The sequence below is a fragment of the Haliotis asinina genome, chromosome 6, assembly GCF_037392515.1.
Source record: "Haliotis asinina isolate JCU_RB_2024 chromosome 6, JCU_Hal_asi_v2, whole genome shotgun sequence".
NCBI lineage: Eukaryota > Metazoa > Mollusca > Gastropoda > Lepetellida > Haliotidae > Haliotis > Haliotis asinina.
The window spans coordinates 14724592-14796680 of NC_090285.1; positions in this window are offsets into that span (position 1 = coordinate 14724592).

Sequence of the window (72089 nt, forward strand, 5' to 3'; positions counted from 1 at the left end):
GGAATCAGAGATATGTGGCTGAGGTGGTACCATCTGAGTATCTGTTGGAGTGTGAGTGCCATCGCCTGTGTTGGTTGCAGGGGTTGGGGCAGTTTGATTAGGGTTAGGGGTCGGGGCAGTATCACGGTTGTGGTGTGGAATTGGAGTTGGAGTTGGAGTAGGTGTTGGTGTTGGTGTTGGTGTTGGTGTATGTGCAGGAATTGGATTAGGATGTGGATTTGTATTGGGAGCAGGATTGGGATCTGGAAGTCTGTTATTTGGGTCTGTACGGGTGGTGTATGGCTTCAGTCTGTTTGCATGGATGAGAGATGTGTGTAGTTTGCCTGTGTCTATGTGTCTCAGTTTGTAAGTGTAATTGGGACCTAATCCAATGATTTTGAATGGACCAGTATATTTCACTGACAGTTTGGGAGATTGGCCTTTGTGAACCTGTCGGTTATCCACCAAAACAAGATCATCCACCTCATATGAAGGACTCTGAGCTTTGACATCACATCGTGTCTTGTTGATGTCCTGAGATATTTCTGTATTTTCCTTGGCAATAGCCTTTGCCAATTTCAGGTTCTCAAGGAGTGCCTTCAGGTGACCTTCTGCAGTTTTGCCAAGGGTAGGTTTGGGAAGGAGGCCTGTGTCAATAGGGAGGTGCATTTCCTTTCCAAACAGAAGATGGTAAGGAGTGAAACCGTTAGCCTGACATGGTGTGGTTCGCATTGACATCATGACAAAGGGAATGAGATCTGCCCAATTTGACTGTTTCTCATCCGAATAAGCCCGTAGTGCTTGTGCAATTGTACGGTTTCTGCGCTCGCACATACCGTTTGTCTGAGGATGATAGCTAGAGGTAGTATAATGTTTTATTTCCATCAGTTCACATAGTGCATTCACAAGCTTTGAAGTGAATTGACGGCCTCTATCAGAAAGGAGTGACCTCGGAGCACCAAATCTGGTAATGACCTGATTGACAAGGACCTTAGCTACCTCAGTGGCATCTTGCGTTTTGATAGGAAAGCCTTCAGGCCATCTAGAAAGGGCATCAACTACCAGCAAAACGTATTTATAGCCATCTTTGGTCTCAGGCAAGGGCCCAAGTATGTCAATGTGAACCCGGCTGAAAGTGTCGTCTACAGGCATGGGAACCATAGGGGCTGGTTTGGCATGGGTATGCATTTTGGTCTTTTGGCATACTTCACATGACCTGATGTAATTGTCAATATCTTGATACATTCCTGGCCAGTGATATTTACCAATGAGAGCCTGATGAGTGGCGTCACTACCAAAATGACATCCACCTACTTTGGAATCATGGTAAGCCTCAAGAAGTTGCTTCCTAAGTGCTAAGGGAATGACAACCTGTGTGATTCTCTGTGGACGATTGTTCTTGGTACCCCTATATTTAGCGTGATGGAAATGGTAGAGTATGCCATCAAGAAGAGCATACTGTTGGGCACGACCTACAAGACCTTTGACTTGTGTGTCACTGTAACCTGCTGGGATTTCATCTTTGGCAAGGTAATCAATGATGGGTTTGAGATCAGGAGACTTATACTGTTGGTCATCAAATTGCTTGTCATTAAGGTCTAATGCTGTAAGAGCCATAACACCTGTTTTAGGGGGATTGGGTTCATTTGCATAGACAAAATCCACTTGGATGGGTGAGGGAGTACCTTGATCAAGATCAACATCAGAGAGAGGATGAGAAGTAGAACAGGAACTGTTAGTGAATGTTCTATTAGATGTTGTGGGGCTGTTTCTGTCTGTAATCTGAGATGAACTAGTAGTAGCAGCATTTGCCATTGGTTGGTTTGGTTCAGCTGAGATTGCTTGTACATGTGTTTGACTTGGTGGAATAGGAGGTGATGGAATGTCATCTGTGACAGGAGCTGTGAGTGGTTCAGGGTATCTAGTACGTGACAAAGCATCAGCATTGGCATTGGATTTGCCTGGTCTGTGTATGATTTCATAATTGTACTCTTGGAGCATGAGGGACCATCTGCCTAATCTACCATCTTTCTGTTTGATGTTTTTGAGCCATGTGAGAGCTTTGTGGTCAGTGTAAATTGTAAATCTAGTTCCTGCCAAGTATACCCTGTACGTTCTGATGCCTTCAAGTACAGCCAAACATTCTAATTGCGTTACACCCCAGTTCTTCTCTGATGAATGCAATGATCTCCCACCATAACATATAACATGTTCTTTACCATCTGCACCCTTTTGTCCCAAAATGTAGCCAAGTGATGTTTGTGATGCATCGGTTGTCAAAATGAATGGTTTGGTTGGGTCTGGGTAAGCAAGTACCGGTGATGATGTCAATGCTTGTTTTAATTTGGTAAATGCTTGCTGGCACTTGTCAGTCCAGGAAAATTTGACATCTTTCTTTAGTGTGTCATAGAGAGGTGATGCTATTCCTGAGAAATTTGGAACAAACTTTCTATAATAACTTGCCAAACCAATAAAATGACGGACATCGTGAACATTTTTGGGCTGTGGAATTTTGGTGACGGCATCAATTTTGGATTGATCTACTTCAATACCATTTTTGCTGAAGTTGTGACCTAAGTATTGTACCTGCTTGGCTTACATTTACTAGGCTTGAGGGTCAGGCCCGCTTGTTTAATCTTTTGAAAGACACATTTTAGATGGTTTAAATGTTCAGAAAAGGATTTGGAAAAAACAATGATATCGTCAACATAGATCAGAATGTACCGCCAATTCATTTCTTTCAGTGCCTCAGAAATGGTGTTTTGGAATGCCATTGGAGCATTTTTAAGACCGAAAGGTAGACGGTTCCATTCAAAGACACCATCCGGGGTATTAAAGGCTGATTTGTGTCTTGTCTCTGGGTGCAGTGGAATTTGCCAAAAGCCACTCGCACAATCTAAAACACTAAAGATTTTAGCATGGCTTTCTCTAACGGCATCAACGACATCTTCAAAACGTGGGAGGGGAAAAAATATCGGCTTGGTGACAGCATTGACGCGGCGATAATCTACGGCAAAGCGGTAGGTGTTGTCTTTCTTTTTGACCATCACAACAGGTGAGTGCCACGAGAGCACTCTTTTCTTACTTCTACATTTTGTCTATAGAAGGGAAGCCTTATAGGTCTAGCATCACCAGTCTCTATTTTATGTTGATGAAGGTGTGTTTTGCCTAACTCAGACCAGTTTTGAGCAAAGACAGAGTGTTGGGTGGTAAGGAAAGCTAGAAGTTCCTGTTTTTGGGTCGGTGTGAGGTCTGAGTCAGAAATATCAAATGTAAGTTCTGATGGTGTGGGATGTTTTTCAAATGATGGTGGTTGTGAATGTAAGTTGTCCTGATGTGACCTATGTGTTGGGTGTGTCCTACCGGTGTCCTGATGTGACCTATGTGCTGGGGTCGACCTACTGGTGTCCTGATGTGACCTATGTGTTGGGTGTGTCCTACTGGTGACCTGATGTGACCTATGTGCTGGGGTCGACCTACTGGTGGCCCTATGTGTTGGGGTCGACCTACTGGTGTCCTGATGTGACCTATGTGTTGGGTGTGTCCTACCGGTGTCCTGATGTGACCTATGTGCTGGGGTCGACCTGGGAGTGGTGTCTGACAGAAGAGGAATTGGGTTCTGGATCAGGGGTGTCTGGTAGGGTAAAAACGCCAGAAGAATCTACCTCAGATGCAATTGCTAGCACTCTTTTGGAATTCAAATGCACTTCAGATTTGCTAGGGTTAAGGAGACGCATGTAAACTGCCTTTTTGGAATTTGTTACCAAACACCTACCACCTTGAAGTTTAGTTTTTGAAAGAGCTCGGACTGGTTCTAAAAGGAGGATGGAGCCAGGTCTGCTGCGGGAAATATGTACAGGGACATCAACTTGACAATGGGGAGGAATGACTGTCGGTTTTTTGCATCTGGCATACCCAGCAGTGGTTTCAGTTAAGGGGACTGAGATTAGACCATCTTGAATCACCAAAGTTCTATCAAGTAATGACACAGTTGCTTTGTTGGCTTCAAGAAAATCCATACCAAGTATGAGGGAATGATGAAGTTTTTCAAATACATAGAAGGATTGGGATAGGGTAAGGTGTCCTAAGGTAAGGTCTAAAGGAATGGTACCTAAAACAGAGTGGTGTTCACCTCCTACACCTATGATTTCTGATAAATCTGATGGTTTTAGGTGTTCATGTGTGTACCCTAATTTCTGCAAATAGGTCATGTTGACACAGGAGATACATGCACCTGTATCTACAAGACCTGTTGTCTTCGCTTGCTTCACCTTTACAGGAACAGTGTTCTTTATTAAGGGAGCCACAAGCGAGACCAAGGGTTTCTGTTGCCTGACCTCAGATTTCCGAGAGCCAGGCGCGAGTCCCTATTGTTGAGGACGAACATTCTGGGAATGTTGTGCTCTCATGCAAACCCTAGCAATGTGACCTATCCTTTGGCAATAATTACATACTGAGTTGAAATGTGGGCATGAAGAACGAGTTGAGCAGTACTTACCACATCCACGGCATGGCTGTGACTGGTACTGCTGAGAAGGAACCATCTGTCTTGAGGACTGCTGGTGGTATGATGGTGGGTGGGTCTGTGTGTTCTCATAAGGTCGGTGTTCTCTTGGCAGCTGACGTCTGGGGGCTGGAATGGAGGGAGGCTGGAACCGGACTTGTGGTTGACGTGGCACTGCTGGGCTGGGACGGGAGCTTGCTACTGTTGTGGCCTGGACAGCTGGGGTCTCTGACTTGGTGATTAAAGTGGCCACCAGACTTGACAGCTGATCCACTTTCTCAGCCATGCTGACGTCAAGGGCACGGGGGCTCACCAGGGATCTTTCTGCCAACTCAGCATGGTGCCGGACGTCTTCAATGCTGGCGGGCTCCTTCTTGAAAACCCACTGTCTTATGTCAGGACGGAGTCCATTGACAGCCACAGCAACGATAACCATTGTTGGGAGCTGCCGGTTCCTGGTTGCTGCCTGGACTCTAATGATGAAGGCAGCAATTGGCTCGTCAGACCTTTGAGAAAGCTGAAGTAGGCTCATGTCAAATATATTTGACTTGCCAAACCTGGCTTTGAAGGCTGGCCCGATTTTGGTGATGTCATGCCGTTCATCTGCCGGTAGATCTTGGAGCCATATTTTCGCTGCTCCCTCCAAGTAGAAGTGGATCAGGCGACCCTGTTTCTGTGCATCAAAGTTGAACAACGTGACAAAGTTTTGAAAATCTTGCCACCAAGAGTCAGCGTCTTCGGAACCGTTGTATGGCTGGAGTTTAACGTGAGGCGTTGCCATAGTACCTTGCTGTTGGGGAGGTGAGTTGAAGGTGGATGACGTGGTTGTAGAGGCAACTACTGGGGTGGTACTTGGCCTGGATACAGCTGCACTTTTTGATGTCGCTGTAGGGGTCGTCAGTGATGGTGAGTTGGGCCTCTGAATCGCTTGAGTCTCGAGCAAACTGGTTAGGTTTAACCTTGGCTCGTGACCCCTCAGCTTCTGTCTGTAGTTCGAAGGTGTGGCACCGGTCATCTAGGATTTGTCCTCCACCATATGAAGTCGGGCTTGGTTTGTCACCAAGCTACTTCGTACCTAGAATTGGGGAATTAGCCGGGGGGGGGGGGGGGGGGGGGGGGGATCTCCACACCTTGATACAAACAGAAGGGTTCCAGGGTCAGACTGATGTATGTTTCAGACCCTGGTGCTTATATAGCTGAACCCTGTGCTTGTACGGTATAACCAGTTTCCCTAAAATGGAGACGACGCTTTGTCTATCTTTTGAAAAGTTATGGCATCGAGATATTACTCAATTTTGGCAGATAGCTTTCGAGATTCTAATTGCTTTGGCCGTGTGTTGTCGGAAAAGTTGAGTAATAACCAGTAATGTACGTGGTTAAGCCTCCACATCTACATCTGTGTAATTTGACAGCGTGTACAGGCGTGAATATTTGACCATTAAGTTGTGGTCGGATCGGTCAGTACAAACACTGGAGTGTATACTCCATCAGGCTTTTAACGGCATGGGGTGATGCCAGTAGCATAGACAGCTGTCAGTTACGCAAGTTACCGATAACAAGCCTGCTACAACGTGAATACTTTAACAAAATGTATGAAATATAACATTGACTTTGGTGAGAAATATCTGAATAATTTTAGGTAAGAATATGCACATTTTTGCAACTGTTATACATGTGTCAACATACATTATATGCCTCTCACTAGAATGGACATTCGCGTCGGTGTAACATTTTCTCTGCAGGAGTGATTTGAAACCGATCCTGAAAATCTCATACAATTCATCTTCTAATTATGCAGCAGAAGAACCTGGGATCTCATGACGGTCCGCTAATTAGGTATTGTAAAGTACATGACACTTTCCTGAAGGATCAAAACGTTCAGCGAAGGCTTCTGCCACTTGAACACCTGATGCTTAGAGATACGGCAAAGGACATTGCCTCGAAAGCTGGATATAAATTAGAAAGGAATGTTGGAAAAACAAAAAAAAATAGATTCTTTGAGCTGAGTTTGCTCGACGAGCAGTGATGATTTCTTCTGATATTTGATATATTCGGACATTAATTAGACAGAACATCAAAATACGTCTGGATGAGATTTTTATAGAGATTTTTCGATGTTTCTACGATTATTTGTGATATCTCCAGCAGCGTTTAGAAAGGGTCTTTTTGAAACTACAAAGTAATGATTTTAACAAAATGAAAGAAGCTCTGCCTCAAACATGGATGTTATCCTTAAGCCCAAGGCTGATCGTTAGCGCAAATACCTGGTTTTGATTGTGACAACTGAACTGTCACCATCTGTTTGCTTTTGCTAATGCCTAATTGGAAGCCGACTTACTCTAGGTTTATTTCCCTGTCAGAATTCTTGTTTTCTTTATACACTTTGTATGCACACGCGTTGTAAGCCCGTGTTTTATATTGTATTGTCTACTCTGATTATAAAGTTTTTAGTTTTACATGATCTCTGTGATAGTCTAGTATTTTACCGTCCACTGTCAACAGGCTGTGCTAAATGGATGTGTTTCCACCATCAAAACTAATAAACAGCTACGTATTGTCAATAATGAAATCGACAGCGGTTGAGGGGATGGTGTAAAGCCACCAGGGTCCATGCATTTAGCAAAGGTACTGTAAGTCCCCATGGTCCTTACTGTGGCGAACTACCTATCTTTACATTGTGTTTATTGCTAAAATGTTTTAGATTTAATTACATTTAAGTTTTACATCTATATCCGTGATGCTCTGGTTATCTGACTGTCCTTTGTTGACAGAGTTGTATTATCTATCTCTCAATATTGTTAACATATATATCGTCTTAGTCATGATATGGATGAAATATTGCAAGTGACTTTAAATATTAACTCACTCACTCACTCAATACTTAAACATGATGCTGCAGAAACCGCAACGGTTTGCGCAGGAGACATTAAAGTTAATATAACCCACTCATGTGTTAAAGCTCACTCACTTACATTTAACACGTCGTTGTCGTCACCACGGGGTTCAATGGCTCTACCACTGCCACAAAGTCAACACATGTAGAATCTCTTTATACACGGACCAGTTATTTCACCGGCAGATTATTTCCAATTATCCTAGATAAAAAGCTTCACGTACAGGATACAAAAGATCATTTGACATTATATTGATTCATGATTGGACGATACACAGCCTTTAAGGTGCCTAGTTTGTTTTTCAAAGAGGCATATGGTTTTTTAGCTGTTTAAGGCTCATAAAGTAATGTTTCTATTCCTATCTTTAGAATATTAAGCATTCGACAGTTACCCACCGGCTAGACTTTAATTACCAGCTGCCTTCAATCCGTTGCAATGAAATCTTCAGTCTGTTTTTTCTAGTATTTTCCATAACAGCTTGTCAAATTTCACGGTTCCATGTTAGTGTTAATTCTCTTTCTATGATATCTAAATATTTAACTGCTCCTCGCTGGCAGTGTTTTACAATCTATAACTTTTAAGTCACGAAATAGCTGAAATATTACCAAACTGACAATAAATTTTAACTAACCCACTCATCGTTGCAATGAAATTCATTTTCAGCGCAAGGACTCATGTGCCTTTATATTATATAAGCCTGTAGAATGATAATGACTTTCTCATTTTGGACTGAATTGTGTCCGGGACGCCTACTTGAATCGTTTAATAGATAGTTCAGTCCTTATTAATTTCACAATACTGAAAAGGCCGTAGAACTATGGTACATTTTACATACAAGAGCAGAGATTCCACTAGAAGTGAATGTATCGTACATAATGTCACATATTTAATGTAGAGGATCTAGTACTCATTGCATGGTATTTATACATTCCTGGGTATTTTGTGACTATTTGATTTTGAGATGACGTGAGGTTATAGAATTTTACTACTCGGGGGTTCAAATATAAATCTTTCTTTATGTATACCTTTATGTATGTTTAGGCATAAGTACCGACATGAATATACCGGTCCACGCTTGCAGTAACACTGATATTTTTTAATAATGTAGGTTGTCCTAGATACCTAAACGTACAATCTTGAGTCCCTTGAGAGGTACTAAGTCCTCAACCTTTCAAAGTCTAGTCAGCTCCTCACACTACTATGGCTAACTTTGAAACACACACACACACACACACACACACACACACACACACACACACACACACATATATATATATATACACTCATATATACACACACATATATATATATACACATATATACACACACATATATATATATACACACATTTATATACACACATATATATACACACATACATACTCACACACATACATATACATACATATATATCATTTACCATAGACTATTTTGTAATGCAATTAGATTCTCGTAACAATACGGCTGACATGTTGCCCATGCGACGATAAATCTGAACTCACTTACTCACATACGGAGTGTTCAATGAATTTTGACAGTACAATATTCTCTGAAACCATGTGTTGAAGCATTAGCCTACAAAATATCCTAAATCATTCTCATCTAACACTTTACATATTCCTCTTCCGGTAAATGTTTGAATTTCTGATTAACAATTATCATAAATATTAAAAACCGAAATGTGATGTCGGTGTGTGTTTTCAGTCAAAAAAGAAATGCTGTCGATGTCATATCATCATACGGAAGTTTATTTTCCGTATCAGAAACATGAATCTGTCGCTTTCGGTTTGATGCACCCAATCACAGACGCGGACAAATGTCTGTGTTTGAATCACCACTTTTGTTTGAAGATCACCTTTATCATATTCGTATATTCCACGTATACCTCTCATAGGTTTGTGCAGGATCACGTCGGTCCAGACAGTAGAAACAAACTTTGCAGCCGCCACTGTTAGCTATGCCATATTTGCGTCCTTTCGGTACGTCAGAAGCTTGGGATTGTGTGTCCGAATCCCATTTTACCTGGACTAGCAGCAACATACACGTCAAAATTGGAGCCCTCCTCCCAGTGCCTAAAACTAATAACTCTCTCTTGTTTTTGCTTGCAGGAAAGCAAATGTGTACCTTCTCTGCAATATTTAGCAACCTCGGTTAGTTTCCGAAATGTATGATATATACTGATTTTTTCATTGAACTGTTTATATTTTCACATATAGAGTTCAGATCCCATTTCAAGATTGCTGGTGAAACACGTAAGAAAGAAAATGCAAGTACTTTATAAGGTTCAATATGGGCTTCGTACCATAATCGAAGCACTTTGCCGCTCCGTCGGTTGTAAATGCTTACATGAACCATGGTGCCATAGAGGTCTGGTCCAGTATGCTGAAGAGTGGTGTCGAACGCTCTCGTTCGCTGGAACAAGCACCTAAGTGTCCTACATTTCTAAATCAACAGAAACACTGACCACACAAACAAGGAATCTAAAATGCAAGGCTAACGCAGACTTTTAAGATATGAACATTTGTAGCCACTATTCCGTTTATTTCAGGTTCTGAAAATTCTACATTATTTAAGGTTAACTCAAATCAGCATATCTGTTCGGTGCAAGAAATGTTGAATTCTCAACACCTTCAGTCTAAATGGATGCAGACACAGAAAAAAAACAAGGCGTCTAAGATGCAAAGTAAACTCAGAGTCTTTAGAAGTGCACGGTTGCAGTCATCATTCCAGTTTGTTTGACGTGTTTATTCCTTACATTGTTTATGGTTATTCCCAAGTTATATTCGTAGTATATGTGTATTTTTAATTTTTGGCTACATGTGTCTAAATTGCTGAGGTCTGAAGGGATGATGTAAATCCAGCTAGGGCCCATGCAGGAAGCAAAGGTACTGTAAGTCCCCATGGTCCCTAGTACGGTGATCTACCTTCAGTTGTTGGCAACCTATAGCTCATTTTTAATTGTATTGTCCTCTGTACATACATTGCTTTTGTCTAATCACTAGCTCTACATTCTACTCTGTGATATTCTAGTTAGTTTTTCTGTCCTTCGTTGACATTATTTTATAATGCATGTGCTATTAATCCTTTTGTAATTTTATAATTAATCGTACTCGTCACGATACGGCTGCAATACTGCCGACGTGACGTTAAATATTAACTCATTCACTCACTCCTAAGTTATATGTGTTCATTAGAAGAAACGTTTGATGTTGAACAACTTAAGCTCAAAGGTCTGCAGGTTCAGGAATATACCACTTTAGCTAACCAACGAGTTTGGGATGGTGAACTGTTAAACCTGCCATCCGTGATTCTTATGCTTGTCGTACTTTGATATGATTTACGCACGCAGTTCTGCACAAGGCTTGGTCGCTTCAGGCAGCTAAGCCTAAATAATGGTACAGATAAGTATGGCTAGTCGACAGATGTGGCTGATTGTGAGAGCAACAAGCACGTCTTCTCAAAGCAGGTTCAAAATGAAAGTTCAAATCCAGATCAGCAGAAAAGTGTCTAATATAATATTTTCACACAGAATAGCAGCATAATCTCTTCCCATTACTGATTGTTAAGGACATGGTACGTAAGTCCCCAAAACTTTCATAGTCAATTTGCTCATCCATACTTATTAATCGTAGTACTTTTGTTCCTTTAAATTCTAGCTGAAGTTTCCTACAATGTTCATCGGCTGAATAAATGGTAAAAATCAAGCCAAGGTCCACACAGGTTGCATATGTAATGTAAGTACCCATGGTCCCTGGTATGGTGATCTACCTTCGGTTCTTGGTAATGTGTAGTCCGTGTTTTATGTTTTTTGCCCATATAGTGATAAGGGCTCTAACTTTCCACACTAGGTTTAATTGTAACTCTGATATCCTATTTATTTTACTGCCTGTTAACGATAAGTCTTTTTATAATATACACGTTTCATTCAATATCAAACATATTCTCGTCGTGATATGGCTGAATTATTACCAATGCGACGTTATATATTATATCACTCACTTTATTGAATGTGTATTTGTTTGATTCTCAAGCATGGTCCATAAACATACACGCCCTCGGTAAAGCTTTGAGAACGTTTTATGGTAGATATTTGAATGACGTGTTTAAATGCGACAAATCAGTGAGAAAACTATTCTTCTCCTGACAGGACAACCAAGTCCCCAAACCTTCGAAGTAACATTTGATCTTCCACTTTGTTATTCGTAGTCTTATTACCATTTTAATTCGTAGCTAAATTTCCCCACAATCCCTAGCATCTGAAGGGATTGTGTAAATCCACCCTGGTATGGTGATCTACCTTCAGTCACTGGCTCTCTACAGCCTATATATTGTCCAAAATTTTACTATACTTTTACTATAAGTTTTAGCTTCACATGCTAGTTCTAAATTTGAAGTGTGATATTCTAGTTGTTTTACTGTCCTTTGCGACAGGTTTTGTGATATTCCATATTATTGCCAAATTTGTTCTCATCACGATATGGCTGGAATAGTGCCTAAGTGACGTTAGATGTTAACTTGCTCACTCACAAAGTGTCAAAACCGAAGTCAGATGCATTTCTTTAGTTTGATTTTGTTTGCGTGTGTTTACGTCACGGAAGCATACGCAGATCTTGACAGGTCAACACGTTCTTTTCCAAATTCCTGATGGCTGAGGGGATGATGTAACTCCAGTTAGGGTCCATGCAGGAAGCAAAAGTACTGTAAGTTCCCATGGTCCCTAGTATGGTGACCTTCAGTTGTTGGCAATCTATAGCCCATTTTCATATTGCATTGTCCTGTATAGACAAACTGTTTTAGGTATAGTTACTAGTTTTACATTCTTTTCTATTTGTCTCATATTCTAGTTGTTTTACTGTCCTTTGTCGACAGGTTTTCTTAATTACTCATATGTTTCATTTAAATGTTATGTTCCCGTCACGATATGGCTGAAATATTGCCGATGTGACGTTAAATATTAACTCACTCACTCACTACTAGTTTTACATTCTTTTCCGTGATATTCTAGTTGTTTTAATGTCCTTCAGTTTTATAATACACGTGTATTCAATTTCAGTGTTTGGTTCCCGTCACGATATGGTTGAAATATTGCCGATGTGACGTTAAAGATGAACTCACTCACTCACTCATCAGGTTCTTTATCAGTATGTTCTGAGATACTGATTCTCATTTCGGGTGGCGTCAATAGCGACGGCTCAACAATGGACACTCAATAAGATGGTTGGGGGAGCACTGTCAAATGTCATTCCAGACCTGGACCATGACTTGTGGGTTTGTTTTTTAAGTCTGCGTAAACGACGTTCCATGACATGCCACATACAGTTGATTGATCGGACCAAGGGAGGGTGGATGATCTGTTCTCCAACGGCATCTGTGACTGTGCAACGCAGAGCGTACGTTTCATGCCGAGAAGTGATGTGTGGTCCTTGGTTCTGAAGAGAGACAGGACATGTGGAAGAATCACACGGTACACCTGGCATCAGAATGGTCTTGTGATAAACAGCAATTTCTTCCCGTGCGGCAATACGTTCACCGCCCAATGAACAAGTCTGAACAAAACACAGCGGAACCTTTCATCCGACATCGATAACAAGCCGACTGCCGTCAATATTGTTAACATAAAACAAGGACTCATCTGTGATGAGGTGTAACCTCCAGTCGTGTAACCTGAACCTCATATTACGTGACAACCACGTTGGAATTACGTCTGATGGTCGTCGTGCTCTCGTAATCCATTCATCTCTGTCCTTGCAAACTTGAGACATGAGCCGTTGCCACTGCGTGCAGTGTGATCTGAAAACAATTTGTCATGTAAAATAGACAAATGCGATTATACTGGTGACGTGACATTATTCATGATTATTCCTTGGTTCGTCCCTGTTGTTGTGATACGGTATTAAAACACGTCTTGCAAGTGAAATTGTAGATTTGTCGTTGGAAGTCATAATAAAGGGCTGGAGATACGTATAGCCTCTATACCTCTGTAAGCCTTCTGATATGATCAGGAGTTATATATTGACAGTTCATGGGGAACACTTTCTTTCCTAACATCCCCCAAATGCGACACAATTTCGCTTTCCCGGACGCTTGCAAGGCGATCTCATCTCAGTTGATTTCATCAGTGAATACCAAATATTGAAATGATATCTTCAGTATATCGTTTATAATGAAGCAAGTCTAATTTCAAAATGGGCATTGGAACTGTAGTCAGGTCGAACAGATATTGTCACATATTCTTGTCTTATGTAAAGAAACAATACTTAGTCGACTTAATGAACTTCTACTGTTGTGAACCAGCTCGAGTTACATTTCTTCCTTGTATGCAGGAGTGGCTTACGATTGCTAGAAGCACACTCAATACACTGACGGGGGCCTCTCCTTGTTTCCAAGGCCTGTCAACGTTTTCAATATGTGATTACATCGATACAAATAAAAGTAATAACCTAAAGGAGCATTGCTTTTCGAAATGCAAAATAATTTCCTCAAACTATTGATGACATTATTCATTCCAAAGCAACTTTCAAGACACATCCGATGTTGTGAACGTTTCTGTTGGATATCTGATTCTGAGAGTGTGATAAGCTCCAATGTGCTGATCTCGGAATTACCTGTTCTACTTACCGGTTTCTGCAAATGCCTCGACAGTAGAGCGTTGGTAACAGACCGCTGATTTTCCCATGTCGTATGTGCATGCTGCTTCTCAGAACAGGCTAGATATCTCAAGAACGGCATGTGTGGGATTTCAAAGGAGGATTATGATAATGACATTTTGGTCCGGTGGATCTGTTTGATTTGAAAACTGAAGTAAACCTTTTGAAATCGTTGCAAGTGTTATCAGAAGTGTTCCTCATATCGATGGTTCGGGCTTGTTTTTCATTTTAAAAATATTTAATAACGAAATGTGTGTATGAATTTTTCATGTCTTTATGCAGATTCTTATATCTTGAGATTAAGCTTCCGCAAGTGATTATTTTCAAAGGTAAAATGAAAATACGGACCTGCTGAAGAGAAGGACTTGAACACCTTTGAACAACAGCCACATCGGCATTTTTAATAAGTCTCAGCAGATCGTGATCGAGGATTGGCTCCGAGCTGTTCAGACCACCCTTCAGAGCAATCGCATACAGTTGTATAATAATAATCATAATCGCATATCGGCGAGTGGGAGGTGGTGCCCTGATCGCATCATAATCTATGCGGATAAATAATTTAAAATAAAACATTGGTCTCTGTGTCTAGCATGTAATTAAGGGTACTTAAGGGGATAATTCAGGGATTAGACTGATCGGATTCGGTTTATTGTGTCTGACTGGAGGCATCTCTATGAGCTAGTACTCTGAAACCGCCATTATCAATTAGAGCAGACAAGAACAAGCAGCCACATACAAGCATGTATGTAGCTGTATACTAGCAGCTTGTAAGAACAATAATATAGATTGGATATCTATATCCAAGAAGAAGAACAATACTATAGATGGCCATATTATAGCCCGTTTGACAAACCTCACTCACCTCGGTGGATATATAATATGTTTACCTCACATAGAGAACTCTTATTTTCTTCCGATCACGCTGACACAGACTCGGGCTGGACACCTATACATTCACACAGCTGTGACAAAGATAGTGTTCAGCGCAATTCCCCATCATGACTGGACTTTTTCGGGTGAACAGTCGCCTAGCCTCTGCATTCATAACTGGTGCCACCGGGTACGTTAGCTTTTGGAACAAATTGTATCATCTGTATTTGGTACTGATTCATGAAAACTCTCTGTTACTGTCATCGGACTGTCTGCTCGGTGTGAAGATATTGGGTAGTGCTTTGCACTTTCTGCTAATGTGGTTTTAACATGTGAACCTGTGGTATTAAACCGTAGTTCTAACAATAATCAGTCGAACAGCCATATCTGTACCATTGACCCAGACAATAATGGTACAGATTCGATTGTTTACTCGCCGCGTTGTAGAACTGCAACGCTGATGACCGCGGTGTCAAACTCACGCTGTAGTCAAAATTCTACAACCGACTCTGCTTCTGTCAAGTGATTCCTACGGATATGGGATATCTTTGGACAGTAGACCAATTTGTGGCACTTATGAAGTACGTCAAGGCCTAAAAATAGAGTGACATTTAAAAGAACACTGATGGAAATTGAGAGCAAAACAAAACATCAATTAAAATACGTCTAGTACATCTCGATAAGGGACATGGAAGAAAAGAAAGCGTTGCAATAAGAGTCGCCCTTCAAAGCCAGACTCAGCTGTCGATGACACCATGACAACTAATAGGGCTCCGAATAGCTTGTTTAGTAGGCATATCAAAGGAGAAAATGCATGCCATATCAAACTAACCTTGGCAGTGGTAAGAGAAAAGTCTATGACCACAGAAACCTTGGCAATGAAAAATGAAAAGGGCTTGTTTTGTACCACGTTTTTGAATTCTGATACAAATGCACAATTCACCATGTTTCGTGAAAGTGTTGCTCTGCTGGAAGCTGCCTCATTTGTGAAGCTGAGACAAAGTTCATCTTGAAAATCTATTAGTGCCCAAATCTGTAGTGTCAATGCCTACAGTCCATGAGTGTGACTTTTAACTCTTTAAAGACCCACTGGATTCTACTGTTCAGCCACTGCCAGCCATTTCAAGGTTTGTTTTAGCAATGAGCCCATTAAGGACGCCAACGACGACGTCTTGGACGTTGGGGAGAACCTTCTCGGACATCGATGAAATATGTCCGACACTAGGACAAAATCCATACAAAGCCGTTGACAAAAGCGTCACTTCGACGAATGATTTATAAATGTCTCTTTGCAAGTCTTTCTGTTCTAAATCAATCATTCACCAAGAGTTAAAGAGTTTTCATGAATCACTACCAAATACAGATGATACAATTCGTTCCCGAAAGCTAACGTACCCTGCCCCACTGGTGGCACCCGTTATAAATGCAGAGGCTAGTCGACTGTTCACCTGAAAAAGTTCAGTCATAATGGGGAATTGCTCTGGACACTATTTTTGTCACAGCTGTGTGAATGTGTAGGTGTCCTGCCCAAGTCTGCGTCAGCGTGTTCGGAAGAAACTAAAACGGTGCCATAGACTTCTCTATGTGGGCTAAACATATTATAAATCCACCGAGGTGAGGGAGGGGAGTCAAACGGGCTATAATATGGCCATCTATAGTATTGTTCTTACAAGCTGCTATTATACAGCTACATACATGCTTGTATGTGGCTGCTTGTTCTTGTCTGCTCTAATTGATAATGGTGGTTTCACAGTACTAGCTCATAGAGATGCCTCCAGTCAGACACAATAAACCGAATCCGATCAGTCTAATCCCTGAATTATCCCCTTAAGTATCCTTAATTACATGTCAGACACAGAGACCAATGTTTTATTTAAATTATTTATCCGCATAGATTATGATGCGATCAGGGCACCACCTCCCACTCGCCGATATGCGATTATGATGATTATTATACAACTGTACAGAATTGCTCTGAAGGATGGTCTGAACAGCTCGGAGCCAATTCACAATCTCGAGTTGCTGAGACTTATTCGAAATGCCGATGCGGCAGTTGTTCAAAGGGGTTCAAATCCTTCTCTTCAGCAGGTCCGTATTTTCAATTACCTTTGAAAATAATCACTTGCGACAGCTTAATCTCAAGATATAGAATCTGCATAAAGACATGAAAAATTCACACACACATTTGGCTATTAAATGTTTTTTTAAATGAAAAACAAATCCGAACCATCGATATGAGGAACACTTCTGATAACACCTGCAACGATTTCAAAAGGTTTACTTCAGTTTTCAAATGAAACATATCCACCGGACCAAAACTCTGTTACCAACGCTCTGCTGTCGAGGCATTTGCAGAAACCGGTAAGTAGAACCGGAAACTCAGAGATCAGCACATTGGAGCTTATCACACTCTCAGAATCAGATATCCAACAGAAACTTTCACAACAACGGATGTGTCTTGAAAGTTGCTTTGGAATGAATAATGTCATCAATAGTTTGAGGAAATTATTTTGCATTTCGAAAAGCAATGCACCTTTAGGTTATTACTTTTATTTGTATCGATGTAATCACATATTGAGAACGTTGACAGGCCTTGGAAACAAGGAAAGGCCCCCGTCAGTGTATTGAGTGTGCTTCTAGCAATCGTAAGCCACTCCTGCATACAAGGAAGAAATGTAACTCGAGCTGGTTCACAACAGTAGAAGTTCATTAAGTCGATTAAGTATTGTTTCTTTACATAAGACAAGAATATGTGAACGTGTGACAATATTTGTTCGACCTAACTACAGTTCCAATGCCCATTTTGAAATTAGACTTGCTTCATTATAAACGATATACTGAAGATATCATTTCAATATTTGGTATTCACTGATGAAATCAATTTGGATGAGATTGGTTGCCGACGCCTCGCCTTGCAAGCGCCTGGGAAAGCGACATTGTGTCGCATTTGGGGGATGTTAGGAAAGAAAGTGTTCCCCATGAACTGTCAATTTATAACTCCAGATCATACCAGAAGGCTTACAGAGGTATAGAGGCTATACTTATCTCCAGCACTTTATTGTGACTTCCAATGACAAGTCTACAATTTCACTTGCAAGACGTGTTTTTAATACCGTATCACAACAACAGGGACGAACCAAGGAATAATCATGAATAATGTCACGTCACCAGTATAATCGCATTTGTCTATTTTACATGACAAATTGTTTTCAGATCACACTGCACGCAGAAGCAACGGCTCATGTCTCAAGTTTGCAAGGACAGAGATGAATGGATTACGAGAGCACGACGACTATCAGACGTAATTCTAACGTGGTTTTCACGTAATATGAGGTTCAGGTTACACGACTGGAGGTTACACAGATGAGTCCTTGTTTTATGTTGAAAGTATTGACAGCAATCGGCTTGGTATCGATGTCAGATGAAAGGTTCCGCTGTGTTTTGCTCAAACTTGTTCATTGGGCGGTGAGTGTATTGCCGCACGGGAAGAAATTGCTGTTTATCACAAGATCATTCTCATGTGAGGTGAACTGTGTGATTTTTCCACATGTCCTGCCTTTCTTCAGTACCAAGGACGTCACATCACTTTTCCGCATTAAACGTACGCTCTGCGTTGCACAGTCACAGATGCAATTGGACAACGGATCATTCACCCTCCCGATCAATCAACTGTATGTGGTATGTCATGGAACGTCGTTTACGCAGATTTAAAAAACAAACCCATAAGTCATGGTCCAGGTCTGGAATGTGTCATGAGTGTCCATTGTCGAGCCATTGCTATTGGCGCCACCCGAACTGAGAATCAGTATCTCAGAACATACTGATAAAGAACCCGTTTAGTGAGTGAGTGAGTGAGTTCATCTTTAAAGGACAAAGGACAGTAAAACAACTAGAATATCACAGAAAAGAATGTAAAACTAGTAACTATACCTAAAACAGTTTATCTATACAGGACAATACAATATGAAAATGGGCTATAGATTGCTGACAACTAAAGGTCACCATACTAGGGACCATGGGAACTTACAGTACTTTTGCTTCCTGCATGGACCCTAGCTGGAGTTACATCATCCCCTCAGCCATCAGGAATTTGGAAAAGAACGTGTTGACCTGTCAAGATCTGCGTATGCTTCCGTGACGTAAACACACGCAAACAAAATCAAACTAAAGAAATGCATCTAACTTCGTTTTTGACACTTTGTAAGTGAGCGAGTTAACATCTAATGTCACTTAGGCATTTTTGCAGCCATATCGTGATGAGAACAAATTTGGCAATAATATGGAATATCACATAACCTGTCGCAAAGGACAGTAAAACAACTAGAATATCACAGTTCAACTTTAGAACTAGCATGTGAAGCTAAAACTAATAGTAAAAGTATAGTAAAATTTTGGACAATATATAGGCTGTAGAGAGCCAGTGACTGAAGGTAGATCACCATACCAGGTTGGATTTACACCATCCCTTCAGATGCTAGGGATTGTGGGGAAATTTAGCTACAAATTAAAATGGCAATAATAACAAAGTGGAAGATCAAATGTTACTTCGAAGGTTTGGGGACTTGTGTGTCCTCTCAGGAGAACAATACTTTTCTCGCTGATTTGTCGCATTTAAACACGCCATTCAAATATCTACCATAAAACGTTCTCAAAGCTTTACCGAGGGCGTGTATGTTGCAATCGCGACAGATCAATCGTTTTTACCAAGCCGTGTATGACGTTATTTCAAGACTTGAAAGGAACATGCATGTACCTCAAAAGCTGTGAAATGTCAACATGAATGACAAGAGAAATTTGGACGTTACTCGGGAAAGTTGAAATCCCCCTTCCTATCATAAAACCTGACTCACGTTTTTATTGACGTTCTGGATCTTAATGCATAGACCTAAGTTTGAAAACAAGCGGGGGAGTGTCTTGTTGTCTTTGTTCCGAGTTCAGGCTGGTAAATCTGTGAAAAGGAAATGGTTGTTTTCGTGCTTGTTAAACGATATGCCAGAAGCTCACGTTAAACGTCGTGACCCATGTACCTTTTCGCCATAATGTGGGAAGATAGATTCTACGCCTCGTTTCTCTTTCTGAAATCTTTCCCTTGACGGAATATACCTTACAAAACGTCCAATACCAACAAAAAATGGCAGATGTATTAAACAGATCCTGGAGTGGTGTCTTTTGCTATTTATGGCTTTGGGGCATTCGTATTTCTACTGAAACAATTTGGACAGTCTAAAACGAGAGCCGCACTGCTCCAAAACTTTATAGATATATATTCTGTGTTAACATCCAGCGTAGAAATGGCGCTTTTAAAACATCTACTATCTTCACCATATTTCTAAATTAAATTTGGTTCTGGACTATTCCTTCGAACGGAAACGTACATGTACGTATTCGGATAAATAGCTGCATGAATTGTACATGTCTCTACTAAATTCAGTACTCGATTCAGCTAAAATAAAAACGCGTAATTTGCATTGTTTCATTTCATTTACTGGACAACTTGGATTGTCAATCAAGACGTGGTGAAATAGCTTTACAATGCTGTATTGGCCATAGCCGTTTTACACATGACTAGCATGTGAAAACGGAGGGTTATGGACCTCCCATGTGTGTCTTCTGCAATGAGGAGTTCCCCATCATGCATATTTGGCTTGACTGTGTGGAACTTTCAACTGCAAGGAACACCCATTATGTTCCAATAAATCTGAAAGATGTGTTTTCCCGTGTGAGCGGGCAACTGATCGTAAGTTTCCTGAGGGAAGTTGACCTATCACACAAAGTGTAGTTTCATTGGGAGAATAACGAATTGCTTGCTTTTGTATTCGATGCTATGACATTTTCTGTTTTTAAATGAGGTGAAATGAAAATATGTGCGGTACATATGTTAAAGTCAAACTCTTTAGGGCCACACACTTAAAATGGTAATGAGTCAAACCTGCTTTCATCACTATATGGCTGGAATAATACCAGTGTGACGTAAAACTCACCTAACTTAGCAAACAAATGTAGAGAAACCAGTACTCGCAATTATTAGAAGCATTTAAGATCTTATTGAGATCAGGTACAGGTGATATTTAGACTGCTTATGGTTCTATATGTGGCAATGTGCGATCAGTCACCTGAACCGTGAATGTTTGAAAAGATTCTGGTTCGAAGAACCATCACTCAATGTTAAATATTTTTCCACTCTTCTTGAAAGCAACACTTTTCTTTAACAGTATTTACAGATACTCTCACTCTTTATGTATGTTGTACTACGAATCAATATCCTTTTAGGTTTAATGGAGTTATATTCAATACGTTGCCATCATGCCTCTGTAACCGTGAGGAAAAAGAATTTGTTATACAGCAGGTGTTGCAGATACTGTTCAATGGAAGTGTTAGCAGTGATGAAGTAACGCGAGCATTGTAATGGGTTATTGATACTACGGAGCGTATTGGGATTTATTGTGTGTGTCGAACATGTACATGCATCATGTCCTTGCATTTAAGTCACAACATTGAAAATATACCAGAAAGCACGATTACACATCAACCGAAATTGCATAACAGGCGATACATTATTCCCACTTAGTACTGCATCAGTTGATGGGTTTCTGGCAGCAGTATATGTCAGAAAGATCTCACGCCGTGATAAATAGATGAGAAACAAACAAACAAACAAAATGAAAATGCTGATCTCTTGCAATATTCAAATTTAGCGATTCAATTAAGTTGTGTTATGACTGACGCCGCATGGCAGTAATGTATACAGGAGACCAAACACACCGTTTGTATGTTGACCGTTTCAGTGGTCGACTACCATCTGCTGAAGTGAAGACGCGATGTCCTCTCACGAACACCTGTCTGGTTTTCAGTAAATCGGTCATAACTTTCACTACTTGTAGCCTGTGATGCCTGTCGAGACTGTTTTGTAGTTTTGATGTTTTATAGATCAAAATGTTTCTACCTAATTATGTTTGATGAAACGGTAGCACCCGCACCTTTTGTTTCTTTCTCAGTTTTGTGTGATTTTCGTGTGATGAGTAGTTGAGTGGACGAGTGGATTAATATTTATCTTCTAATATTTATAACTAGCATATTGCCTTTAAAAAACAAGCAGTTTATCGAATAATAATTAAAGTGTTGCAAATAATAGTTTCAATGTTCAAAATTAGTTGTTTGAACATAAAATTCTTTAGGGTTGGCATGTCTGTGTAATATTGTTGGCCTCTGCTTATGACCAGTTAGAGTCACTTCACGTGAATTGACTTCATGTAGTTTCCTGATCTTCTTGCTAATGCTGCTCTGGAGGACATTTGTGCTTATAGGTGAAACTGGATAGAGTCTGACTTCACGAATTTAGAGTCTTTGTTCGTCTTTGAATCTGGTGTTCTGAGATTCTAGAGGGATCTGCCTTGAATTTTCACGAGTTTAGTAATGCCATGCGCCGTTGTATCTCAGATGTTGTTGTGAGAAAACAATATTCGATAAACAGCTTGTTAAACACGATTTCCATATATTGGGATCATATTCTGCTTACACATACTCTCTGATCATGAAAAAGGATTCATATGAACAAACAACTGATTCAGTCTGCATAACTAAGATATCAAATGATCATTAACATTATAAAAAGATACTTTAGAGATTCCACATTGAAATGATTATCCCTTGTGGCAAAATCAGTAGAGTCAGCAGAACATGTTTCACCGTGATTCTTTCATCATAAGGGATGCAAAACAGAGGATCCTCAGCTTTTAAGAAGTATCCGTGAGTATATCGTGTATGGCCAATGCGACACCATCGCATAATGACCTCTTCACATCAACCCAAGTAGGTATAACCAATAATTCAGTAATGATATAGTAATTTCACTATGCTGGTAATTCACCTCAATGCATGGATATATTAATATTGTCTTTTTTGGTACTCCTAAATAACGTAGTATCCTGTTACGTTTGCAAAAGGAGTATCCTCTTAAGTTAGTAATTTGCCGTGACGAAAGGTATAAGAAATCCCCTCAGAACCAGCAACAAATGACACTGGCAAATCTAAAATATCCAATATTAAGTATTGGCCAATGAGATACAAAGATTGACAATGGAGGTTTCCAGTACAATGCAGCAGAACAAAAAATATAGTAATGGGTCACAAATATAATGTCAACTCACCGAAGTCTTGTTTTCAGTGAAACAGTTATGTTAAATGTTTTCTTGAATGTCGGTTGAACGTTGACAAACAGGCAGACAGATGAATACAGGCCGAATAATGACACAACTCCGGTATTTCGCTGAGTGTATACCAAAGTCCATGTTGTGTGTCAACACACCAATCAGCCTTCTATATACACAGTCACTGATTCTTGAGCATTCCAGCATTTCAACTTCGTGATCGGCTAGTGTTTACCTATAGTCAAAGCACACCAAAGACAGGCAACTCTAAAACGCTACCTTAAACGGGGTGCCGCTAAAACAAAATTACCGATACGAAACGTGACCCATGATAACCATCACTTAATCAATAATGATACAAATTATATAAAATACACTCTCGTAACAAAACACAATCTTCTGCATACTTGTATTCAACGTACTGAGGAAAAATTAATACAATACATATGACGGTATGTTCGCTAAAATATAATCAGTCTGAGGCATTTCTGATATCCCCTACGTTATGCTGCTGGGTCTAGACGCGCTAAGGTTGTCGTAGGTGCCATACATTGACATTAACTTACGACTCTTTTAGCTTTAAGAAAGCTTCGAAAATCTAGGCCCTGGACTACAAAACACGTTTTATTGATAACACAGAGATAATTCAGAGATAATTCGTCAGATGAATGAAGATGTGTAAATATCCATCTGATGGAAGAGCAATGATTAGACCTGAAAGGTTGTGAAAAAGAAATATATAGAAATTGTTATTCATAAAACATGCCATGTTCGTCCAACATCTAAATGCTGTTCTAGAATCTTATACTGTTTGAATATTCAGTGTGACATGACAATAATACTCTCACTTACTCATTCGGTAGACAGACAAATCTAAGATGTAATCACTGTCTGCGAGCAACAGTTTGATAATTTTTGCTCGCAAAAAAATTAGAATCGCAAATGCAAAACATAATTATCGCATACCTCAACATCAAAAGCTTTTGCCTCATCCGATGGTCATTTCAAACAAGACGAATGGTTAAGATGATTGCAGAGGTTCCAGCTCAATTACAGTCGGCTGTGCCTCTCATCATTACATCAAAATCTATTCTCTTAAGATATTATATCTTGCAGCCAAAGTGAAAACGCACTTTGATGTTTGCCATCAATGTAACTTTGCTATCATCCAGCTCATGAAATATAATTGCAATTCTGAACAGAACACTCCATAACTATTAGCAATATCCGTCATCTGTATGGAGAACGTGTTGATGGACAATGTTCTGGTGACAGATCTGTTTCAAATATTGTGTTGCTTTCAGCAAAACTAAGAACCATGAAATTGTTACAAAACATCAAAGCGTTCAGTGTCGTGTTTATCGGTTTGCATATCGTGTTCCCTCATACAAATTGTTTTAAATGTGTAGCTTGATACAGACAGCTCTTTCAAGGTAGTATAAGGGTTTAATTGGACAACGTTTTTAACTTGGCGGACACATGGTACGTTATGCTGCCTCTACACTTCTGGGATTAGAAAGGCATGTGGGGTGAAAGCTGCATAACCACCCTCCACTGAAGGTTCAAGACAAGACGCTTTTGGTTACATTACTTTAAATCAATAACTTTTGGTAATATAGATTTACATGTTACATATAGGCTAGGCACCCCCGTTAAACCTCAACCCAGCACAATCAAAAGCAGTCTTAAATATATTACGAAATATTATTATTTTAGATAATCTTTAACGACATGGTGTTCGCAAATAATGATTAATTCATATGGACCATGGTATCTTCAATAATGTCTCAGCCTTGTTTTTTATTCGTTTGTATGCTGACGCCGCAGTAAGGATTTACCTGTTCAGTGGAGGCCTGTAAATGCCAGTTAAAGCATTGATTTATTAGGGCATCATAGCCGTGCTTTAGCAGTGAGAGATACGCAAATTTGTCACTACTTGTGTTTGAGCATTGTCAAATTTTTAACGACACATGTCTCTATTCTTTGGTTCACACATTGTTCACGTAGGAAAATATATCTAAGTGGAATACTCAGTTCTTAATGACATCACCATGTACTTAGTCGTGCTTACATGCCACCTCCTAGTTTAAACACCAATTTGTGTTCGGTTTTGCTGTGTGTGTTGTTGCTTTGGATTTTTTTTTCTTTTTATACTGTCCAGTCTGCTCGGCATGCAGAATTGTATTATCTATGAGACGATGCTTGTGTTTATTTCGGGTTTTTTCTATGTTTGTAGGTTATCACTCAAACAGCACACGTTGACTTTTCCACACAACCAAAATCTCCAGCTACCATGGCTCTTAACACGACAAAACACTAACAAGCGTCAGGAAAACACGAGGTGGAATGGAACATAAGCTTTTAAAGAACGGGAACTATAAACACGACCGTGTAATTGACATTTCGACTAAAAGCGGGAAGGCAATCAAGCAATACGTGGATCGCAATGTTCGTATTTTGAATGTGCAACAAAGCAGAGCATACCCATAATCTCATACTTTTGAATTCCTCTTGAGACTAGCGTTCTCGTCAGTGATCAAAGGCCTAGAAGTATTTTCCAGTCTTTCAAGGATAGCTGTCATTCTAAACGAATCATCTGAAGTCATTGAAATCATTTAATCACAGTAATCTATCTCCATGCTGACGTGGGTAAATCCAGGTTTTGTAATTTGCATCCTTCTTTCCGGGCTTATGTTGAATTCAACAGAAGTTTCTCTTGTAATCTAATATGCCAAGGTTAATCAAATATGCCATGTCGACATCTTTAGGAAATGTTACTGACAATCCAGATATCTGTTTCAATAAACGGCTTCAGCTGGAAACTGAATTATGGTTATGTTAATCATTTGTAACGATCCATATACGAGTTATTTAAATGCATATCGCCTTCATGATGCTGATCATAAGCTAACGGATGACGCATCCACGTCTGACGCCTAACAGTGTGTGCATATTTTGTAATCTGGTAGCAGAAATTATATCGTAGATATAGCCATGATTAAGTGAGTGAGTGAGTTAAGATTATTGAGTAAAAAGTAGCTAGCAGATAAAAGGAGAAAAGCATTTTGGACAATACAGTGTAAAAATAGGTTATAGAATGCCAACAATTAAAGATAGATCACCAAACTAGGGACCATTGGGACCTCCAGTGCCTTTGCTACCTGCATGGACCTTAGTCACCGTCGACTGTAGGAAAATTGAGCCGAAAATGTAAATAACAAAAAATGTTACATTTAAAAAATTGGTGTGTTAAAATTTTACTTCAAAAGTTTTGGGTCTTACCTACCCTCTCAGGGGGACAAGGATTTACGATACTTTAATCCCCTTTGAGGGTACAACCACTAACAATCTGAGTTGCCAGTAAAAATCTAAGTCGCTAACCAGAACTATCAATCAGTAAAACATATCTATCTACATGCCATGTTCAAGCTGCATTGTGTCAGATGAAGTGAATAAAAGCTCACCTCTCCAACACTTCTCTGGAACGTAGTTTAGTACACACAATGGTTTAAAACAACAAGCATCACGGAGATACATGGCGTTCACATTCCTTCAGAACTATCGCGATTCCTCTGAAAATCAGGATGTATTTGGAAAAGACAACAAACTAATGTATTCCTGCCACAACAAAAATACGAAAATAACCACAAATCAGTGAGATGGGTTACATGATTCTTCAGTGATTGATTATCACCTGTTGATAGTGTCTTTACGTTAATGGTGTCAGCAGATACCTCCTGGGACGCTGGATGCTTCGCTTGATAAATAAACTGTCCACCTGTGTCGCAAGGGCTCCTGAAAATAAAACGGAACATAGATCACTGTTATCAGTTAAATAACTCTCTGTCAAGATGGACGCATTACATTTTAGCACTTGCTTGAGAAAACCTATTTAATTGATAAAGTTGGAAACTATTGATTTGAAGTTCAGTTTGTTTTTGTTCCATGTATCCACTAACTTATGATTGAAAGCGAGTAACCCATATGCTCTGGGAGTATGAGCTGGCGAAGAGCCATGCTGTTTGCAAAGTAAAAGCGACATAACTGCTTTCGAACATACATGTCGTCAATTTACCCCCGTGTTTCGTAGCGACATTTGTGGTATCAGTTTCTCCTCAGAACCATCAGTATCACTTATCCTAGAGACAATGCATCAAATATCAATTTATTTCTCTAGGTGGCAATCGGTTCTCACTTGTTACATTCCCAAGGGCACAGTGACATGTGATGGATTCTCAGCTGTAATGCATTCTGGACCACACTGTCAAGGTGTCGTCTTACGTGCTGATTGCCTAGTGAAACTTCTCAGTGACACAAATAGAATATCTAGGGAGAAAGAGATGTTCACAACCGATGGTCTACTTTCTTTATTTCACACAAAAAAACAAAACAAAACAAACTGAAGATGCTTGGGCCAGAGTGAGTTACATACAAAGCTACAAGAAAACTCAAATAGGGTCAAATAGATCTGGAATGGAGGAGTAAGTCTAGAGATGTCCAAAAATGTCGTTTCTCAAAGTCGAAATTCAGAAGAAGAAGTCTGAATGTTGTGAACCTCAGGTAAAACACTGAATTACTCTTTGGTGATATTATTTCTTGCGTCCACGGTATAAACCTTTTCCCATTAAATAACAATTAACTTGTATGACATACATGCAGCGTCGTTATGTTCTGTTCCGTTATACATGTACATCATACGTGTTATACATTACTTGGTCATGTACATCCATGCAGTGATGAATTTAATATTTCATGTTTTGCTCACTGTTTTAGTAACCAGTAAATTGTTCTATACTCTTTAATGATGATGTGACCTATCCAATGGCCGTAGCTCTGCGAGTGGTGGCAATTAGTGTAACTTTTTATGTAATTTGCAACCGATTTCTTTTCGCAATTAGAGAAATGCAACTTTTTTAGATGAATAAGAAATATAGAAGAACGTTCTGTAAATGGCAATCGACAAAAGATTTCGCTCAGTATTTCAAGTGTCCAAATATGAAAGAAAGACATGATGTGTAGTCAATAAATTGAACTTAGAAAGTCGTACCTGTTTTATCAGTAAGGGATCATGCTCGGGATTGGTCGGGATTGGATATATGATATGGCAAGGTGAAAATATAAGTTTCCATTGTCCAAAAGTGTTTTTTCTACTTTTAAAGGTATTTGTATTTGCTTGCTGGTTTTATCTGGTACTCATACTGTCCTTTGTTGATAGGGTTTTAATTGTCATATATATGTATTCCGTTTTTTGAATTAGTCACGATATGGCTGCAATTTTGCCGCTGTTACTTTAAATCTTAACTTACTCGATCATCACTGTATGGCTCTAACATTGACGATGCGATGTGAAATTTGTAACGCCCTCACTCACTCAAGAAGAAAGGGCACTACTCGTGGTTGCATTTTGTGATACTGTGATGCCTTTGGTAGCCAGTATGTTTCCTTAATCAAATTGCAAAGCCTCTCTTCCATGATCGATCTATGGCGCAGATTTAACAGATCCAATATCATTTCAGACTCACCGCTAAACAAGTCTGTCAAGTCAACTTATGTTGAACTTTGTTTGGTAAGGGCGCCTATAGAAGCGTTCGCGGAAAGCTCAGAGTGAATCTGGTCTCATCTGAAAACATGGCACAAGACCACGGGCGATTCCCCCATTTACTGCTTGTCAGGCTAGAACGTGACGATTTGTTCCTGACTGTACGCAACGTGGTTGCCAAGCATACAGAGCCATTGAGTTCTTATCGTCTGGCCAGGAAATTCAACATGCCCAAGTGATCATGAAATTCATTCACTTTGGCTCAATTTCTGATTGCGTCGTTTCTTCGGTCCCCGATTGTTTCCTTCTTTCTTACCATTGCAGAAAGCTTTTTTCAGTCTGCAGATAACAGACCTGGGCATATATCGATGGATGGTCCTAATGGTGTTATAAACACGACTGACCATTACCACTAACAACAAAATCAGAGTAGTGAGTAGTTTTCGGTGAAGAACGAAAAGGAGCAACACCAACAGTGTACTGGCTTTTTCATGAAGTGCTATATCAAAGAAAGGACCGTCTACCCAAGAGCACGAAGGAAATCAATGACGGTCCTCCAATGAATCTGTCAATCATTTTAATGTTGATTAGATGACCCACCATAACGTAACTTCATATGTTTTCATAATGTGTGTTCTTCGACTGAGACACTTGCATTCACGATCTTCACACCGTACTCATGATACCATGGTGGTAGAGGAACATATCAATCCAGGATCACGTGTTTCTTGAATTATAGACGTATAAACATCAGTTACATTATACGACTTGGAAAATATCAGTGTGGCGGATTTCCCGCCCAGACACATCATTATCCGTTCTGATTGTAACGAACCCAGAATCTCTTGAGACTGTCCAGGTTGTGTACTCTTCCTCCCCAAATCTACTGAACATTTTCCATGAACCTTAATATACTGTTGTTTACAGCAAGCCATGGAAGGATTTGACAATTCCAGACGATATTTGACGAAGTCCTCATTAATCCTATCCCTCCAAAGATATGTCGGTCAGTTTCATCTGAATGGCGGGTCTGTACGTAGGATTCCCGTAGCCATTCTCCTTCAAGGACACGGGGAAACATTACTCCCTTTGACACCTACCATGTAATCGCATTCATCAAATACATGGTCACGTGGTGCCATTAAACGCTAGGGATGCTGCTTTTTTCTTCAGAGAAATGTTTTCGTAATTGATTCACTCACGCTAAGACTAGATTTAACAGTCTGGGTCCTGTCAAAGAATGTTCTATCTCATGGCTTTCCATGGGATTTACTCAGCAAATATAGGATGGGCATCATACATAGCATTTGCCAGGTTGTAACATGTAACACAGTTTCACATATTTCAATACTGACATTTTGAGTTGAAATGAGTGCAATTGTGAGTAAGGTCTATATTGTCGCAGTAAAACATCTCTAAGACATGGAACACGTATCGAAATTCAGCAAATATGTTTGCCTATATTTCTTTGCAAAAAAGAGGGTACACGAATAATATATGGCAACATCAAGATTTGTTTTCATTTTTGTTCATGTTACAATTGGAATTTAAGCCTCTAAGGTAAAATAGCTTTTTTTTAATTGTATTCTCTTGTTCTTTTAAACAGCGGAATATTAAGTGTCAACATTGTTACATGATTTAAACTGGTTGGAAACGTATGATCGCCGTTTTCTTTAGTTGTTTCTGGCTTTGTCAGCAATGTACCCCTGTTCCTGTGTTTTAGTAAAGCGTTTGACACCGGAGAACTGCATTCTTCTGTCTGTCATCCAAACTGATTCGAAATGATACGAGAATATTATAATGTGCAACGTGGCGTAAACTCTAACATAATAACATATATCTCCAAATCTCAACCGTATAGTAACTGATACCAAGATCCAACTAAAGTAGTCTAGTTTTATCTTTGTCACCTCTTTCACGAAAACGCTAAATTGTCTTTTAATGATGGTGTAGCACTAGTAAATGCCACTTGTTTCATTCAATGTTGCTGCGTGTAGGAATTACTGTAACCTTACTATCTATCTTGTTTCTCTGTGTGAAAGTTTGGTATGGCATCCTTGGCAGTGTGGTGCTTAAAGAAGCAGTAGTACATTTTCAATAAAACGTAGCTATCCTTAAAGAATCTCATTTTCTTAAAACCCAAAATATTTCTGAAAAGCCAATCAAACAGATCACCTCTGTATACACACAGTGAGCCCTCTGTGTATCGGCAAGTGAAGCAGCCTAGACGGCTTCCTTGCACTTGACTGGGTTGGTCTCCCGGGAATCGCGATTGTACGTTTATAATTTGGTTTATTTGGTTTTTTTCACAATCACCAATCATGGATATTATATGTCATGAATAATTTACAATTGTATTTTAATTATGTTGATTTTTTTGTTCCATGTGCCCTTGAAGAAAACAGAATCGTAATATGAAAATACACAAATTTTAACTAAGCATATGAAAAAAAAAACCAAAGCAACTACCACCAAACCATCACACAGATCCTACCTGACCACGTCTGGGTAATTTTCGATTCACAATTAAGCCTGCAGCCCTAACACTTTTCATCAAATTCAACTGAAATTTGATCCCTTGGTACACAGCATGCTACACACGATTCTCGTTCCCCACGCGTGACATGTGACTCAAACGTGTTTGACACACATATAACACGAGACTCACACACGAAGCACACCCTGTCACATGCATGTTACACGCGTTCAATCAAGTATGTATACGTCACGGTATGGCTGCAATATTGCCGTTAAATATTGACTGCCGTTAAACATTAACTCGTCACGCGTTCAAACGACATGTACTTTTAGGCATTAGTGTATGCCTGGCCTGTTAATAAGATATATGTGTCCTTCAGCGATACTTGTAGATTAGCGCCTATTGTCGAAAGACAAGCTCCTGCTTGCCACTGCCTATTTGAGGATGTATGGTTACTACCCATCAAAAGTTTAGACTCACTTGAAACATTTCCTGTGCGGTATATATATATGCAAATATATGTGCAAATATCGTACATGCGGACAGCTGCGGTTTGGTGTAAAGTTTCGTTAAGAATTCGCCAATGTTTCACTGAATTTCATCATTTATTGAACTCATGACAACGATCTTTTCAAGGTAACGAATTCGTTTTACAATGCATCTGTTTATGTGTAGACGATACCTTTAATCAGTATGGAATAATTTGCAAAATATGGTTCAGAACGGTTCTGAAGAAAGTGGCTACATTTACACAAGTGAGTCTGACTGAATGCGTGATTGAGTGAGTGAGTGTGAAGTTCAGGTCGCATTGTCAATATTTCAGGTATATCGTGACGAGCAATTTACTTTATACATAGCAATAATTAATGGTTAATTGTAAGTGAGTCTAAACATTTGTTGGGTAGTATAATTTATTTTATGTAGGCACCCGTGAACGGCCCACTTCCTCGTGGTGGGTGCTGGGTAACGCTGAGAGCCGTTCACCCCGTTGTGGACCCGGGGGAATGTTTTGCCGTGGGTTGCGGCCCTGTGTCGGTGAAGGAAGGGATCCTGGTGGTTGAGGGCAGTGGGCATCTGGAACCGTGTTCCTGCTGCTCAACACACCACTTTGGCCCTGACTTCACCTAGACGGGCGGTTGATTGGGCCCGGTTCAACCAATCGCCTGGTCATGCCAAGCCCTGCGTGTGACTTATAAACCTATTCCTTTTTAATATATACTAGCTGATTTTGATTAGTCTTGGCTAACGTTTTACGTTATCAAAATTAAATCTGCCTAGAGTCTCTTGCCAGAAGGCGGTGGCTCATGGGCCATTCCGGCGATGTTGACCTCCGAAATCTGTATGTTTCCAATACCTTGTTAAAGGCGAACCAGCCAGACCTTTAATTTGGTAAACTAACGCAGCTTTTCTTGTCATATTTGCTGAAGTATACCATTCCTGTATCCCTGCTGTTTGCATGTTGGAGATCCGATGCAATTCACCACCGCTCTTCTCACTCAATGGTGAATCCCATTATTTCCACTATGGCTTAACAAAATCCTGGTTCAAACTGATCTAAACGCCGACATGTTGATTCAGATGAAGCTGATCAAGATGTATCTCCTGTACTTGAATCATTTATTGATTTATTGTAATTGAAGCAGCAGACAAGCAGCCACTTAAGCTCAATCCGTTCGCGATTTCTAAGGCCATTTCAGGAATTTGCGGAGAGGTGAAGATCACTGCTTATTGAGTGTTTACGGAGGCAACAATCTCCTAACCTCTTATCCTTGAAAATGTTTGCAAACGTTGAGGTTGTTGCATCTGCACACAAAACGTTAAATACTTGTCGCGGCATGTGTTCGGGACAGAGCACGTTGCCTGTCCGACATGTCTCTATAAGATATTTTACACGAATTACAAAATCAAAGAGGGACAACGGTCAAACGTTTTACAGTGAAGACTCGGAACGGTGATATCATTCCGTCAGATACATATCCGTTAACCTTTTCGCTGTCAACCTTGCCAAAATTTTCCAAAAATGTTGACATGGCTCCAAATCATGCAAAGGATCTGCTGTTTGTCACTATTGTGGAGAAGGACATGAGAACGTGGACTGCTCAGCAGATATCAAATGTCCAAATTGCAAAGGTCAACATGTTGCTTCATCACGGTGTGGCAAAAGCAGTCTAAATCATTAAGATCAAACATGAAAAAACATCTCCTTTAGTGAGGCAAAACTCCTTGTTGACAATCAGTAACCAATTCAACTCAATACATCCTTTTCTTCGGTTGTTGCTACTTCACCTATTAAATGCATATCAGTTTCTGTGCAGAAAGAAATTAAATGGAAAACAAACAAGAAACCTTCATCTTCAGAGATAGTTGTCCACAACTCCTTTGAAGTACTTGATATGGACACAACACCTTCGTCGCAGAGCGGAAACAATCCGTCCTACTTCCGACGAGAATGATCGCCAATTGAGCCTCCATGACGACCTCTTCCAACATAATCCAATGGAATTGTACGGGACTTAAGAATAATTTTGATGATTTACAGATTTTGATACAGGATTTTAAGGCACCTGCAATGTGTTTACAAGAAACGAATCCTAGGGACACAGATAAATGTGATATCAGAAAATATAATGTTTACAATCACTTTTCACCTCCAGCTGTAAAAGCCACTGGAGGTTCTTCCATCTTGACAGGATGTTATTCACAGCGTTGTTCCATTAGCTACTCATCTTCAAGCTGTTGCAGTTCGACTTACATTTCACATAGCCTTAACTCTCTGTTCGTTGTACATTCCACCTTCTTCAGCTTTACAGCAGTCGGATCTACAAGATTTATATGATCAACTTCCCAAACCATGTATCATCATGGGTGATTTAAAGGGACATAACCCTCTATGGGGCATTGTTAGTACTAATACTAAGGCAAAGTAATTGAAGATTTTATTTCTGACTACAACATATGTATCTTAAATGATTGCTCCAACACATACTTACATCCTGCCACGGGAACATATTCAGCATTGGATCTGACTCTGACAGATGTCATTTTACTAAATGAATTTGACTGGTCTGTTCATGATGACCAATGTGGAAGTAATCATGTCCCTACACAGCTTCAAGTTATAAACCCCACTGATGATCCACCTTTAACCAGATGGAATTTTACCAAAGGAAATCGGCCATTGTTTCACACTATTTGTTGCGGAACACTGCAGCCTGAAAGTTTCAAAAATATTCCAGACCCTATTCAGTTATTCTCGGAGAAACTGAAAGGTATAGTAGATGAAACTATTCCTAAGTCCTCTATGAATCCTCACATACGTAAACCATGGTTTACAGATGATTGCAAAGCTAGCAAATGTAGGAAAAAGGCAGAAAAGTATTTTCATCGACATCCTACTGATCATAGTTTTGATATTGTAAAAATAAACAATGCAAGGGTTAGACGAACATTTAAACAGTGTAAACGTCAGTCCTGGAGGTAATACGTATCTAAAATAAATCAAAGGTATGGAATATGGTTCAAAGAATTAAACGCAAGGGTTCTAAGGCAAGCATTCATTACCTCAAAGATGGTGATGATATATTAACAGATAAATCTGACATCGCAAAATAGGTGCGACTTTGGCCAAACACTCTTCATCATCGAATTACAATCCTAAATTTCAGAAATTTCAACAAAATCAAGAACGTCAAAAAGTCAGATTCAGTTCGCACAATGGTGAAGACTACAATGAAATATTTTCACTACATGAGCTCAATGCCAGTCTTGAGCAAGCTCATAATACTGCAACTGGAGAAGATAATATACATTATAAACTCTTGAAACACTTGCCTGAATCATGTCTCCAGACACTTTTAAATATATTTGATGAAATTTGGACATCGGGCAGTTTTCGTCTCTCGTGGAGAAACGCAAATGTTATCCCTGTTCCAAAGCCTGGCCGAGATCATACAGATCCATTCAACTACCGTCTAATATATCTCACTAGCTTTATTTGCAAAACTATGGAGCGTATGGTGAAAAATCGTTTAGTGTGGTACTTAGAAATCACTCATCTCATCACTGATATTCAATGTGGTTTCTGCAAAAATAGAAGTACTATTGACCACCTTGTGCGTCTAGAATCGTATATAAAATGCCTTTGTAAGTAAACAACATGCTGTGTCTATCTTTTTTTATCTTGACAAAGCATATGACACAATCTGGAAATATGGCATTTTAAAAGATTTACATGGCTTCGGATTGCGAGGTCGTTTGCCTCAATTCATAGCCAATTTTTTAAATGACAATTTTAAGTTCACGTTGGTTCTACCCTGTCTGATCATTACAATCAGGATCAGGGTGTTCCACAAGGCAGTATTTTGTCTGTCACACTTTTTAGTATAAAGATAAATAGTTTATCAAAAGTTTTAAACGATTCAGTTGATGGGTCGTTATTTGTGGATGATTTTAATTTTTTTTCTTGTCGTGGTAAAAATATGCATACTATTGAACGGCAACACCAATTGTGTTTAAACAAGATCAATAAATGGTGTCTTGAAAACAGCCTTAAATTTTCTAAATCGAAAACAAATTGCATACATTTTTTGTCGTAAATACAAATCGCAGAAAGACCCTGAACTGTCTCTGGATGGCACTCCCATCAAAGTTGACACAGCGGAAGTAAACGCCATATTAACAGCCCTAAAATATATTCAGAGACACCCTAAGCATAAACAGTATATAATCTATTCAGACTCTCTTTCTTGTCTTCGGGCAATTAAACATCTTTCTTGCTACCATCAACTTTTAACTGACATTATTGAACTGTACAATGATTTTGCTACTGGACGATGCGACATCGTCCTCTGTTGGCTGCCCAGCCACGTTGGCATTTCTGGTAACACAATGGCCGATCTTGCTGCTAAAGCACCACTCAACAAATCTGTGACACCACTTCTTATTCCTTATTCTGACTACAAAGTTTGCGCTAGAGCTTACACCCGTGAGCTGGTGCAGAAGAAGTGGGACCACCAAGTGGGTATAAATAAACTACATGAAATAAAGCCCTACATTGGTTATACTTACTTGGGTTGTCAGTCCAGATTTGACAGAGGTTATCATGCGATGATGCCGTATTGGCCACACAAGATATACACATGCACCCCTGTTAAAAGGTCAGGATCCTCCATTTTGTATCCCTTGTGATGTGAAGCATATCCTGCTTGATTGTGTTGAATTCTCCATAACAAGGGATAAATATTTCAATGTCAAAACTTTGAAGGATCTTTTTACCACTGTTAATTCTCATTTAATTATTGTTTTTTTAAAAAAATAAATTGATTTCATGATTGAATTTTGATTAAGATGTGCTGTATAAAGATGTTTTAATTATTGGTAGTAGAAATTAGCGACTGATATTGTTAGTGGCTGTATCCTCGAAGGGGGTTAAACTATCGTAAAATTATTGTCCCCCTAAGAGGGTACGTAAGTCCAAAAACTGTCACAGTAAGTTTGCTTACCTGATCTTAAACGTAGCATGATTGTTCTTTTAAAATTTGGCTAAACTATGCTACAATCGCCAGCGGCTGAGGGAATGGTGTAAATCCAATTAGAGTCCATGCTGGTAGCAAAGGTACTGTAAGTCCCCATGGACCCTAGTATGGTGATCTACCTTCAGTTGTGGGCGGTCTATAGCCCGTTTTTATATTGTATCGTTTTCTGTAGTTAACTGTTTTAGATTTAATTACTAGTTTTAAATATCTCTCTGTGATAATCTAGTTGTTGTACTGTCCTTTGTTGACAGTTTTTGTACCATTCACTATTTTGCATAATATTCACGGTTCTCGTCACGATATGGCTGAAATATTGCCGATGTGACGTTAAATATCAACTCACTCACTCACTTATTTCATGTAGTTGCACATGTGCGAAACCCCGTGTTTGTCTTACTCGCCGTAATGGTCAGGGGTAGATTAGGCCTTCAGCAACCCAAGCTTGCCATGAAAGGTGACTATGCTTGTCATAAGAAGCGACTAACGGGATCGCGTGGTCAGGCTCGCTGACTCGGCTGACACATGGCGTCGGCTCCCAATAGCGCAGATCGATGCGCATGTGGTGATCACTGGATTGTCTGATTCAAACCGGATTATTTACAGACCGCCGCCATATAGCTGGAATATTGCTGAGTGCGGCGTAAAACTATTCTCAGTCACTCCCTTCCTCTACGTCATAATGCAATCTACATACTCACGGAGACACCGTTCATGAAGACGATAATACGCCTAGTCATTCTGCTGTAATTTGTCACTTGTGAAAATGATGTCGATTTTTTTCTATGATCCTATTGCTAATACTATCCAGTGTCTCCTGTGGGTAATTTGATAGATGGATGTGGGAAGGATCTTAAGTATTTCATTCATTGAAAATATGATATTATTATATACGATATACGAATATAATGTCAAGAGACATTTCGAAGAGATATATTTTAAACTGGCTCAGAATACGATTCCTGGTCAGTCAGTACATCTCAGTTAGTTTTGCAAAATGTATCTCATTAAACAGGCTCAAATGCCATTGGCCTTCAGCAAGTACTTATGGTAACAGTTATCTCACGGCTCAGGTTGTAAGACTGACGTATTTGAGTGGAGTCGCCATAGCCCGATCTCCATGCTCCCAATAGGTAATTGTCGTGTACAAACACAATTATTTACCGCAAGCTGGAACAGTACTGAATGCGGACAACCAACAAAACACACCAGACGCCCTCATTGATTAACACACTGCAGCATACGTCAAAGCTGTTTTAACTCCAACCCCTTTAATTTAAAATACGTCTGACATGCCTTCTACTGAAGAACATGGGTCGGTAAACTACTGCAGTGAAGATAATGTGATTAACTCTACAATGGACCCCAATTTGTCGATAATAGTTTAGACGATGAAAAAGAAAGTGAGTGTCCTTTAACAGGAGGATGTATATCACTGACGCCATCGACGTGGAATACTTCAGGACCGTGCCTTGAGGCCAAGTGTCTTTAATATTGTGGTGTATTGTAGTCAATATGCAGATGTTGTGTCTCCGCATCTGCCTTGAACGTCAGCAACAATGTTAAATCAACGAAAACTGTCGGCCCTTTGTCAATATGTGACTGGTTCTGTCTACTGTGTTAGAGGGTCGGACATGCTTCTGGTGTCATAAGTTTTCCTTTCTCTACGGGTGAACTGAATGCCAAACGCATTTCTGCAACAAAATTTTTGTTGATCACAAGTGATCCGGAGTGATTCAATAATGAGTGAGTAATCTAGTGACTCTCATTGAATAACATGTCGGTTATTTCACGGTGTGTAGTTTAAAGGAAGGAAGGCTGAAGGTGAGAGAGGCAGAACTGGGATTGGAGCCTTCGTTCATACCTTTTTGGCATTCCCAAGGAATGCAATTGTACAGTGACAATGGCATCTTCAAGTAAGAAAACCTTTTGTGAAAAAACAGTTACTTGGCAGTTACTTCATTCATGTGTTTACAATTTGCCACACGGGAAAATAGTAGTGAAAACAAATGAAAGTATAACAATTACCCAAAATGAGACCAAACAGCGTGCAAGAAAGTGGGTTTTGTTGGACAACACTTGTTGGAGGACGTCACCACCCCAGTTCCCGGCAAAGGTCTGAATATACGGTTTGAACGGATGGATGATGATCACAGATTCCCTCGCTACCTTGCGATGCTGTGGGAACTTCTGCATCCATTTGTGATCACAATGCATGATTGTGGATCTCAACATTGTGGAATTGCTTAGAGCGTCTCTTCCTTCTCAAGTACATTCAAGTACATTGGCTTCTTTCAGAGATTCAATATGAGTAGACAAACTTTAGAAAGTGACGGCTGCTAACGATATTCAAGTTAAATATTCATGTTTCACACTCTCTGTCTTGTTGACGGACACATGTAAAAACTGACAACCATGTAAAAATACCTACAAAAAAACCCAAAACAATCTAGTTAGTCTTCCAGCTCAGAACTTGCTGCATCTGCATTGCTGACAGACATTCACCAATATTATTCGAGTTAGTGGGTGACTTTAGTTAAACACCGCTCTCAGCAATATTCCAGTCATATGGTGACATTCAACAACATTATTCGACCAGCATGGGGTACTGAAGGCCAAGATTCTAACCAGGACTTTCACGGGTCAATATGCTTCGAAACACGTTTCAATCAACATCATATACTCCGTGTGTAGATAGATGGCAGTTTCTAGTTGATGGAAATATATGCATGATTGTTCACTTCATCGATTTCATAGAATTTAGCTATTTTAATCCACATGACCACGACCACCACCGCGGTGAGAGCTCATTTCACTTGAAATTGTACATTTTCAGAAATTTTAGAATCGAATAAGACTGTATAAATTGAGGGGATCTTTAGTTTTGCCAAGCTAAATGCCGATTAGATCTAATCCTCTAGGAATTACTTCAACTGGAGCAAATGAAAAAATAATCTAATCATTTCACATCAATCGATTATACGTTTACTCTGGTTCTTGATGTAGCAATCCTACGCATCCCGATTTGTTTACCTTGGCCAAAAATTGATTCGAACAAATAAATGACCTTGATACATTTCCGATATTGACTACCACTGAAGCATGCCAGCGTCCCTATGCTTCAATCACGTTGTAGAATACGTGTTCACAAACGGCACACAAACACTACATTTAAAGCAGCATTATTGAGGCCACATACAACTTTGGATAAGAAATAATCAACGAGACCAAGAGGTCAGGGTAATTTTCCCGAACTGTCAACATCCGAAGATGACCCTGGATCGTTTGGAACGTGGAGGTACTGCGAGCTCCACGTACAAAGACTCTGATGTTTTCGTTTAGAAAATGGTTGCCACGCCAGTCATTGTGAATCCATTTGATACAATGACCATATTCTAACAGGGTTTGCTCGTTCTCGTATTACTTGCCGTGCTTTGTTGCTGCTTTTCATCCAGTGATTTGGATGTGATAACACACTGATGACGCGAATATATAAACATGTTAGATTCACAATAGCATTCCACTTACACCACTTTATAGGTGGCACAGGACTAAAAGGAACTTAATTTGTTTACAGTTAAATCACCACGAGCGAACATTACTCTGCATTGTCAAGAAAACCAAAATAGAGTGTGTCCATTCGAGATAATCTGTCGTGATATTTCTCTTAACCCCTTCTTTTCTAGAGATGGCATGGCCTGCTGAATCTGCTTGACGGGTCTGTTGGATCCTCCTTCAAGGTTGCTGGGTAACACTAGGCTGTGACTAATATTTCACGTAATCTTCACCATGTCAATTTGTAGATAATATTTGATTTGCATATCTTTAATGAATACGTTTCAGGAAGAATGTATATACCAATGATGCATACAAACCTTCCAATACCAGACTATCAAAAGCAGAGCTCTTCCCCGTCTACCATGACTTGGAGGAACACTTCCTAACACAGAATGTTCACTGAGTCTTCAATTTGTCCCCACTGCCTCGCATTCATCAAAGTGACGAAAAGAACATTTTGGAGGGCATTCTTGAAGGTTTCAAATATCTACTCAAAAATGTTCTCAACAATCTTCTGTTTTACGTTTTTTTATTCTGTACAGGGAAAGTGTAAAATGATCACCCTCGTCAGTATATATAACATTAAAAATCAATTCTGATGCATGACTTCGAAAACACACGCCTCAATTTCCGCACTAGCTATGATGAAGCATTCGTGGAAAACGTCCTTGCTTGTGTAATCGTCTCCCCCAAGCCTACAAAACCTTATTCTATGGTCGTTAATACTCTGCACTGTGTCCAGGAAGCTTAGGAAGACATAGGAAATTTTACGAAGCCTTCAGTAATTCTATCTCCTCAAGATATGAACTGACCAGCTAAATCTGGATCACGATTCTGTTGCATTCCTTTCAAAGACGCACGGTAACACTACCCTCATTTGACACCTGTCCTACGAAAGCATTGAGCTAATGTCTTGGCATTTGGGGTTCTGATCTTTTCCCTCAGTGATATCTCTTCGCAATTGGTGTCCTCTGGAAGAAACCAGATTTAATAGTCTGATCCCAGTCAAAGGATATCATACCTCAAAGCATAATTGCCAGTAATTAAACACACTCAAGAGGCAAATTGTTGAAAAGGAATATTTCGTTTTGGATTTGACATGAGGAATATTAAGACGGTCAACAAAATGGTTGATCTTTAATCTGCAAGAAAATTACATGAAACAACAATTCGAGAAAATGGCAAGTTATTTGTGCTTTAATTGTTTTATTTCATGCCGTACTCTGCAATATTCTAGCTATGCGACGGTAGTCTGTAAACAGTCTAATGTATACCATACTCTCCATTGAACAACACCATGAGCGTCGATCTACGCCGTGAAAAAAAATGATATATGTCAGCGTTCTAGGATACCAAAGATGCCTACCAATCTTGCCAAAATACCACACTATCAAACGCACTGTTTCCCCAGATCAACGTCAATGGCAATATGACATATGTCAGCCAAGTCAGCGACTGTAACCACCCAATCTCGTTAGTCGGCTCTTACGACAAACATGGGATCCTGAAGACTATTTCGAACCCGAACCTTAACAGGTATAACGGATATGTAATTAAATAATTACACACATACTTATTGCAATATACTTTAGACCAGCTCCACCAATGACAGACCTTTCTTAAATCGATCTTTAACATTTAACTAATGTACAAACGATACGACGATATTTGGTGCGAGTTTCACGTCCTTCACGTGATCCTTCACGTGTGCCAGAAATCTGACTCGAATCCTGATAATGTTTATAGAATTGTGAGAACCGAATAACTGCGATCGGTTATTTGATACCGCATTGAGTCAATAATAGAACTATTACCAAGCCTAAAACTCTCCTTGTGACCACACATAAACCATGATAACCCTGTGAAGGTCTGGGGTAGAATAGGCCCTCAGCAATCCACGCTTGCCTTGAAAGGCGACTGGCGACTGGTGCTCAGGCTCGTTGAATTGGTTGACCCATAGCATCGGGTCCCAATTGCGAAGATCGATGCTCATGTTGCTGATCACTAGATTGTCTGGTGCGGCGTAAAACTAAACTCACTCAGTGTAATATAACAGTTTACTGTTAACTTACCCATTCACCTGAGAATGCGTCTCTTAAACACTACTAGTAGTGATGAAAACATATATATTTCCGATTTTACAGGTTATGGAGGGGGAGGCTACAGTTTAAAAGGGTTCGATTCCAAGTTTCGACACATTGCGAAACCGACAAACGCCCTTTCCACATCAATAAGAATCGATTACATAAATCCGACTCTGTCATGAAATTAACAATCGCCCACAGTTATACTGTTGGAATACACAATACAAAGACAACACTCAGTCGCCCATCCAAATCCCTTAAACCAACGCACGCCCGTCATTAGGCACACTCACTCACTCACACATTCAGTGTCTACATTCAATTCTTCCATAACTGTCATCGGCAATAAAACTCACGATGGTAAACACAACACCTAATTAAGGTATGCCAAAACATCAAAGGCCTTTGATTCATTTCAATCATCATTTCTAACAACACGACCAAGAAGGTGATTGCGTAGGTTGTAGTTTAATGACAACTGTCTGTTATCTTTACATCACGATCTATTCTCTTAAGATGCGATTTCTTGCAGCCAAAGTGAAAACGCACTTTGATGTTTGTAATCCATACAACTTTACTATCGTTGTATGACTAATAAGACTAATGCCAGTGTCTGGTCAGGTCTGAATGATAGCGGGTGAGTGAATTAGTTTAGTTCCATATAGTTCAAGCTATGTAGCGACGGGCTGTACATAATCGCGTCTAGACCAGACAATCCAGTGGTCAACACCATGAGCATCGATCTTCGCAAATGGGAACCGATGACATGTGTCAACCAAGTCTGCGAGCCTGACCTCTCGGTCACTCTAATCGCCTCTTACGACATGCACAGTCGCCTTTTATTTCATACATGGGTTGCTGAAAGCCTCTTCTACCCCGGGACATTCAGGGTCGGTAAATAATAAGGCAAGTACACTGTTAAACTCCATGATAACTATACAAATGATAACATATCAATGTGGACTACGCACTATTAGTCACTTGCCTGTTGTCAGTCCACTTGTAAGTATCTACATATAAACGTTTTTAGAGTAATTCGTTTGCCAGTTTTATAAAGATATCATGTATTCAGATCTTGTTCTCCATGGTCCCTAGTATGGTGATCTACCTTCAGTTGTTAGCAATCTATAGCCCAGTTTTATATTGTACTGTCCTGTATAGATCAACTGTTTTAGGTATAGTTACTAGTTTTACATTCTTTTCTGTGATATTCTAGTTGTTTTACTGTCCTTTGTCGACAGATTTTTATAATATTCATATATTCAATTTCAACGTGATGTTCCCGTCACGATGTGGCTGAAATATTGCCAATGTGACGTTAAACATTAAACTACTCACTCACTCAGATCCTGTTTTACAGCCAAGATATGGCTGAAATATTGCCCATGTGACTTGTCATATTACCTCACTCACATGTAAACAACACAAGATGCAGTATATGAGATGTTATCCGTAAAGAAATGTTTTCTCATTCGCTCACCAGCTTCCGAAATGCTAATCAAATGGTTAGATCACATGTACCATATGATCGACTATCATAAAGCCTCTGCATGTTCTTATATCATGAAATATTATTATTTTATACAACATTAACTGATATTGATATTGCTTGAGTTTGTTTCTCTGTTTTTGTATTTCCATTTTTGGTCTGTTTATTGTTTATATGGGTTTGTTATATTTTTGTTAACACCCCAAAGAATGATTAACCAACTCTATGGATGAGGTCTGTAAATAATCGAATCTGGACCAGAGGAGACGGCGATTCATTAAGACATCATAAGCATTATTGTGCGCAAATGGTTCCCATTCTCATCTCCATGCTCACAGTGGTAAACCCGGGTTTTGTAAGTGATCCTTTCCCGGGTGGATCTTGAATTCAACAGAATTTTCTCTTGTGGTCCAATAACCCAAGGTACATTAAATATACCATGTCCAGATAAAGTGACTTTAGTTTAACGCCGCACTCGGCAATAATCCAGCTATGCGGCAGCGGTCTGTAAAGTCCAGATAAAGATGCCGTACGACGCTTGGCACCACCGACCCAGAGAGTCATTTTGCAGCTTAAAGTGACGTTACATTTTTACGTTATATGCAGCCAATAAAAGTTAACCTCTTTAACATTTCTATCAAACCTATATATGTTAGTACAGACAAAGATTTACAACAATCAGGATCTCAGAGACACGTTGTGTTCATATCCCTTCAGGACTATCGCGATTATTATGAGTGTATTTGAAAAAGAAAACACACTATTTAATTTCCTCCACAACAATATACAAAAAGAACCACAAATCAGTAAGATGGGTAAAATAGTTCCGCAGATTACTCATGAGACGTTGGAGTTTGTCTTCCTGTTTGAGAGAATAATTGAATTCAATAAACAAAGTAACACCACAAATGAACAGACCCAGTACGAAGTCCTTTGGGCATTGTATATTTTGCCCCATACATTTACAAACGTAAGATTAAAAGCGAGTTCTCCACGTGTACTCAGTGTATGAGTAGGCGATCATTTGCTTAGGGTACGCAACTTCACTGCAGTTGAACAGTCAAGCCGTCAAAGCACCTCTGTGCGCCTTCTGACATTTGTGGCATCCGTTTCTCCTAGGAACCATCAATATCTCTTATGCCAGGGGCCATGCATCAAAGATTAATTTAGTTCGTTGGTTGGCAATCGGTTCTCGCCTGTTACATTCTCATGGGCACACTGTCATGTGATGAATCCTCAGGAGTAATGCAGTTTGGAGTACACATTGAAAATAGCCGTCATCACTGTCAAGGTGTCATTTTACGTGCTGATTGCTAAGTTGAAACTATGAGATTTCTCTGTGACACCAACAGAGAAAGGGAGAAAGGAATGTTCACAACTGATTGTGTACTCATTACACATGAATAAATTGAAGGCGCTTGGGGCAAGAGTGAGTTACATATAAAGCTACAATAAACAGCTGTTACTTGCTGAGTAAAACCAGTCTGGAATGTGCCATACTACTTCACTTTTGTAATGTGAAGGCAACGTTTCGACATACATTCTAGTGTCGTTTTCAAGTGCTGAATTCAACATTACATTGCTTGACAACGACATTAGAATATAAGTCGAAACGTCATCTTCACAGAATAAAAGAAGTTGTTTATCCATAAAGAAATGTCATAATGCTTCACTCGACAGGTTGACGACAGGTTAACGTCAATATAGTTTACTGATGACGCATGAAGAGCCGTGGATTCCACCTGGCAGAAGAATAGGGTCCTTGCACGTAGCAAAGGTACTTAAGTCGTCATGGTCCCTAGTATGATCTGCCTTCTGTTGTTGCGATCTGTAAACTGTTTTTATATTGTATTGTCCAAATAGTGATATTAGTTTTAAATTTCCACGATAGTTTTAAATCTAATTTGATTTTTAGTTGTTTTACTGTTCTTCGTTGACACGTATTTGTGATATACACATATAGGAGTTCAGTGTTAAATGTTCTCGTCACGATATGATTGAAATATTGCTGGTGTGACGTCAAATATTAACTCACTCATTCACTTCACCAGACAGAATATGTAGACCTATACTGTCAGTGGAACGGGGTGAACAGAACAGTGTGGTCACATCGGGTACTCTTCGTAACGCCCACTTTAGCGGACGTGCCTCTCTTTTGACAGGGCAGTCAGTATATTGCTATACTATCTACAGAGCAAGTGACTATCACCAGGCTAAAAGTACGATAAAGATTTTAAAACCTGAGCAAGTATGCACTTTTTCCAGAGTGTGTCTTGAAAACTAATTATCAGTTTAAGTTCACTTATCATATTGCTCTTACATCATCGTTTGGAATGTATTAAATATTCAAAATCATATGGTTGAGTGCATGGATATGTGTGTGTATGTGTGTGTGTGTGTGTGTGTGTGTGTGTGTGTGTGTGTGTGTGTGTGTCTGTATGTATGTGTAGTTAGTTTTAATCACATAGTAGGAGAAATGCTCGTCAAATCCCCCTGTGGTAAATCCCCCTTACCATTGTTGTTATCTACTATTGCTTACAACCAAGATTTTCAGATAAATTGAAAAATATTCTGTGTGTATGGTAAAGGCGCATATGCTTTATTTGTAATGAAAACCCGTAGACATTTGATGAAAGGCTACAAGTACGGATGTGTTGACGGCCACCGTCGAAATATAAACATACCGAAACGGGATTCGAACCCTTAATCCCATATTTACTAAAATATCCCATGGCAGTTGCTCTGCATAGCGAGATCCTGCCAGCCGCCAGCGGCGAGGCTTGTGATAATGTGATGCCTCTAGTAGCCTCATGTCTGTTCCCTCGGTAATATTGGTCATTTCATGGCCGATATGCAGAGCAGATTTGACTTGACTTGACTTGAGATTCAATATCATCACAGACTCAGCTCTAGTAAATTCTGTCATGTCGCCTTACTTTGAGCTTTCTTTCGTTAGGACGCGTATGGAAATGTCCTCACTTGTCTAGAAAGGTCGGAGTGAATCTGGCCTCATCTGAAAACCTAACACGACACCATCGTCTATCCCCCATTTACTGTGCGTCAGGCTATAAGGTGTCGATTGGTTCATGAGTTTGCAGAACGTAGCCGCCACACTCAGAGATAAACTGCATGCCATTGACTTCTAATCGTCTGACCAGCAAATATAACATGCGCATTCATGACATCCCATTCGATTAGCGGGTTTTGATTGTTTGATTGGCATTCTATAGGTTGTTGCAATAAATAAGAAGTTGTCATACATAAAGTTGTTCGTTTCATTTTCGATTAGTGTGTTTCACTCAGTTTCTAAATGGCTTGTCTGTTATTAATAGATCTGGGACTGTTCTACACATAGTGCGTCCAGTGTTCACCTCGATTGTTTTCTTCTTTTCAACCATTGCCCAATCTCAGCGTTACTGATCACTGCCACTAACAAAGAGTTAGTTACCATGGATAGTGAGTGAGTGAGTTTGGTTTTACGCCGCACTCAGCAATATTCCAGCCATATGGCGGCGGTCTGTAAATAATCGAGTCTGGACCAGACAATCCAGTGATCAGCAACATGAGCATCGATCTGCACAATTGGGAACCGATGACATGTGCCAACCAAGTCAGCGAGTCTGACCACCCGATCACGTTAGTCGCCTCTTACGACAAGCATAGTCGCCTTTTGTGGCAAGCATGGGTTGCTGAAGGCCTATTCTACCCCGGGTAGACCTTCACGGGTCACCATGGATAAGTGATATGAAAAACGTGTTTTGAAGGTGATGATCTAATACTTTTACTGTCCTTCGATGACGAAGATTTTTACGTTCTTCATTTTATTGATTTTAATATTGATATAAATTAAATTCTTCTGGTCACGACATGGCTGCAAATTCCCGCTAAATATTACCTCACTCACTTACCTGCTGTGACGACCTTTCTGTTAAATGTAACTGTTTACATCAAACAGTGATCGTGTATACTCCACATCTATAGTCCACCTACACTAAATCTAGGGTTCGTTCTGAAAATGTTCTATCGATCATATTGATTAATTAAATGACCGTACATACCATATTATACTTATTTTGAGTATGTATTCTTAGACTGAAACACTTGCATTTACGTGTCACACAGGTAAATATATCACGCCCAGACGCTTCACTATGAAGCAGGCAGGGAGAACCTCCAGGAGCCCCTTTCACAAAGCACAAAGATGATCTTAATATTCACTAATGTGATCTTCGTGTAGTCTTAAAGAGTGACAGTTAAGGGTAACCGCAGTTTTTCCGTTTTTCTGTGAAATGATACCAGGCTCGCCATCCTTAAACCTAAAAGGCCTCCTATTAAAATCGTAAATGCTCTGCATTGGCAAGCTAACCAAAAAAGGTTGTGTCCACCTAGGTAATCTTTCGTCATGTTTTTTTATAAAGTCTTTCTTCTCCAGAGATGACTTGGCCTGTTTAATCTACTTGACAGGCCTGTTGGAATCCCGCAGCCGCTCCCCTTCAAGGTCGCAGGGTGATACTACGCTCCCTTACAATACTCGTGTTAACTTGTAAATAGCATATGACGTGTGTATCTTCAAGGAATAGTTTTCAGGAAGAATGTATATACCAACGAAGCATACACATCTTGCGATCAAACACACTGTTTCTCCAGACCTCTTCCCCGCGAGACATGGCTGGGAGGTAATGAAACAGCTCCTACCACAAGGGAGGGCTTATTCCACAGAATGTTTTCAAGAGTACCTTGCCGACCTTTCTGGTAAGTGCATGCCGCTCTGGGATCATGAACGTTTCTTGAATCATAGTCATCTGAAAATCAATTATAACATACGTCTTGGAAAATATCAATGTGGGGGAATTTCCCGCTCAGACGCTTCGTTATCCGTTCTGAAAGTTACGAAACCACAATCTCTGGAGACTGTCCAGGTTGTGTAATCTTCCTCCTCAAATCTACAAATCCTTTCAGTGATAACCTTAATCTACTTTTTTGTCCAGTACGCTAAAGACCGATTAGTCAGTTCCAGAGGATATTTCATTATGACTTCATTAATCCTCTTCTCTCCAAAGATGAATCGACCAGCTTAATCTGCATGTCTGTGGGATCCCTGCGGCCATCTTCCTTGACGGACGCAAAGTAACACCACCGTCCTTTGACACCTGCCATGCAACAACATTCATCAAATACGAGGTCACATTGTGACATTAACTGCTTGGGATACTGCTCCCTGATCACTGCTTCCATTAGTGATTTCGAAAATTGGTACAGTCACGCTAAGACTGGATTAAACAGTCTGGCCCTGTCAAAGCATAGTCTGATTCAGGGATTTCCATGGGATTTAGGATCAACATCATAGTTGGTCATTGCTAGGTTGTTGCATGTAACACAGATTTACGTGGTTCAACTTTGGTCTAAATACATTAGTCATTACGTTTTGAGCTGAAATGGGCTCATATTTTGGAAAGTGTGAGTAAAGCCGTAAACAACAAAACAACAATGTGATATGATACACGTCTTCAAATTCAAGCAAGATGTGTTGATAAATATTTTGTTTGTTTTCTTGTTGTTTTGCTGTTGTTTTTTGTTGTTGTTGTGAAGAGAAGAAAGTATATAGATTTTACTCCTTGACCCAAGATGTCTTTGAATTTTCTTCATGAACTGGCCGTTTGTGTGTCATAGCCGGTGAAAGTTGAATTTAAAAACAACCCCTTCACTTATCTTCTTTTAATTATTTTTAAACATTGCGACTGGCATGTTCTTGTCAACATTGTCTTACAAAAGTAATTGCCCCTAATGAATTCTTGCGGGTATAAGAAATGAATGATGGCTTCATCTGCTCAACCTTTAGGTTGACGGTGGTCACAGTCCGCTCAGGTTACTCAATGTGAAATTATTATTGCCCAAAACATATTCTGATAACAGAGTCCCTACAAGGGTAACATTGGTGAAGCCCATCCCTGGTATCGCCCACGGAGATGAAAGCGATAATCACACACTCTCTTACTCGGATATTTGAATCGAATGTATCTGTGGAATTATTTAATGTACACATTTTGGTACTTATATAGTATGCCATGGGGACTCGTTCGAAATGGGTCAGAACGGTCCAGGACTCCGACAGTGATTCCGAGAGACAGTGACGGCCTGTTATTATGAGTGTTATTAGATGTAAAACTATCGGGGACAGCCTACGTATGGGAGGCGTCGTTACTGTTTGTTCTGCGTTACATCATTTGAGTAATCTGGAAACGTAGGATCTCGGTTTAAGTGTCGAGTTATCTTTCTGGGTTTGCCAGCAATGTCCGTGTTATTTGGTTTCACGAAAAAGATAGGTGTCTGATCAACCTGTTGAACTCTCCTGCTGATCCAAACCAAAAAGTGAGCTGCTTGCGAAATTACTTATTGTTGTTGTCATTTTCTTTTAAATCTCATATTTCCATAATTGTAGGTGATGCCTCATAGGCCCCACTTTCCAGAACTGTAAACGTCTTGTACACTTCAAAGTATCGTAGAATATATCATCAGTCTCCGAACTCTTCTGTTTCCTTATACAAAGGTACCTCGAAAGATCACCTTTGTGACTTCTTTCACGAAGACTGTAAAGTACCATGTAGTGTGGTACAAGAGAGTTTAGTACAAATACATGCCACTTGTTTCATTCTGAGATCTTGTGCGTCCCCATGGACTCTGATATGGAGTTGGCGGTCTATGGCCCGTTTTATTTATACTCGTCTGTAACTAATATGTTTTAGATTTAATTACTAGTTTTAAATATCTATCTGTGATAATCTAGTTGTTTTATTATCGTTCGTTGACAGATTTTTTACCATTCACTATTATGTATAATATTAATGGTTCTCATCACAATATGACTGAAATACCCACGATGTGACGTTAAATATGATATCATATATATGTGTCGCTAACGATATCAATGCTTGCCACCACGGTTATGACGATGTACCAGCGGCTAAATGAGTGGTGCAAATCCAGCTAAGGTCGACCCGGGTAGCTACAGTACTGTAAGTACCCAGGGTCCCTAGTATGGTGATCCACCTTCAGTTGTGGCGATATGCAGCCAAGTTTTAGTCGGTACCGCCTTCTAAAGCTAAAGACATTTGGATTTAATTACAACAGCTTTAAATATATCTCTGTGACAGTCTAGTTGTCCTTCGTTGACTGTTGTTTACAATTACTTATCATAAATCTATATTTTCATTTAGCAACGATATGGCAGCAACTTTGATGATATGCATTAAAATCTTAACTCTCTCACTCACGTTTTGGACGATGTATGCCATTGTTTTAAGATGCACATGTGTACCGCGTGCACTAATTTAGAGATGTCCACATGCTGTGTTTTTAGAATGCTATTGTATACTACTTTTGATGAGATTATCGAGTGTCTCCTGACAACAATGTGATAGGCGGATGTGGAAAGGGTGTACAGTTTATCATCAATGCTTGTTTTCAATCACTGATGTCGGATATCATTGCTGCGGGAACTTTTATGAAGATGTCAAGAGAAGTATTTCCAGTCCTGAATTAGATCAGAACATGATATTTGGTCGGTCGATAGATATGTGTCAGCTTTGCGAGATAGGTAACTGCAAACAGGCTCAGGCGCCATGAAAATGTAGGTAAGGATTGGTCGTTAGCAAATGTTTGTCGTAATAGTTGTCGATTGGATAAGCTGGACAGGCTTACTTAATTTGATAAATGGAATAGAATAGCTGCTTTCAATGTTCATGATGTCATTTTATCTTTACAGCCTGGCACAAACTATTTTACACTGTCCGTCGTCTTATTGCTGGAAGAGAGTTGACCGCGCTCACAAAGTACAGAACAAACCAGACGCCCACATTGATTAACTCACTGTAACATTGATTAACTCAATGGAATAAAACCCGTTTTTACTTCAACACTCTTAAATTAAACATCCGCCTTACCTTATACCGAAGAATATGGGTCAATATACTATTGCAGTGAAGATAATTTGGTAGAATTCACAACAGACCTCAATTTGTTGATAATAGTTTAGACGATGAAAGAGAAAAAGAGTGTGATGAAAATCACTGACGTAATTGACATGGAATACGTGCCTTGAAGCGAAGCGTTTTTAATGCTGTAGCGTTGTGTTGCCCTACAGAAGACGTTGGATCTCGGTGATATTCTGACATTCAACCAGCATGTCAAATCAACGAGGGCTCTCGGCCCATTGTCAGAATATCACTGATTTCGGTCTATCTTACATGTGGATAATACATGCTTCTGGAGTCATGGCCTGTACTTGTCTTCACTGGTACGTAAGTTTGTGTTGGTCTGTGTCTTCTTACCTGTGTCTTCTTACCTGTGTGTCATTTTGTATGTTGTATGGAAGTTGGAAGTGGCTGTATTTTCGAGGTGGGGTTGACGTACTATAAAATTAATGTCCCCCGATACGGTACGTAAGTCCCAAAACATTCACAGTAAATTTATACTTTCCACTGTTTTCAATCGTAGCATTTGTGTACTTTTAATTACTTGCTGGATGTGTCTAGATTGCTAACAGCTGAAGGGATGGTGTAAACCCAAATAGGGTCCGTGCAAGAAACTAGTTTTGGGCGATTTTTAGCCCATGTTTTATATTGTATTGTCTTCTTCGGGTACACTGATTAAGTGTTACATGGTAATTGTATCCCCATATCTGTGATAGTCTAGTGTTTTTACTGTCCTTCGTTGGCAGGATTTACGTTCTCAATTTATTGATATTATGGCTGCAATGTTGCCCACGTGGCGCTAAATATTAACTCACTTACTTGTGTGCACTGGTGAACTGAAATACAAGATCACTTCTATGAACAGAATGTTTGCTGACAATAAACGAGGTATTTCACTGTTCAAATATAAAGGGTCAGTAACTGATAGAGGCTAAAGCAGCTCTGAAAGTAATTGCTGTTTCACGGTGTGTACCTAAATGTGCTAGAAAAACTGAAGGTGATAGAGGGGATCTGGAATTCGAGCCAATGTTCATTCCAGTTTGACGTCCCAAAGGGATGAAACCCTACCGCGTTGAAACACGTTGATCAACTGCTGCTATATCGAATGAGTATTTTATGTTTCACCAATGGCAGTGATTACTTAATCCCTTTATCCGTAAAATGAAGCAGACGTTATTCGTTTCAAACGAGTATATAAATAGATGTAGGTAATGCCGATGTCTTCTTTTTGCCACCTGAATGATTCCTTATGGTGATATGACACCTTTTGATTTGTATCAAATCCATGTATTAAGGGCTAATAGGCTTCTAATTGACCCCCTCTGCCCTGAAACTAATAAAGACAACCACCCAGCGTCTCAGGAGACTGGACCCCGTATGGTCTCCAAGCCTTTAATAAATACAAGCCTGATAATAAATACTATCTGCGCTGCATGATTTATTAGCTTTGATTAGACGGATGGCGTAGTGAAAATACGAGTAGAGAAATGAAGGTAAGATCTCTATTATATTTTTATTTTGGCTTTAAAACGTGGAAGAACGTGAGTTTTGTTGAAAGGTTCATTTAGTGAATTTGAGGTATGTAATTAAATATTGTATCACAGCATGTCCCCTTGATGTCTGTGAGGAGGCTCAAATGATACAAGTGTAAGGCGTTTACTGCACGTGAACATCATTGGCGACCAGCGTAGGCACTGTCATGGAATGGTGAGCCCCCAGAATCCATTTCTGAACTCACATGGTATTCAGATAATGGGTCACAAAATCGTGAAACTTGACATAGCATTCCTTTAAAGCGTCTCTTCCCTGCAAACTAACACAATGGTTCCCCATCTACTTTCCTTAAACCCGGTACAGTATCTGCAAATGAGATCTTAAGAGATTGAATATATTGGCTACCTTTAGCATATAGAATATGCATTCGCAAAGTAATCACGAATGCCTTATTTACGACAAGTGTATTGAGCGTGCATGCTAACACAACAAGAACGTCTTTTTTATTCCGTTTAAATACAGAACTTAGACGCCCAGTATCATCCAAAGCAACTTCAAACTCTCCTCTATTGTAATCGTAGTATATGTGTCCCTTTAAATGTAGGGCTAGATGTGCCAAAATTGCTAACGACTGAGGTGATGGTGTAAATCCAGCTAGGTCCCATGAACGAAACTAGCGTACTGTAAGTCCCCATGGTCCCTAGTATGGCGATCTACCTTCAGTCGTTGGTAACCTATAGCCTATTTTTATATTGTATTGTCATGTATATTTTAAATATTTTAGATTCAATTACTAGTTTTATATTTATATTTATATCTGTGATAATCTGGTTGTTTTACTGTCCTTAGTTGACATTTTTTAAATATAATTTATCTATAATTGTTAACATATTCATAACTTGATTTAGTCACGATATTGCTGCAATATTGCCGATGTGACTTAAAATCTTAACTCGCTCACTTACACAATACTTAGTGTCTAGACACTAACATAAATATACTGTCACTCGGGGCATGTTTCTTGAAACTGCCGACACAACACTATTAACCTTTTGTAACATATGGCTTGGGGAAATAACACCGGCAACGATTTCCCGCTTAGACATAAACCGCGCATCTTTCTGCTGTGATTGTTAATGTTTTGCTTTGTCCAGCGAACCCAAGAAGTTGTGTGAATACCAGCTAATGATCGCGATGCCTACATTAACATCTTCTTTGCCAGAGATACCTCAGCTGAATCTGCATGACTTATCTGTTGGATGAGCCATACTCCTTCAAGGACACAGGCTAACACTACCCTCCTTTGACTCCTATTTCACGTTTTCTTAACAATGGTAACACCCAAATCGACTCTTCTTGATATGCCTGTCTTCACAAAATATGTTTCCACGAAGAATGTTGATACCAGCGATACCAAACATGTTGAGATGAAAGACTATTATACAAGCTGTCTCTCGAAACCCCTCCTCCCATGAAATGACTCATATCGCAACGCGACCTGTAATTCCACAGCATCATTTCGATCTTCTTGTGCCTTTAATGTCCCCACCCCCACCTCCCCACCCCCCTCGGATGCATCACCGCACATGCAAATGTTTATCAGCTGGCTTTGTTAATTTAGTTGATACAGCGTTTCAGGTTACTTACATAAAGCTCAGGTCGCAATCAGGTGAAGTTAAGCAACGGCGGGCGCGGACAGTGCTCGGATAGGTGACCGGTAGTTTCACTCCTGAGAGTTTCCAGGACTTCAGACCCGCCCCACAATGAAGCTAATCACACATGTGGTCTCACCTTAGGCAATTGAGTTTGTTCAAAACTGCCTGTTCACCCAGCAGAAAATGGGTACCCGGTGGGATAAGACATATGACTATAACCACCTAGCGCCTAACAGGCCGCTTGGGTTGATACTACGCCTGCTTTGACCACGAGCATTCACCTCGTGGGTGGAGTTTGGCGTAATATAAATGTACATAGTAATATTAGGTATGTCATGTTATGGGTTACAAATACTTTGTGAAGATTAAAGGTCACATGCAACGTAAAACACAACTTTGCAGATTCTGGTACCTTTCGGCATGCACTTACCGAAACAAATCATAAAAAATGTCAATTCAACCTATAAAGTAGAAAAAAACGCGATGAAATAAAAGCCCGCGAAATCGGGGTTCAAACGTTCCACTAAATTCCCCCCAGCGCTGGGGGGAAAACTGGTTTCAACAGCTATGCTGCGCTGCGTCCATAACGTAACTACTCATTACGTAAAGCAGCTTGTTGATTGTGGTGAGCAGTCTCTGTCACAGAGAAAGCTCAGTGTCTGGTTTATTCACATCTATATGTCTGTCTGCCTGTCTGCCTGTCTGCTAAAGACAACATGCAATACACAGCTTCAATCATTGACCACGTGCCATTTGAACTTAACATCTATCAGACTATACGACATAAAGAAAATAAGTTGATTTATGACTCGTGCACCCGAGTCCCGTGTCTGCCACATTATGTAATTAGGCACGTGTGATACACATGACATGTTTTTATGTCTGTGGGTTGCAAACAAACTACATTCATTTTTTTCGGATGACTGGATCTGATGGAAACTGGTGCAAACTCTTGTCAGTTTCAAGTCCTGCTTTGTACACGGACGAATGACAGATTCCAGCCTCGCAGTAGTTTACCATCTCTACTGACATGATTTTTTATTGGATCGAGCGCAAATTCAGAGAACATGTATTTTCCAAACCCAACATCTCTATATACATTCTTCATGGATAACGACTTCTTTTCGCTTGTTTGACAACAGTATACGAATCCATACTGAAACGACTCATCAAGTACACAAAAAGAAGTTGTTATACATAAAGAATCTTACTTTCTTGTGACTGGCTATACTTCTAAAATGCCCATCAAACAGATCATCTTTCTGTACACACAATGAACCCTCAGCATATCAGCAAATGAAACAGCCAAACGGAAGCCGTCGTTACACTTGAGTGCATATCCACCAGCTATCACTGGGTTCGGTCTCCTGAGGGCTTCGTTTCGGAGGATATTGCACTTTTGAATAGCGATTGTACGCTTATAATTGTGTTTATTTGGGGTTTTTAAAGCAGCAATGTATATCATATGTCATGAATAAGTGATAAATGTGTTTTAATTATGGTTGATTTTTTGGTTGCATGTGACCTTTAAACATTGATCAGGCAGACAGCATAGTATGTTCAATTCTTTGGAGGACAAATTACTAAAAGCGACATGACTAATATGAAGCAAAATCCTTTCCTCCTAAAACCATGTTTACAACAAGTACTGAACAGACTTTGAAACAATTGTATGATAGGTCGGAAATATATTATCATAAACGTTCGAAACAACCGTCTGTTATTACACTTCCTATTCCTTTTTGAAGTTGAAAACGGTGGTCTATGTAGGATAGGTGTAAGGTGCAAATGATTATGTTTTTTTCTTGAATCCCACTCGTTTGTTCACGTAAAACTGAAAATCAATTCCTATTAGGATCGGGGAAAACATAAGTGGGTAAGATTTCCCCTCAGACGCTTCGATTTCCGTACTAGTTGTGACGAAGCCAGCACGAAGAACCTCCAGCTCCAAACATTAAACCTACAAAGTCTTCTACTAAGATCGTTAAAGCTGTGCATTGTCCAGCAAGTCAAAAGACTTTTTGTCCATCCCCAGCGAAGTCTCGCTGCGCCTTCATTAATCCCATCTTCTCCTGATATAAATGATCAGCTAAATCTAGATCACGAATCTGTTGCATCCCCACGGCCTTCCTCCTCCACGGACACAAGGTAACACTACCCTCCTCTTACGATAGCATTGATCAAATTAGAGGTCATGCTGTGGCATTAACTACAAGGGGTGCAGCTCATTTCCATCAATGATATGTCTTCGTAATAGGCTCACTCACGCTGAGACTAGAATTGACAGTCTGGGTTCTGTCAAAGGATGTCTTTTCTCAATACATGATACGGAATTACCCAGCAGCTAAAGAAGTGCAAGAAATGTGCAAGAATATATTTGAGAATTATCGACAACAACTTTCACTTCAAAGGCCACACAACAAGATGTTCGTCATTACGACTGAAAGCAGCCTTTAGACGATAAGTCGGAAAACCACTTCTGTTCATTGATCTACCACAACTCAGGGAAGATATGGCAGATGCAGAGCTACATGTATTTACCCGTATGCTTCAGTTTGATTCTGTGGTACTTGTGGCGATGTTGCAAGCAAAAATACCAGACATAGGCTCCACTGAATTAACCGTCCGCCAGTAACGACTCCAAGTCAAGACAGACGGGCTCGAACTTTGCACCTCTGATACAGGCTGCATCATACAAATCATACATCGCTTACGGCATCAAAGTCTTCTAAAACAGTATGACTGATTGAGGCGCGTTACCTTCATCATCAAGCTGTCGCACGACAAGCATATACATGTTTAAATACCCATTCAAACGGTTTTGTTTCCCACATGACTCAAACTTTTTTGAGGCCACCATAACCCCAGAACAGGTTGCCCGTTGCACAACAATATCTAAATTTGGACTATGTTCTCTATCCGGCAAGATCCCCTTACTTGTCACGCCGTGCATGCCAGGGACTCACGAAATCCTTCAGCCCTTCAGGAACTCGGCAGGTTTTATCGTCGGACAGCTGATGATCCTCCCTGGGACTCTCATAGAAGTGTAATACCAGGCCTGCATCAATACTCAAAGTGGACACACTCGCTCTTGACCATATGAACTTGTTTGTGAAGCCCATCGTGTTGTGACTCATTTGCGTGTGTCAGGTGCACTGTTCTTATGGACTATTGCTTGTTGGTAGGCTGCAGACCATCTACTGTAAGATAATTAGTAAGATAATTCGTTTATGGAAAGTGTTAGTAAACACTTTTGCAGCAATACACATGTACATGGTGGACACGCTCGCTCTTACCATGTGGCCCATGCAGGAATAAATGTACTGTCCCCATAAAAAATGTTAGTATAAACTTTTGCTTTAAAGTTGGCTCTATATTTTGGGAAAACAGGTTTTTGTTTGGGTAAACACAACGACACGAAACACTTCCAGAAATGTATACAAAACGTTTTCCTGTTAGATATTGTTTGTGAAAAATGAAAGTACACTGATATTTCTTCCTGACTGATGTATCAGTGGAAAATAATGATCGGAAGCTGTTGTATATTGTGGAAACAAAGTGATCGAAGCGATTAGGTGTCTGTTTGAATAACAAGAAACATCACGACATTTTCCTTTTATACATTTTCTGACTAGTATATGTTTGAATGGTCAGGGTGTGAGATCTGGATGTCGGCGCACGTAAGCAACTTATAAAGCTTCTTTATCCCTGAATTATTATTTTGTTAGTCTGTCCTGACATACTTAATCTCACAACGATGAGACACCACTTTCAGTAAATTATTATTCTTTGTTAACTCAACACAGTGATGGCTAGATTGATGCCACAAAAACGACTGACAAGGATTGTCGTATTAGAGTGTTTAGTACTTGTTGCTAATGTATACTTTGTTTTTGTTTTTGTTTTTGTTTTTTTTTTTAAAAAAATAAAAATAAAAACACCGTGACGACATAATGACATCCACATAAAATAAATGATAGCGTTATCTACAGTTTATATGCGCAATAAATTGAAACACTCGGACTTCCCGAAAACACATATGTGATTATATGTCACATGTTGGTTCAGGAAATTAATTATGTAGTTTATCATGACCACTCTTGTTTAACTTAAATTTGGGCCATTCCAATATCCACGCTCAACTCCATGCGACATAGTCTGAGACAATGAAATTCAGCTGCCATTCAGTACTAGTTGCGTCCGTTAGGAACACCAAGCTATTATTAGGGGTTCAAATCCCACCCATGTTTCTAGATTTTTCAGTACCATTACCCTGTTCTTCGGATAAAGTGATAGACATCTGAAAGCTAAAGAACTTCGGCTTACCTCCAACATTCAACTGACACACCATGCTGTTGATAGTGTGTAAAGCGGCGTAAAATCCAATTCACGAAACTGCCATTAATATCCAAAGCTGAAGGTTCCAGTGTTGATACCAACGATGGAACCAACGCGGAATTGATGGTCTTATCTCTGCTTAGTATAGTCAAATCGTTCAAAATGATATTGTATCTTACAATGATTCTGTCGTACGAATGTACGCCTCACCCGCCTCGTTCACTCTCCACTGGAAGATCACTGTACTCAATCACTAAGTGTCACATTTATGTGAACTTGTACTGCTGTTTGCAATAAACATACATTTCGTAAATTAAATGAAAAACGTTTCAAAACGAGTAAGTGTCCCTTCTCGTATCATGTGTTTTTAATGGTACCCATTTTGTTGTATTTGAAGATGAATAACCCCCTTGACAATGTCACGGAAGTCCATCTGAATCCGGGTACATGACATCAACTAGTGTTTTAATTCCTGTATACTGCTGTCATATTTTAATAGGTCCAACATTGCCATCAACCACTTGTGAACAAGGTAATCATGCTGAGAATCAAACAGAGGGACCCGTGAAGGTCCCGGGGTTGAATAGGCCTTCAGCAACCCATGCTTGCCATAAAAGGCGACTATGCTTGTCGAAAGAGGCGACTAACGGGATCGGGTGGTCAGGCTCACTGACTTGGTTGACACATGTCATCGGTTCCCAATTGCGCAGATCGATGCTCATGTTGTTGGTCAGTGGATTGTCTGGTCCAGACTCGATTATTTACAGACCGCCGCCATATAGCTGTAATATTGCTGAGTGCGGCGTAAAACTAAACTCACTCACTCACTCACTCACTCAAACAGAGGCACCATACGAGTAAATCACCATGATCCCAAGTAAGATGATCGAGCTTTGGTTGCTAGTAGTTCATATTCTGTTTTAATTTTTGCTGTATAACGTGTTTAAAGACGTTCTGTTTTTATTTTGATACAGTTGGTTTTACGTGTTGTACAGTGATTCCTTAATGTCTAATGTTATTTAATAACAATGTCATGCTCACATCGGGGTATGCATATTTTTGCAATACTGCCCATGAGATGCAAAGTCATAACTCATTCACTCACTTAGAATATGAAGGTGGGTATCGTAAATGAGATCAATGATTGACACTCATTTCCAATCGCGTAGATCGATGCTCATGGTGATGATCACCGGATTGTCTAGACCGCCGACATATAGCTGAAATATTGTTGATTGTGGAGTAAAACTAAGCTCACTCCTTTTCACGTATTTCCTTCTGAGGGTGGTACATGTGACGGCTGATGCTTGTGCTCCTCGTCGAGATAATGCAAACAATACACATTCAATGACTCACCCATCGGCATTCGTGCTAACAATGCCGATATCTTAATATGTCACTCCTTTCAGAAAAGGTGAGTGGGTGAGTTTAGTTTTACACCGCTTTTGGCAATGTTTCAACAATATCACGGTATGGGACACTACAAATGGGTTTCACACATGGTACCCATGTGGGGAATCGAACACGGGTCTTCGGCGTGACCAGCAAAGGCTTTAAGCATTGATGCTATAGTATGTCTTGCTTAAATGTTGAAGCGTCCTTGTTAATGGAGCAGAAGTATGTTTCATCTATTTACACATGGTACCCATGTGGGGAATCGAACACGGGTCTTCGGCGTGACCAGCAAAGGCTTTAAGCATTGATGCCATAGTATGTCTTGCTTAAATGTTGAAGTGTCCTTGTTAATGAAGCAGAAGTATGTTTCATCTACAGGATGAGCATGTCCTTTACTGGTACCTGTGCGCTGTCTGAATACAATAATACAATAATACGCAGACGTATATAATGTATTTGGTTACAGCGCGATGGCTGCTGCTTGTGTCCCTCACCGTGGTAATGCGATCTATAGACTGACAGACTGACGCTAACCTTTTACGACAACAATAGAGGGGGCAGTAATGACACTGTAATGTGTCACTCCTTTTATGAAGACGATAACGTATCTCATGATACTGCTGATAAGATGATCGAGTGTTTCCTGGAAGTGATGTGGAAGGTGAATGTGGAAGGGATGTTGGGTATTTATTCAGTACCAGTTATCAGTGTGTGAAGCCTGACGTTCTAAAGAGTGTTTCCTGGGGGGAGTGATGTGGAAGGTGAATGTGGAAAGGATGTTGGGTATTTATTCAGTATCAGTTATCAATGTGTGAAGCCTGACGTACTAAAGAATGTTTCCTGGGAGTGATGTGGAAGGTGAATGTGGAAAGGATGTTGGGTATTTATTCAGTACCAGTTATCAATGTGTGAAGTATGACGTTCTAAAGAGTGTTTTCTGGGGGGAGTGATGTGGAAGGTGAATGTGGAAAGGATGTTGGGTATTTATTCAGTATCAGTTATCAATGTGTGAGGTCTGATGTACTAAAGAATGTATTTTGGGAGTGATGTGGAAGGTGAATGTGGAAAGGATGTTGGGTATTTATTCAGTACCAGTTATCAATGTGTGAAGCATGACGTTCTAAAGAGTGTTTCCTGGGGCAAGTGATGTGGAAGGTGAATGTGGAAAGGATGTTGGGTATTTATTCAGTACCAGTTATCAATGTGTGAAGCCTGACGTTCTAAAGAGTGTTTTCTGGGGGGAGTGATGTGGAAGGTGAATGTGGAAAGGATGTTGGGTATTTATTCAGTACCAGTTATCAATGTGTGAAGCCTGACGTACTAAAGGGTGTTTCCTGGAAGTGACGTGGAAGGTGAATGTGGAAGGGATGTTGGGTATTTATTCAGTACCAGTTATCAATGTGTGAAGCCTGACGTTCTAAAGAGTGTTTCCAGGGGGACTGATGTGGAAGGTGAATGTGGAAAGGATGTTGGGTATTTATTCAGTATCAGTTATCAATGTGTGAAGCCTGACGTACTAACGAGTGTTTCCTGGGAGTAATGTGGATGGTGAATGTGGAAGGGATGTTGGGTATTTATTTACGTACCAGTTATCAAGCCATGACGTGTGACGTACTAAATATTGTTTCCAGAGCCCAATGTGGAAGGTGAATGTGGAAGAGATATTGGATATTTATTCAGTACTAGTTTTCACTATTAAAGAGTGAGAAGATTAGTGCCCAGTGACATCACACTTCAAGATATCATTTCGAGCGGTTTTAACCCGTTCTCTTTGTCCCGCGCTCTCAGGTCTGCTAGTCTTCTATCAGAACCTATGCTTGTAAACGCCGACAATGAGGTAGTCAGCTTCGCTGACTAGACTAATGCACGCCATCGTTTCCCTTGTCGAACTATTTTATTTCAGTCAAACTAAAATCTCGTCAAGACCAGGGCTCGTGTTCTTTCAGAAACTATGGCTGTTGTAATAGCCAACTTGCGGGATGAGGAGGTCAGGTTCGCCGACTTGATATCGTTTCCCGTATCTTTGGTCAATGTTGACGATATCAGTGTAAGGAGAGTCTGGGCAAGGCTCGATTACTTACTGCCAGCTAACTTACAGCTGAAACACTGGAATATATATCACAAATTGTTTAAACGCCAACCCTCTTTGTCCATACTGCATCTGACATGCCTTTTACTCAAGCACATGGATCAATACGTGATCCCGCTTGAAATATTTCTATGAGCCCTCATGAAATCACAATGGACCTCAATTTGTCGACAACAGCAAAGACAATGAAAGAAGAATTGAGTGTACTTAAACTGAAGGTTTTATATCACTGGCGTCAGTGACATGAGATATGTCCGGATCGTGCCTTGATGCGAATGTCTTTGTCTTTTAATGATGTGGTGTATTTTACCGCATACGACGTTGTGTCTCGTTAGTAGACTGAACTCTGACTACCTGGTTGAATCAACAAGGGCTGTCGGCCCGTTGCCATTATGCCCTTGAAGTTCCGGTAAGGATTGATCTTCTGTAGCCTTGTTCTTCGTAGGCGGCTGACGGGATCGGATGGCTAGGCTCATGGACTTGGTTGGGACATGGCATCGTATCCCAGTTGTGTAGACGGATGCTCATGTCGTTGGTCACTGGATTGTCTGATCCAGATTTAATTATTTACAGACCGCCACCATGTAACTGGGATATCACTGGAATCCGGCTTAAAACTAACTTCACTCACTATTGACTCTGGGCCACTGCTTTGTTATGTTTCCTGTAACTTTGTCCTTTTTCCATAGAGACGGTGGGGTAGCCCAGTAGTTAAAGCGTTCGCTTGTGACGCCAAAGACCCGGATTCGATTCCCCTCGTGGGTACAATGTGTGAAAGTCCATTTCTGCTTCCCTGGACGTGATATTGCAGGAGTATGTCTAAATAGGCATAAAAGTAACTCATTCAACCATTTTTGTTTGTGTTGACTGCGTTTTTTGTTTGCGTTGATTGATTAAAAGTCAGGTTCGTATTTTGACGGTTAGATTACCTGAGGATGCCGGTTTCCCGTGACTGATAAAATGACGTATTGAGTCGGTCAACCCTTAATTCCACAGCAGCTGTGTTAATGTGTAAGTAAGGCTCAAGATCATGCAGGTCCCCGACCACTTAGTGGATCCAACAAAAAAGGGTAAGGTGCTAAAACTCGTCGAAACATTGATAAGAGGAAATTGATCCCACGTTCCTTTGTTTCTCCGGCACAACTGCTGTAGTGAAGCCCGCAAAACATGTGGGAATACGAATTATTTACATACAAACGATATTAGACGTTCTTTCATTTTTGCAATTTGTGAGTTTGTTAGCATTGCATAATTAAGTCGTGTGTATGTAACGTGCAATAGATAATGACAATGATAGTTTCTTGGATGTGTTATATATTTCTATCAAGAGTGTAGACTCACATATGCAAATGCAGTCAACTGTTGTAAATTAGATTTAACAAAATAGTCCATACCGTCTAGAGGTACTGTTTAGTCGTGAACAGACGTATTGTAAAACAAATGTGTAAAGTTTATAAGATTATTGTCACACGTTCAGTATACAATATGTATTTCATTGTTGCATGTGAAAACAGCTGTTCTAATTTATAACACGGAGTTGTCAGTGTAATTCACCGAAATTGCGATCCCAGTTTAAACCACAGGGTCACTTCCTGGTTGATGTGCATATTCACCAATCGACTCGACAGAACTAATCTACGACCGACAGGATCCTATCTATCACGTATCATATAGTTTCACGCACGATTACAACGACAGCTTAATATGCACGAACGCTAGCTGTTTTGTCATTAGTGTTGGCATCAGTGGGAAAATATAATGTCAAGGCAATAAAGCTGAATCAAGGTTAAGATGAAAACTAAAATTATACTCATCAAGCCTCCACCCAAGGGGATACGTAAGTTCCCCATAGTTTGAAGTGTATTATTGCATGCCTCGGTTATAAAATACATTATATTATATATTGGTGGTGTAAATCCAGTTCGGATCCATCCATGTAGCAATGGTACTGAGGGCCCCATGAACCCAAGCATGGTGATGTACTGTCAGTGACTGGTGATCTAATTTTATATTGGTCTCTGTATCATTTTTATTGGTGGTTAATGCTCTTCTCCATGATGAAGATCGAATAGATCACCCTATTGCTGGTCGTACGAAGCGACCAAATTGGACGACATGTTTGCTGTGAGTTGTGCCCCTGTATTATCAGAGAAAGTACACTAAGGGGTTTCTGACACTAAGGTGATTGGGTGCCCAAACCACAGTCCAAAGGACATGGCTTCCCAACACCCTGGTTCTAAATGAAGACTCGTGGATTTCGACAATTCCTCCTCTGACGAGAGTACGTCCTTCCCACCTTACTACTGGCCACACTTCCTGATCATCGAAACTTGTGACAAGCAACCTGTGGAACTGAATTCACCTGCAATCTCCAAAGGTATCACCGTAGAGGTTGCCAGTGTCACCAAACTCAGATCAGGTTCACTCCTCATAGAATGTGCTCGGAGACCACAATCCTTGAACCCGCTCAAAATCCAAGAATTCGTTATTATCAAGGTCGCATGCCTGTCCGACGTGACTGAGGAAGAAGTTATCCAGGAACTTCCCCAGCGGTCACATCCGTAAAACGATTCATTTTCAAGAAGGACGGCGTTGTCCAAACAACAAGTATCTATCTCTTTACGTTCGCACAAGCAGAAATTCCTAACTCAGTTCGAGTTGCTTATTGGTGTAGAGCATTAATGTGTTTATGGTAATATTGCTTTTATACTACCCTTCGTTGGCAGATGTTTATATTGATTAAGTTTGGTTTGTATGACATATTCATAATCACGACTTATAATATGGTTGATATATGTGACTCTAAATACTGCCGATGTGACTATATATATATATATATATATATATATATATGTGTGTGTGTGTGTGTGTGTGTGTGTGTGTGTGTGTGTGTGTGACATATATCCTACTTTGTGTAGTGGTGTGCACTTAGGACTTGATATCATTTGTGCTGTGAAAGATATAGCTCTAAAGAACTTACCTGAATTTTCTAAAGACATCAGTTTTGTTTCCATCTTGCAGAAAAGCACATATGAACAAATTTGTTTTCGTGAAGGGAGAAAAAAATCAATACATTTGCCTTGACCTTATACCAAATTAGTGGGTCTGCCGTTGGAGCTGAAGGCATTAAACGGACGCATGTCCTTAATGATGACAAAGACCCAGCGAGTAACTGGACCGAGTAGGACTGTAAAGAACGTTGAACCTGCTGTTCACGGAAGATGTGTCAAAACCATCCCTGCCGGACTGGAGGATTGAAAACAAACCCCTAGGCTCGTGTGCCACACAAAGCTTCCAAAATCACGGCCGTTCAGCTTCTGTTCGAGAAATAGTCGTCCCTTGGTGATAAGCGTATTGATACGATTGTTTTACGAGGCACGTCCGCATCTGTCGATAATAATGGTTATATGTACTGAATTCTAGCGTGGGGGAATCTATACTAACGTTCATGTCACTCTGTGATTAACATGCAACTGCCTTTTATCTGTCTCATGATATTCTGAAACCTCTCCGTATTGCATAACACGAAATACATACAACATGTAATGTTTCATTTTCCGGAATTTCCTGCTTCCTTAACTGGACAGTGATTTTCAATTAACAGTGCAAAATACACACTGTCTCACTTACCGCAAAGCGATCAGGCTTGACCATGTACTACAGTAATAAAAACTAATGTCCACTCACGGGCGGAAGTTACTTCCTATAGTTCATTCGATTACTCTTTCATGGATGATGACAACAACTAAATATTTACACCTGTTATCTTGTGTTCCAAAATAATTTGGCCAAGAGGTCAAATCTGTTATCGTTCAACAACAACCCAGCGCTCAATTCATTTTCACTCATGTACCCAACCCTTGACAACCTGAAATAAAGCAGAATAGTGAGGCAGCTTCGTTTGGTTCATATGTCGATCATTGCATTAAGATTCAGAATGGCAAATAACTCTCCAGAAGGGAGTGACCCGTTAAGGTCCGGGGTAGACTAGGCCTTCAGCAACCCATGCTTGCCATAGAAGACGATTATGCTTGTCGTAAGAGGCGACTAACGGGATCGGGTGGTTGACACGTCATCGGTTTCCATTTGCGCAGATCGATGCTCATGCTGTTGATAGCTGGATTGTCTGGTACAGACTCGATTATTTACAGCCCGCCGCCATATAGCTGGAATATTGCTAAATGCGGCGTAAAACTAAACTCACACACTCATATGTCTGTGCATAAAGATTCAAAATGACAAACAGCTCTCCAGAAGGAAGTATTACACGGGAGATTAAACTTTCTAAAACCATTCAGTACTATCGAAGTAAGGACGACACATAGAATGTTTTGGGTCGGTTGTTTAACGCCGCATTAAGCAATATTCCGGTGATCAATATGAACATATTATACATGTATTGGCATACGAAACATTTGATGTAAAGCGTTGAACATAATTAAGCTAAAACACTCAGACGCAACAATATGCCGTGCCGTGGCATGTCAGCATCATACCCGGGCTCTCAGGTTTCACCACATACGCGTCTGCAACTTCTGTTATTTCGGGATTTCCCCATCATCGTGCTTACAACCAGTCATATATTTGGGATAATACAGTGTTAAAACAAAATCGCTCAGTGTTTCATTCAGATTGATCTGCCCAGTACTCGAACATGTCCCGCCATTGCCCCCAGCATGGTGATCTTCCTTTAGCCTGTTTTTATATTGTGTTGTTTTGGGTTTCTTTTTTTAAATAGAAATAAAAGAGAACGGTTAATTCTATGCTGTTCCTTTGATATTCTAGTTGTTTTTGCTGGTTTCTGGTCGACCTGTTTTTAAGAATGTAACTGTGATATCATTGATAACTCACAATATGTCTGAGTGGTTGAGTGAGTTAAAATTTAGCGTCATACTTGCCATATCGTGACGAGAACGATTAGTTATAAAAATACATCTTAATTAATGGCACATTGTAAAAACCTGGCAACGAAGGACTGTAAGACTAACCAGAATATCACAGAGAAGAATGAAAAACTTAGGTCTAAAACAGTTTAACTACAGAGGACAATACTATATAGACATGGGCTATCAAATATCAAGAACACTACGTTTAAAACTCCCGCTATGTTCACATTGACTTTGGACGTTTGGGGACTTACCTACCCTCTCAGGAGGACAATAACTTTATCATACTTCGATCCCCTTTGAGAGTACAGTCACTCTCAATCCAAGTTACTAATCCAAACTACCAATCATTAAAATACAGGTATCTGCAGGACATATCAATCGGAATTCATCAATGAACTACCCATGTGACTTACTCAGCCATGCTCCACCATGTGTTTGTGTGATCTTATAGATACAATGTACATTGGTTGTATTATTATGCTAATAATAAATTTCGAGCCATATGTACTAGCTGTTTCTTCCCAGTTGTCCCCAGAAGGAGTTACTGCAGCCATGCTTGCCATCTCTATCCAATGTACCTGTTCTTCTCTCACCATAAGCTGGCTCTTTAACTTTCACTCACGTCGTATTTCAACACTCAAAATATAAATAGACTAGACCCTTAGAGAAGTCTGCAAGCGATCATTTGAAACCTGTTACATTTACTGCATTCCATGAAAAAACGAGCTTGTGATCAGGTCCATAAGACTGCCGACAGCGAAGGTTTCGGAAGAGCCTCGTCTCAAGAGGATACCTTGAATCATTCATTTTCGTCTTGCAGTCAATCTTCATGTCCTTCAGACTTGATGGGGATGAATCTAGTAGAAATGATCTGATGAAGTGTATTTGTGACCGGACTTCTCGAGGCAATGTTGCATGCCAGGTTTTGCTTATCCTACGAGACGGATTGTGTCTTTATATTGCAGTTGTGCCGATATCGATTCACAGCAATAAGCAGTGTTACGTAGTGTGATGACAACGTGTACCAGCGAGTTTTCGCTGTACCAGAGGTAGTACGTTATTACGATATAAAGTGAGTGAGTATGGTTTTACGTCGCTTTTAGCCATGTTCCAGCAACACCGTGGTGGGGACACTAGACATATGGGCTCCATGCGTTGCACCCATGTGGTGATTCGAACCCGGATCGTGGGCGGGTCTTAATAGGCAGTTAGGAACATTTGCCTGTCCGTTTCCAAAAAAATACAGAATGACTGGCACTCATTTGAAAACTGTAAAAAGAGGGAACATGAAGAACTATTGATCGCAAGTTGGTTATTTCAAAATTGCTTGAGACGGCATTTATTGAAAATAGAAATATCGAGTTACCACTCAAATGTTCTTATTGAAACAAGAATTCAAAAGAAGAAATCTGTATCCAGACCATGCTATTATGAACTTATGTACTTTACTCGGGACTTCGGCGTGACAAGAGAATGCTTTAACCAACTGGCTACCCCATCTCCACAAGAAAACAAAGCTGGCACCATCCCAATGTGGGAAGAAAAAAGAAAACAACTATTCTAGCCACATAAAGAATTGTGCATTGTCAAAATACCACACACACACACACACACACACACACACACACACACACACACACACTTGACAAGTACAACAATGTCAAAGGTACATATACACTTTAATGAAAGGACCACCAAACCATAACAAGTCGGGAGAATATCAATTGAAAAGGCAGTCATAATGGCGTCACAAGTCCAAAAGCGTAGACGTCTATCCCTCTCGTCCTAAACATGCTCTGTCTGGGAGAGATCCAGTGAATTTGCAAGCCAAAGCAGTAAGTCAAAGTTGCAAGAAATTTATAACAACCCTTGCCGTATGAATGAGGGCGGGCATTGTCCAGTTGGAATGTTAACCCAAGGCCATGACGCTGCAGAAAAGGAATCCCCACAGGTTGAAGAATCTGATCTCTGTTGCCCACACCAGTTAAGTTGCCCTGCCCAAAGGAGTTTTTGGCGTGCTGTTATTCAACCCCAAAAATTATCACGAAACCACTACCACAACCGATTCCTCTCCCAGACTTAGACCTTTGGATAACGTTTGCGTCCACGCGCAAGTTGACGTCCATCGCTATGGGAAACGTTAAACCTGGACTCATTTGTAAAAACAACATTTCTCCACCAAAACAAGGCTCTGCGGACATGATTTCAGCACCACATTCCGTTGATGACGTTGTGTCAGGATAGGTCGTGGGGCGGGAAGTCGTGGTCTGATCCCGTGATGACGTAAACATTTGTCGAACTGTGTTTGGATGAATACGGCGAAGTCCTGTGATGGTCCGAACAGTCATCACTGCAGACTGAAACCTGTGGCGAAGATGGGTCACCCTTATCCATCTGCCCTGTCTTGGCGCTGTTACACGTGGACGTCCAGAACATGGCCGATCGACGCCGTTATTTGTATTCTGGTAGAGTCTTACAGAAATAATGGCAGTGGGAATGTGAAAACACTAAGTCCTGCTGTTGAGACATTCCCCCACGGACCATCCCAATGGCCTCATGACGTTGTGCAGACGTCAGCCTTGGCATGCTATGCGTTTCAGTAGCAGTTTATTTTTTAACGATCGCAAGGCAGAGGCTGAGCTTTATAAAGTGACAGTATTTGTGTGACATTCATTTTCCCTGTTTCTCTTTCCCTGAATGCAAGTGCAACAACGTATTGCACGTCACAGGGACGAAACCACTGACGTCACGGACGGAATGCATGTTGGATACGTCAATAATCAGTGAGTTTAAATCCTTTTGTGTCTACACAGGTTGGATAAATTTAGATTTAAAATTTGTGTATGCACAGTTTCTTTATGTGCCTAGTATAGTGTTGCCCTAAAAGAGTAAAACTGTATCTCGAAGAGCCATGGAACGTTTTCAAGTTGTGCTTGTTCAGGGATTAATAAAACTATACATCATTGCCCTGCACATGAGATAAAACAAGTACTTGTCTAAGGTGTAATTTTGGATGTTTATGAAAATGTGTTCAAATCGGTCCCAATCAAACAATTTCTGTTCGTTGTGTTAATTTTCACAACATGTTACACCACGTTCTATATATAGCATAACAGTTTAGCACTGTGTGACCCTTTTCTATCAGTATATTGTGACATCATCACCAATGCCCGCAGCAAACTCAAGATATGTATCTTTATTGTTTTTTTATGTTAATACATTTTGTGTTTTGGCTTAATTATGTTAAACTGTACTCGCCTAAGGGTGTTGTGCTGTTTAATGCACACAAAGTGTTTTGGTGTGTTGAAAGTTGAAATGTATGTTTCCACCACAGACAGATAACAGCTTGCAGCAGCAGCTGCAAGCCAGCAAAAAGAATCCTTACCGAGGTGGGGACACAATGACATGATTCCTGTCAACTGCACTGACCCACTCGACGGTGGTCAAGGTGACACGATGTTCAAAGAGGGACGGCCGGCAGTTGTTTTCTGTGACTCTTTGTATGAGTGCGTCAGTTTCGTTCGTTGAAATAGGTACACTGATGGACGATTATCCGTGTCCAAATACATCATAGCTGTATGCTGGTAACATGTGATGATACTTACGACAGGGTCACATTGCAATATCGTCAAAGCTGAGGTGCATGATTCCGCTATTAGCGTTATTCTAACGCGGTATGGGACACCAGAATTTGACATTGTACCCCACGGCGCAGCGCTAACCTGGGCACTTACAGTACCTTGTATGGTGAACTACCTTCAGTTGTTGGCGATCTATAGCCTTTTTGATATAGTATTGTCCAAATAGTGCTATTAGTTTTAAATATTCATGCTAGTTTTAATTTAAATTGTGATATTCTAATTGTTTTACTGCCCTTCGAAAGTATTTTTAATATACACATATATGCCACTCCAATGTCAAATATGTTCTCGTCACGATATGGCTTAAATATTGCGGATGTGACGTTAAAAATCAAATCACTCACTCACTCATTCACTTTACAAAAAACTATACATAACGGTACTGGCCAATCCAGCGGGTTATAGCTTTCTCTCGCCACGCCGGGTTCCATTTCCGGAGATAGACATGCGAAGCGCGTACCATGAGTTCCCAGCAGTTATATCACTGCTAAAAGCGGCGTAAAATGTGAGTCTTACGTGGACATTTTACAAGTTTTCTGTCTTCCTTGAAACATAATATTAGTCTTAATGAGGACGCAATATGTCTTCATCAATAAGGAAAATCAGCTTCAAATTCAATGTCGAAATGCTTCTGAGACCAATAACAGACAACGTTCAAAGCACCTACGTGGGAGATGGTTAACATCCAGGGGAGTCTATTAACGGTGACTGCCTACAACCACAGGAATAGCAAGCCTCCTACGTGGAATCTGACAGGCAACATCGAAAGATATCATTGTGTGTAGGATACTTTTGAACATCCAGCTGAGAAATGCCAACAACTGATTCAAACAAGGATAAGGTCAATAACGATATTTCTTCATGTTTCTTTCGATGGAGTAATATTCCACAATCCGA